This window comes from Hibiscus syriacus, unplaced genomic scaffold (assembly GCF_006381635.1).
Source record: "Hibiscus syriacus cultivar Baekdansim isolate YM2019G1 unplaced genomic scaffold, ASM638163v2 tig00112285_pilon, whole genome shotgun sequence".
Taxonomy (NCBI): domain Eukaryota; kingdom Viridiplantae; phylum Streptophyta; class Magnoliopsida; order Malvales; family Malvaceae; genus Hibiscus; species Hibiscus syriacus.
Window position 1 is genome coordinate 4,096,164 of NW_024063293.1, and position 72,089 is coordinate 4,168,252.

Genomic DNA, 72,089 nt, shown 5'->3' on the forward strand with positions numbered 1-72,089 from the left:
GACTCCGCTGGGGACCTGGTCAATCTTTGAAATTAATTATAAATTGTCTTTATCAATTAGAAATTAAAAATTCATATATTTAATTTATAATTCTTTCCTTTCAAATTTTTTATATATATACTTATTATTTTCATAATATGCTATATATTCTTCTTTATTACTGTTTTTATTTTATTTTTATTTTTAGATATTAAATTTCATTTGTTTGTCAAAAGGTTTGAATATTTCTCCTCACACACAACACATGCATTGCATAACATAAGCTTTATAATCAAGCTTGTCCCTTTTAAGTGGGAGTGAAAGCGACGTCTTCGCGAGAATTTATTCTCCGTGCCAGACCTAGCAAGTAGCTTTCGGGGTTCATATGCTCTATATTTTCGTGAGAATTTATTCCCGTGTCAGGCATAGAGAAATGTGTCCCCTCGAATTGAACTCGATCCGCTTAAGTTTGTAAGGACTAGGATTGAGGGTTTGGCAGCCCAAGGGGGCACCAACAAGGACAATTCGAGTACCTTTACTCCTAGAACTGAAACCCTGCATATAATAAACCCTAGAAATTCTCTTGATCTAAGACAGTACTGAACATCTGTTCATAGATGTACACAAAGGGGAAATAACTCTAGCTTTTAATTTCTTTTCTTTTCTTTTTTTCTGAATAAATGCATGCAAACTAAAAATCATGCAGTTAGGTTAATTTTTCCAAACAAAGCATGGAACTAGAAAGCATGAGGTTAAGATTTATACCATGATAGATAGGAGCTTTTCTTTTCATTAGTTGGTACTAACCAATTTTGTTCATACATTTTGTTTTGCTATAACTTGTTTATATTGATTTCTTTTGTTTGCATTGTATGATCATGGCATAACCAAAAGGTGTTGACTTGAAAGACTGTTCATCAAATTGGAAAGACTTCATAAATAGACAAAAAGTTTTATGATCGAACAAAATATGACGCAACCAAGGAATGGCATCCCGAGGGAACTCCGAGGATAGAAAAGAGCTATGCACCAAATATCGTATGCCCATTGAAGAACAAAAGGAGATACGAGAAATAAGAGAGCAGATGTCCAATATGATGGGTAGAATATCTGTTTTGACCAAAGGAAAAGAGACTCCCGCATAAAAAGAGAGAGAGGTCAATGAACATAACCCTGCAATTTCAGATATGCAAGAGACTTCTGATTGTAACCAATTTGAGAAATTACAGACATTCATCATTCGTATTCACAAATTGTCCAGAGATACCAAAGAAATGTGACAACTATAAAAGCTCCTAATGTTGAGATGAAATCATGCAATCTGAAATCATCAAAATTTAATTTTCCCCCGACGTCTAAAACTCAAGTTCAATCCAAGACAAAAGGTTGTTCTCATTTTGATGTTATCCCTATATCATATAAAGAGTTATATGATAAGCTACTTGAAGCACGATAAGTGGCTCCGTACTACATAAAATTGTTCCAACCTCTGTATCTGATTTGGTATGACATCAACGTTTATTGTGAATATCATGCCGGAGCTCAAGGACATACCATCGAGAATTGTCTTGCCTTCAAACATCGAGTCCAAAGTTTTTTGGATCATGGAACCTTACAATTTATGACAAATGATCGACCTAGTTTGGTAACTGAAGGTCCTGCTAGATTAATACCAAAAGTGGTCAAAGGTAAGAGCATCAGTAGGGGCACCCAGAAAGAAGAAGATTTGTTGAGGTCTCAGGCTCAAATACGTCATTTAAAGAGTGAAAACAATAAATTAAGCACCAAAATGGAAACCATGCATGAAGATTTCCAGAAGGTCAGTCAAGCCTTTCAAAATGCTGGCATAGGAAACACCCAGAAGAGTGGATAACAGGGTCACTAAACTGAAAAAGAACTGTAACATATATAAAGGTCGAGCCAAGAAGTTTTCTCATGATTTACGAGTTACAGAAGAAAGACTCAATATAACTGTCATTGAATCGAGAAAATATCAAGTCGACAATCAAAGGTTGAATAGTGCTATGACCAACATGGAAGTATCACATCAAATCCATCAGTATGAGATCGATTCTAAATTAAAAGCCACTAGAGCTAAGAACAAAACATTGAAGAAATGTTTAGATGATTAGGGAGATCTTGTACGAGAACTTCTTGAACACAAAGAGTCTCTCACAAAAAAAATGAACAACATTGTTTACAATTCGAGAGTTGACACAGAAGATGAAGGAAAAAGACAATGTCACGAAGGAAGTTGCTGCTCAAGCAAGCAATGTGGCTCATAAGCTGGTGAACTTATCTGGCTTCGCGAGAGAATTAAAGCATATGGATAACTCCACACCTGAACATGAGTGGAAGTTAATTTGTCTTTTAAGAGAAATAGAGAAATTAGGAGTGAAAGATATCCCCTATACGTAAAAGTTTTATTTGATGTACAGAAACTTTTGTGTTCAATAAAATCTGTTCTAAGATGATCACTCTTAAGCAACACCTTTTCATACATGCATTTACATTTCACATCTTTGTATTTTCATTTTGTATTCATACTTTTATGTTTACATCTTTGCATTGCACAGTTTACATTCTTATTTATGCATTTTCGCATTGTTTTATTTATTTAAAGTATTGTTATATACATTAATTATGAAAACATGTAAATAATTCATGAAAGATTTCTGTAACAGTAAAACCAAGATCATTCATTCATTTTACTTTACCATCATCATGAAAACAATGGAGCAATCTTATGAAGGACTACAAGATCAGTGGCCAAAATAATTGATAGGGTTACCTCAGGATACAAGGAAAGAAGCATCGAATTTAGTACCTGATGGATCAAATCAAATTATTCAGAGGGTGACATCTGATAAAGAAGAGATAATAATTGATAAAGAGCAACCATACTATCAGATTAAAGAGTCGAGAATGATAACAAACCTTGGGGCATCCCAATTGAGCCCAAAGAATAGCCACATTAATTATTCACAATATGATGAGAGATTCAAGAGGATGGATGAAGCAATTAGAAATATGAAAGGTGTTAATACTTCCTACAAAGAATTAGAAGCAATAGAGCTCAGCCTGGTTCAGATTTGGTTATTCCTCATGAATTCAAAATACCTGATTTTGAGAAATATGATGGCACCAGTTGTCCTCTAATCCACCTAGAATGTTTTGCCAAAAAATGGAAGGATATTTAAGTTATGATGATATGTTAATTCACTCATTCCATGATAGCCTCATTGGCCCAACAATAGTCTGGTACAATCAGTTGACCCAAGAACAGATCAAGAGATGGGTTGTTCTAGTTGATGCATTTTTTGGACAATATCGGTATGTTAAAGGCTTAGCTCCAACACGTATGAATCTTCAAGGAGTAAAGAAGAAAGCCAATGAAAGGTTTCAAGAATATGCCTTAAGATGGAGAGGAGTGGCAGTACAAGTTCAACCTCCCATATTAGAAAAAATGATATCACGTATGTTTCGTGATTCTCTTCCCGCTCCTTTCTTTGAGTTAATGCAGGCAAATCCGACGAAGGAATTCAAGAATCTTGTGACAAATAGAGAATTAATTGAGAATGTAATCAGCGAAGAAAACTCAAAAGTCACATCCAAGAGCCCGACGGATCAAAAAGCGAAAGCTGATAATGTAAATGAGTGTCGCATCCAGAGTCCTCGCAATTGCAAAAGAAAAAGAGCAAGTAGTTGTTCGGATCGACCAAAGAAAGTCATGCGATCAAGAAAAACTTTGGAAGTGTTCCAAACTTCCATTTCAGACTTGTACCCTCATTTGGTTAAAGGTCAATACATCACACCAAGACCAACGAAAGTACCACCAAACCCTTCTGCCCATTGCTGTGATCAAAATAGCTTATGTAATTTTCACTTGGGGTGAAGGGGCATTCAACAGGGAGTTGTTGGCCACTATTAAAAGAAATAGAGATGCTTGTTGACAAATGAGTCTTGACACAAGAAATGATCAAGAAATGTGGGTCAAATAAAGATGAAAATCTGGGCCAAGTACACACCCAACATTCGAGGAATGATAGATGCAAGCTAAATAAACAAGTGGAAGTTGTTATCTACCACTGTAGTACTATATATTTTCAGCATCTTATTTGAACATGTTTTTTGTTCCTTTCTCCGCCTTTTGTGCAATAAATAAACTTGTGTTGCTTTTATAGTTATGAGCAAGGAATTGAATTTTAATCTTAAAATTTTTTAGTATCAAGTAAATTAAATATTCTTTTTCAAGAATTATAGATCTTTGGCAAGTGGTAAAATTATATCTTTCATATCCCGTCCAAAGCCAGAAATACAAAAATAACCAACTTGATCCTTACTAAAACCAAATCTTGACCATACATTTATTTGAGACTCTGAAGTCATGTCTCTACCTGTTTTTAAGACACAAATCAGATGTTTACCTTCTTGGGTAGAATTGATTGGTTTATAACCTTCCACCATACACATGACTTCAAAAGTCACACCTTTGTTCTTCCAAATACAAAATCATCATTTTACCAGTGAAACCAAAAGACCTCAAAAGAACAAACTTTCAAATTATCCGTGAATCTTCCTACAAGAAGAAACGAGATGAGGCATCATGGAAGATAATTTCGAGTGATTGGGGCATACCCAAAGAAGAAGAAAAAAAATTGATTTAGATAAATATATCATGCATTAATTACATTGTTTTCATAAAGAATATCCATCCCCCTGGGGATACCTCTTTTTACAAAGACTTATGTGTATGAGATGACGAACGACATTTTTTCATTTATCCTTTCAAATATATGTATATATATCCATTGTTGTCCTCTTTTGAGCCTATAATATTTTTTTCTAATTCAACCCTAACCAAGGATCAACCTCTACATTAGGGGGCAAGAAGAAGGATATCTGCTCACAGGGATAAAGATTGTCAATTACGAAGGCAAATCTTCATGAAATGGAGAGAGTTTTGAACTACAAGGTAGATCAAATGCAAAGTGCTTGAAGATCAATCCATTCAAGAATAATGAAAGAATTTTCGAAATGCAAGAGGAAAAGGAGGTTCTCAAAGAAATTGAATTCCTATGCTCATTTATAAAAAAAGGAAAAAGGAAAAAAGGAAAAAAAATTGAATCAAGATGAGTGACTCATTGAGCCTCAAGTTACAAGGTTGATCAAGTGCAATAAGTTCAAAAATTCATATTTAACAAGAAGCATAAGAAATGCTGGATATGAATGAATCTTATGGAAAAATCCCCAGTAAAGCATATCAAGTCAAGCAAGGCAAGATTGAAGGCATCAGAATAAATTGATCCTTGGTTCAATTACCCTTAAACACTTGTTTGGGCCTTTTTATCCCTTTCTTTCATAACCATAACCCATGGCCTACGTTACGTACCTGAAAAGTCAATTCTAATCATACATAGATTTCTATGTGAAAGAGACTATCTTCATATTTCATTTCGCCTCTCAGGATTGGTTTTCATTTGCAAAAAATTGTTTTTTTAATCTTTAATGCATGATATGAAAAATGATAAAAGGGGGTTCAAGATGTAAATTTTAAAATAACATCTTGAAACCAAAGGAGGATTCGAGTTGAAAACCTGAAAAGGCAGCTCGAATATCGAATGGTGCAACAACGACATAAGAGATGATCTTAAGTTATTGATGAAGCACCGTACATCCCAAAGATGGTCTTGAGGTTCTGGAGTCACGAAGTATCTTTATGAGATGAGCATAACAAACATTCCTTCAAGATAGTGGAAGCTCAAAGAGACATACATGTTGGATCAACATGATAGACCTTACTTTACCAGAATCAACCTAAGCCTTAAAACAATCAGTAATTTTGACACTTGCCATAGGACTATATTTTTTGATTTAAAAGTATAGTTGATTTATTGGATGTTCGTTAAACTCATGTTTTATGATTTGATTTTATTGTGAACCTGTGATAGGCAACATTTTACAAAATTCTTTCATTCTTTGATAAAGAAAGGAGAAAAAACATTTTCAAACATAACAGTCTCAAATGAGGAAAGTCCTTGAAGCAGATTGTTGCCTCTTCTACCTCTATTGAAGAAAGACTAAGCCAGGGCCAAAATGCTGAAGCACTCTTGAAAGTAAGTGGTCCAAGAAGCCAGAAAGTTTGGAGAATTGAACTTGTGAAGCTCTCCTATGACATCATTAGTAATCCATCAAGAAAGATTATCACTTATCTCATGCTAAAGGCGATAAACATCACCAGACAAATTATTTTCCCCAGCCATCAATCCACGTCCCCTAGCAGAGTGGGATATGTAGGTGTGTATCTTGAAGCAGCAGAAGAGGCAGTCACTGTAGCAGTCATTGCAAGAAAATGCACCAACAAAAATCTTCTAGTTCATCCCGATGATGTTTATTTCTTCTTGTAAGGTTGTTACACTGGATGTTACCAACAACAAGGTCAAATTCACCAAATCTACTTATTAATTGCTTCAACCAATCACCATTCAATTCTTGCGCATCTATTTTCAAAGGTATGCCAAGACAATAGAAGTCAACCCCTGCATCACTGATCCTAGAGAAAAAAGATAGCACATTGACACCACCGAAGAACATGTCTCTAGCAGATCCTCCTCGTGTATGGTTTTAGGGAAACCTAGGAGCATTTCCACCTCATCAGGTTTAAGTGGAACAACTTTATTCCTTCCAACCCATACCAGATTCCATTTTCGGCACTCATCAAGAATATACTTCTGGACACTCGAAGGAAGGTCACCATTTTATTGTCAATGGAAAAGCATCATGTATGGTACGTGAAGGAAGCGGAATAAGAGGAAATATGTTCTCAATTGGTAGATTATGAATATATCCCCTTTTCCGTGCAACATCACAAAAATACTTCGAATCTACAAATTCTGGCTCTACATCGTATAAGTACCGTGACATTTCAATCCAAACACCAACTAGAGCAAGTGCCACATTTTCGCAGTAGAAATAAGGAGGCCCAATAGAATCTTCTAGAAGTGTTCTTTGAGTTATTTGATCTGGTTCGGTAGGAACCCTAAAACCAATCATTAGATTTGGAAGATGAACTGCATGATCGTCTTTATTAAGAAGTTTCTTTTCAAGCTTCCTCTTCTTCTTCCTTTTAAAAAGAATCATAGCCCGAGTTTTGCCTTTTCTTGTAATTGGGGGTCATTGCATAATGACTTCATATCTTCTACCGGAAGAAGTGCGTCAGCAGCCTTAGCCATTTGAGCAGCATATATAAAATCTGTCAACTCTACAATTGATAAATCTGGACCACATCTCTCCATGGTTTTCGAAACCTCAGCATCTGAGTACCCCATTTTCGTCAAGAATAACAGTATATTCTCCTCATTAGAATCAGAATTCATGATTTCCTCTGTATCAGAAAAACTATCAATATCTGTGAAATCATCATGAAAGATCGCTTCATAATCAGATGAGTAGGTATCAGAATCAACATGTTGCATGGGTGCGGACTTTTCAAGAGCTTGTATCACTGTATATGTAGTCTTGTTATTGCATCAAAATAAGATTATTGTTCACATAAATTGGTTTTTCTCCTACAGAAAAATATATTCCAAAAATAGCCTTAACTGAAAACAAGGTTCACTGTGTCGACCTGGAATGAATTACCAAGCGATTTATACTACTTTGTCTGACTAGATCCATCAAGATAAAAAAATGGGCACCTCATTCAGAAGAGGCACACATCTCAGACATTTTCGTCAAAATAATTGATTATTTCTTAAGTTGTGACAACATGAAGAGAATTCCTCAAGTTACTTGACAACTGCTGTTTAATGACATTAAAATGAGAGTATTCAAGATAATCAGATTTGAGGCATGGATAAAGTCGTAAGTACCCACAACAGTACATTGTCAAAATTGGACCTCGTAGGGATCATGATATTGAAATCAAACAAACATTAAAAGTAAGCCTTACAGTTTAGAAGGTTTGGGGCATGTTGAGGGCCCAATTCAGATAGATCCATGTGGGACATCTTGAAAATCCATTTCAACCAGAAATATAATGGTGGGGCATTTTGAAGGCTCATAGTAATATGAATATTTGGGTATTTTTGGAGGCTCATCTCAATAAGAAGTAATGTTGAATGCATTTTTGATATATGTATCAGTAAATGTTGGGGTATTTTAAAGGCCACTTCAGACATATCCATGTGGGGCATTTTAAAGCCACATCAATATGCATATTTGGGGCATTTTGAAAGCTCACATCAACAAGAAGCAAATGCTGGGACATGCTGATAACCCATTTCAATCAAAATCAGGAATGTTGACACATTTTGAACACTTGTATCAGCAAATATTGGAGCATGCTGAAGGCCCATGTCATCTTATGGAAGAATTATTATTTTGAACAAATATTTCCAATAAGACAGAAAGGAATGAAGAATGAAAATGGTGAAATAGTGATAGTAGAACTGATTTTACATAATTGCTTCGTTCATCGGGCAGTTACATTATGGTCCTATTATTGAACAAATATCTACTCAACAAATATGGTTCCAAATACCCAATCTTCTTAACCATGTGTCACATGACAACGTGTTCTTTGTTAAGATACATCATGGTTGCATGGTCCCCATGTAGACCATTCAATCCAGGGTTTAGTTTCTCAAAATCTCGGCTTTGAATTTTGTATTCTGTGTGCCGATGATGATTGGAAATATTTTTTTGAGATTCCTGGCAGTTAGTTTCAATCATGTTGTTGAGGCTACAAAGTCATTTTTCACATCAGTTTTCGCTTACTTGATGACATTGAAGAAAGTGTCTCATCTTACGTACATTACCCTTATTCTCGTTGTTACTGGGGTTATCATTACCAGTCAGACTGAATGATTTTTCATCTATTTTGGTTTATCAAAGAATTCCATGAACCTCCTTCTATACATGGCTCCTATAGCTGATATGTTTCTACTTCCTATAATGCTCATTATGGAAGAAAATGTGATTAATATCACCCTTGCCCAAGACAATAATATCAAGATCAGTTGGTATTTCTTATTCAATTTGGCATTAGCATATCTTGTGAATTTGACCAACTTTTTGGTCATGAAACATACCAACATCTCACTTGTATTCCCAATGAGTTTTATTCTCAAGTGGTCTTATGACATCATACTAAAGCTTTGAACACTGTGCAAAGAGATTCTTTAACCAAAAATTTGTGCAGAAAACATAGGAAAGGATAAATGTTTGCCAAATGTTTTACGAAAATCTATATAGAAACCACAACTAGATGAATGTGTTATCAAGTTTTTACGAACCAGTAATTATGGTGCTGAACCAATGTTGTGATCATATGGTTTCCATTTTTGATTCAAAATATGATGAAGATTTCTTTCCAAAGAAGGGAAGCATAAATTTTAACAACAAGAAACTAGTGGAGCCAACTAAGGTTGAACAACAGGTTGTTGTTAAACATCTCGACATGATATGGTCCAAGTTGCCTTGTTCGAGATCCAATTAGATGTGGAGACATGAAAGGAATTAGGATAAATCCTCCTTATGATGTATTTCTAGAGTCAAATCAGAACAGACGTTGATCTCCTAATTAATCTCTGCTGCATCAGGCATATCTACATCTACATTCTTTAAAGATGATAGATTTCTTCAAAGATAAGCTTTATTGGATTTTTACACAAGTCCAGACGAAGAAAGCCGATGTTATCAAGACAAAAGTGGGGCATCAAGGTTATAATTTTGATTACGAAAAAAGTTATATAAATGAAACATCACTTCTAAGATTTTAATGAAACAAAGAAGACACAAAGATACCAGTTGATCAAATGGTTCTTCAGAAATATAGCATAAGTTGCTACACTGATATCCAAAGGTAACCCTGGCAATAAAAGATCAAGTGAAGAAAGACCAAGTCCACTACTTTAAAGTCAAATAAAGATTGCATCAACATTCATGCATTCATAAGAACATCATTTCATAATAGACAATGCATTACATTGATACATCTATTGAATTCAAACATAAGGTTTTTTTTCCAGATTTTCATATGAAAAAGAAGATTCATGACACAAAAATACCTTACAAGAATAAGGTAGAATTCAAAACCTCAAATACATGAATCACACAAACATCTGAAGAATAGATGGACGCAATTCATAGAAGAAACATTATTTTGAGATTGGGGCATGTTACCCAATCAACAAGTTATTTCAATGAGAAAACGCTTTCCAAAGTTTTTCATTTAATATTTTCTAAAAATTGTTGAAAATTAATAAAACGATTTCCATAGTTTTTTTTACTTAGTAAACTATTTCCAACATCCATAAGACCTGCAGTGCAGAATGTTTTCAAAAAGCCTTCGGGAGTTTTTTGATATTTTCAAAACCTTTGTGTCATCTGTAAGCCCTTCAGTTCATGATGTTTTCAAAACCTTCGGGTCATCCATAAGACCTACAGTGCAGGATGTTTTCAAAAAGCCTTCGGGAGCTTTTTGATACTTTCAAAACCTTCGGGTCATCCATAAGACCTGCAATGCAGGATATTTTCAAAAAGCCTTCGGGAGCTTTTTGATATTTTCAAAACCTTCGGGTCATCTGTAAGCCCTTCAGTGCATGATGTTTTCAAAACCTTCGGGTCATCTATAAGACCTACAGTGCAAGATGATAGGACCTCTAGACAGAATGTTTTCAACATTTCCATCCTACTCAAAAGAAGCCAAATAAAAAAATTATTATTTTTTTTTCGTCTTTGCTCTATTCTTGTTAACACAAAAATGAGCAAAGAGGGGCAACTATAAACACTAATTTTTTCATTTCGTTTTTTTATTATTATTAAATTAATAATAATAATAATAATATATTATTATTATTAAATAAATAAATAATTACAATAATCTCAGAACCCAACAGTGACCCAAACATAAGCCCAACAGAACCGGCCCAATCAGAACCGGCCCAGACCTAGATGACCCAAGCCTAACCCTAATGATACAAGGTTTGTATCATTTCCAGCTCCAGCCGCCTCAGCTCCACCATTGGATCTGGCTTTGATCTAACGGCCAAGATGATCCAGCAAGAAGCCCTAGGGTTATGATACCCTAGGGACTACAGTCGCCGCCTCTGCTGCTAAATACTCCAACCAGCCATTGCCAACGGTCAGCCGCCCCATGTCAACACCTTCTGTTGCCCTGACGAAATCTCCAGAAGGCCAGCTGCCCCTCCACGTCGCTTGCTCTATAGTGAGTCACCACCATAGCTATGGTGACTCACCGAGGCTCAACCCTTGTGACTGGTCCGAGGTCATCGTCGGTAATAGCTATAAAAGCAATTGACTAACTTGCAAAGAAAGAAGGAGGCGAGAAAGAACAGAGATACCACGACAGAACCCAACAAGACACCAAACAGCAAGCAACCATTCGAAAAACAAAGAGAAGAAAGTGAAGAGACTTACCCTCGGAAAGCCCAAACGACATCGGAACAGTCGGTAACAGAAGTTAATCTTCGGTTTATTTTAGATCTAGAGCTATTGAGGGATTTTTAGGGGTAAATAAGGGAGGATTCTGTTTGAGGATCGAATAAGCTTTGATTTGGAGGATTTTGAAAATTTCCGGCCACCACGTACGGTGGCCGACACGGTTGTCAGATTCTCTCTGTCGAGAGAATCTAAAGAGAAGGCAGAGAAATCTGGTTCTCTTATTTAGAGAGAGAGAAGAAATGAGAAAATGAGATAGATGAAAGGATTTAGGGCCAGTTTTTGGGTTTAAATACACCTTCCTGAACGACGTCGTTTTGGGGAGGGGCCTGTGTGTAATTTGAGAAGGGTAAAACCCTTTCCGCAACCATTATATATTTGTTTATTTACAAGTTAATCACTTAAATCAACTTTAAATCCTTTTAATTCGGTTTTTAAATTTTGTTTAATTTATAATTTAGTCCTTTATATGCTTCTATATATATACTAGGTAAAATAACCTATTTAGCCCCTATTATTTTAATAAATTTTATTTATATCCCGAAATTAATTAACATAGGTCAAATTGCACTGTAAATACTTATTTTCATAATATTTTGAATTAGAGCATTTAATTTTTAATTATATTTTAATCATTGTTATTTTAATTCTTTTCATTTTTGACCATTAATTTTAATATTTTTTATAATTAAATTCTATAAAAGCATATTTCTGTTTATTTTATTTAGTATATATATATATATATATATTTCTTTTTAGTTATTTATATATATTTTAGGATAAGATATGACAATGATATGATTTTTTTAAATCTAACCTTTTCGAAGATAGTTGTTGAAAACATTTTTGTATTTCGATATAACAAATTAGTTTAAATAAATTTTAAGATTTTACAAACGATTTTATAAATATATTCGATTCAATTAATCGAATATCAACTTATTACTCCAAGTCTTTTAAGATCAATTTCAAACCTTACTAAATGTGTAAAATTGTTTTGAACCAAAATCAAGCCTAAAGTCAATTTTTCATAGTGATGACTGATGCAGCAATCCATGAATCGATGCACCATGAATTAAATTGAACATCGAATGCATTTCATGCATCGATGCACATACCATGCACCGATGCACTGAGGATTTTATGAAAACATCGAATGCATTTGATGCATCGATGCACCAACCATGCATCGATGCACTCTGGCTATTTTGAAACATCGAATGCACTTGATGCATCGATGCACTCTTAGTGCACCGATGCACTAAAGGTCCAACGGTCAAAATATTTGAATTTTACACTGATGCACCGATGCACCATGTGTATGCATCGATGCACTGACGCTCCCAATTGTTTTTAATTAATTGTTTTCACACTTAAACGACTATATTGACTCCACTAATCATCCCCAACGTTCAGAAGTGATTCAAGGTGTATTTAAGCAAGCTTAGAAGCCATTGATCAATAACAAGAAACATCAAGCAACTAGAATCAAGAGAGAATCAAAGAGAAAGCATCAAACCTCATGTTTGAGCATTTCAAGTTCATTTTGCTTTCAAGAACACTTATTGTGCTCAATTGTATTCATTCTTGAGTGTTCTTTTCTTTGTTCTAGAATTGTGCAAACAATCTACCTTGTGAGGATTTCCTTGTAAGTTTGCAAATTTGTATTGTTCTCTTTGGGAGAGAGTGTTCTCAAGAATTTGGGGTATAATTCTTGAGGGATTGTAAGGTTACTCTTTTTCCTCAAAAGAAAGACAAATTAGTGAATTTGTGGAAAATCCTTAGTGTGGATAGCTAAGGTAGTGGACGTAGAATTTGGTTGAGAAAGTCGAACCACTCTAAATCGCTGTGCAATTTCTTTCAATTTTCTGCAAAAGTTTCCACCAAAATTTTTATTGCCAATTCACCCCCTCTTGGCTGATTCCGTCAATCGATTAACTCAACAATAGTATTATATTGACATACATGTAATGATCATATTGACTTAGTGGTAGCATGACTGTCAATAAATTGATTGATAAATTTTTATTATATGTATATAGGGTATAGAACTAAATTAATATAATGTTGTTACTATATGCACGTGATATGCATATTGTAAATAAACAATACTCATCATTTTGATAAAATCTTCAAGAAAGATTCCGTATCAATAATTTTTTTATTTAGAATTTAGTGTTTAAATTTTATTTTAGTACATGTTATATTTATATATATTTAATTTTGTTTTATTTAAATTATTTTCTTATGAAAAATTATTATTTTTAATATTTATTTATTTATTTATTAATATTAAAGAAAAGACAGTCTTAAAGCAACTAGATGTTCTTTTCTGATATTTTAAATAAATAAATGTCATATTTACAAAAACCCTAAATATATTTATGAATACATATATATATTTAATATTTTTTTCTTAGAAATATCAGATTAAATTTGAAATAACACGATTGTAAATTAAATTCATATTTGAATACTTAAATTCTATTATTAGAGACAATTTATAATCAACGGGTACTAATTTTGGGCGTTATGGGGGTGTTAATCCTTCCCCAAACGTAACCGACCACGAATCCCTTTTTATTTCTAAAAAATGAATTTTTGGTTAAACGCATACCCAGTTTATCTTTTAACTGATGTTTTCTTAAAAACTCTTTTAAAAGATGATTTTTAGGTATTCGACCTACCTGACCCAAAAGATCAATATCGACTCCCAAAACATTTTAAAATCAAAATCATTTTTATCCACATTATTTTCCCGCCAAGTAAAATTTCGTGCCTGGACGAAAACCGGTTACGACAATAATCACTTTGTTGACTTCCGTTAGTTTGATAACGTGACACGTTAATAAAAGACTTAATTTTTACTTTATTGCCTGACAGATAAAATACTAATTATCAACCATATTATAAATTCAGAGTAATTTAGGGAGTATACTTTTCTTCTTCCCCTATATTCCCCACTTGCGCCGCCGCACACCCTTTCCCCCTTGCTCCCTTCTCTTTTGCTTCCATGGCCATGGACGATGACAAAGCGAGTAACATATCCGCCGCAAGTCCCTATCCATCCCAAGCTTGTAATTTCAGAATCCTCATGTTCCTTAGACACTCAGAAGTCTTCCTCATTCTTTCATCTTTGGCAGCCATTAACTTGTCTTGATAATCTTCTTGAACCTTTGCTAAAGGAACAGTAGCAACGATTGATATAATGGTTGTAATCAATGTGGCAATGGAAGCAATTCCAACATTTTTATATAGAATCGCTAAAGTTAGAATTATTTGCAGTGGAAGCATCCAAATGTCATGGAGATACCAAGAATAGTCTCTCACTCTTTGAACATCAACCGCCATGTAATTAATAATTTCTCCACTGGTATGACTTTGTTTAGCTAAGCTTGAGAGCTTCAGTCTCTTGCGGTATACCATTGCCGTTAGAGCTGATCTCACATGCATACCCAAAATGCCTATCCCGAGATGCCACTGTCGGGTTGTCAATGTCTCTACGAGCTTCAGCGCAAAAAAGATTCCAACTAGAACATAACATTCATGAGGGAAAGTCTCCTATTCTCCCAAATAATCAACAAAGTAACTAATCATGTATGGACCTTCATAGGAAACAAGAGTGTTCAACAGATCAAATACACCATTACAAGTTGTTTCATTCTAGAACAACTTTCAAAGTGCCTGAGCCGAAGAAGGTTGCTCTAACTGGTTTTTAGCCTTCAATTTTTCTCAATTAAAATTCAAAACCTTATAATTGTTCTTGGCTCGATCTTTTAGTGCAAGAAGGAGAATGACTTAAGTTCGAGCGGAAGAGGAATGTCTCGAGGCGGCTATGTTACTCGCTTTGTCATTGTCCATAGCCACATAAGAAAAAGAGAATGGAGCAAGTGGGGGAAGCTAGGGACAAATCTTAATTAAAATAAAAATAAAGTGATTATATATTATGTTTTTTGAATCTAGTCATAAGTTCATAAAAATCAAACGAAAATGACCAAATCTGTAGTTTACCTAATAATTAAGAAGTCTAATTGATGAAACTGAAAGATTAGTGGTCAAAATGAAATCCACAGATAATTAAGTGGTCATAGTTGTAGTTTATCCTTATAGTTTTCTTCCCAAAACGATCGTTTCATAGAAAGCTCGAACGGTTTAGACGTAAATTTCTCCTCTCTCATATCCGAAGACCTATCGTATCTGCTCTGAGAAAATTAATTTTGTTCTTCTTGTTCTTTTCATTTGAAATTTGCTACAGTAAGCTATGCAGTCCGTACCATCACAAGCAATACGCCCTCTGTCTCTCAACGCCTCACTTTCGTCTTATCGTCTCCCTATTTTTCACAAATTCAGAATCAATCCCGCAATCTACAGGAAATCACGAAAAAGTCCTTCGTTTTTTACGCTACGATGTTGTGGTTCTTCTGGTGGCCCTGTGATTGCAAAGCCTTCTTGGGAGCTTCGTCGGAACCGTGATGCTCAAGAACCGGACGAGAAGGTTGTCGCTCTTCGTCTGCTATTTTCCAAACCTGGAATTGGTATCGATGCTTACATCATTCCTTCTAAGGATGCTCATCAGGTTTAATTCCTTTTTTCTTTGTTTATATATGCTTTTTAATGCTTAAAGAGAAATGATGGGCCTTGTTTATGATGTTTTTCGATGTTTGGGACACTGCTTAAAATTTGGTGTAATGGAACGAGCCAAGCTTTAGCTCGATGGAGTTTAATTTCTAAAGTTCCAAAAACGATCAAGCTCGCTTAATTAGGTTCACTTGCCGGAAGAAAAAGAGCTGGATTCTAATGTTGGACTTCAAACTCATTAAATATAGAAAAGCTTGGTTATGATTTTGAGCTACTCGATTTGAGTATTAGGATATTCGTGTCGTTTCGTTTAATAGGTCAAGTTGCTTGAGCTTGAGCTAACTTGACCGAGCTGAATTTGTTTTTTTTTTCAAGTTGATTTTGGGTAACTTGCTATTACAGATATTTCTTCATGGATTGGATTAAATGCTAATTTGAATTGTTATTTCAGAATTTAGATGATAATTTATACCTTAAATAAATGAAATTGACATTGTTTGGTCTCTTAGTCTTAGATGTCTATGCACTGTCGCATATTTCATCATCAGATTCAAAATAGACCTCACTTTAATGTACTTCTGTATGTGTTTCTCTGTTGATCTCAAATTCGACTGCATTTTGGTGGAGTCAATGATTTTTGAGTTTTTAAGCATATTTTTAGTGCTCCTAGGTACCATTTGATAAACTAAAGAAAGTTTTGGTTTTAAGATTAATTGTTTAGCATGCTACTGAATAATTAAATGTTTAGTAGGTTTTTCAATTGTTTTTTTGAAAGGGAATTATTTTTAGTCGATAGAAGTTAAAAAGAAAGAACAAAATAACTTCTAAACATGATTTAATCAAATGCAATGGTTAAATCATCAAAAATTATAAATTTTGATGGTTTATCGAACACACTAAATTTCATATATTGACAAATGATTATGCATTTTTACTACTTAGCATTTCTGAAAGCATCATCATTAAGGATTATTAGGCTTATTTGAAATTCTAGACTATTATCAAACATCTATTGCAATTAGTTTAATTCCTTGTCGGCATGGTTTCCAGAGTGAGTTCATTGCTGAATGTTGCATGAGGAGAGCCTATATATCAGGCTTTACTGGAAGTGCGGGGACCGCCGTTGTCACAAAGGATAAAGCAGCTCTATGGACTGATGGTCGTTATTTTCTCCAGGTTTTCTTTTTGTGTGACAAGCTTCATAAATTCATTTTAATGGAGTTCTATCTAGTATAATGCACTATGGGTAAATGTGAGTTGGTTAATGTTTTTCCTTTATTCTGACTATTTAGGCGGAGAAGCAGTTGAGCTCGAGTTGGATTCTCATGCGCGCTGGTAGTCTTGGAGTCCCTACAACTAGTGAATGGCTTAATGATGTTTTGGCTCCTGGTGGCAGAGTTGGCATTGATCCTGTGGGTAATCTTTCAATCTCCTAAACAGTTGCTTTTGCTGCTTTGACATTTCATTATTCTAGAAGTATGCATGGCCATCCTCCAAGGATCCCCCAAATAAATGGAAGTAATCCCATGTTTGATAAAGATGGCTTCATCTAGCTTAACATTTGCAATGAATATACTCATTATTCTTGGTTGTTTTGATGATGTTTGATAATTTGAAGGGACCAGTTTCTTTTTTCTCATGATGCTGCCAAAGAATTGAAGGAAGCTATATCTAAGAAGAAACTTGAGTTGGTTTACTTGTACGGTTTAAATCTCGTGGATGAAATATGGAAAGAATCAAGGCCAAAACCTCCAAACAATCCAATTAGAGTCCATGATATGAAGTATGCTGGTTTAGATGTGTGTCCAAGCTATCTTCCCTGAGGGTTGAACTAGCTGGCACTGGTGCATCTGCAATCGTTATATCTATGCTTGATGAAGTTGCCTGGTTGCTGAACTTGGTATTCTTTATATGCATTTTGGTTGCTATTTTTTAGAACAAAGGTGATAGATTGCTTTGTCAATATTTGTTAGTATGTTGGTTAGTTTAGAAGAAAAATCTGATCGCTCAACTTTCTAGGAGATACATATAGATGGATAGATAAATTAATCATCAATTTATATTGTCAAAACTCTTCAATTTTCTTGAGGTACTCGTATCTGACAAGTCTAATGCATATCTAGACATGGATATGTGATAAAACTTTCCATGTCATTTTAGAAAACACCTATATCAAATACTATTTTCCTAAATCCTCCATACAAATAACACCCTACATCTTGTTCTGCAGAGAGGAAGTGATGTCCCACATTCGCCTGTTATGTATACCTAATTGTGGAGGTTGAAGGGGCAAAGTTATGTAGATGATTCTAAAGTCACTCCAGAAGTGATGGATCATTTGAAGAGTGCAGGTGTAGAATTAAGACCATATGACTCGATTCTTTCTGAAATAAAGAGGTATGTTTTAGGTTCCTCTTATTGTTATTATTATTTTGATCTAACATAAAATGCAAAAGCAGCCTGCAAAGACGTTTATCTTTGTCCAGGAGTGCCAAAAAATTCAATTAGATATAGTCTTAGTTGATTTCACCAGATGTGCCAAGGCATATTTATTTTGGAAATAATTTTAGCTTCTTTTTTCAGACTTGCAGCTGAAGGTGCTCATTGTGGTTAGATACATCATCCGTCAATGCTGCTATTGTGGAGACATACAAGTCTTCTTTGGATAAATACCGTACAAATCATCAGGATCGAAGCAAAATAAACAATAAGAGATATGATGAATCCAATGGTCTCTCTGCAGGTCCTTCTGGAGTTTATATGAGGTCCCCAATCACCTGGCCAAGGCCTTGAAAAATCCTGTTGAATTAGAAGGAATGCAAAATTGTCACTTGAGGTATAATTGAGCTCTCCATGAAATGGTAATTGTCGAGAATATCTAAATTAAATATTAGATAGATCAGTTTTAATTAGATAGAATCAGTTTTTTATTCTATTAGTTATTAATAGGATCATTTTTAATTAGATAGAATCAGTTTTTTATTCTATTAGTTAGATAGGATCATTTTTAATTAGAATCATTTTTATTCTGTTGCTAATTTTATGCATCTTTTTATGTAAAGTTGTTACATTGTAAACTCTATTTAAGTCAGACATATTCAGCAAAAATAAACATGATTTATTCGGAACAAGTTTTTCCGTCTTTATGGTATCAGAGCCAAAATGGCCAAACCCTACGATGATACCTGGTATCGACTCTATGAGTTCTACTCGCTCACTTCAATCACCCTAAACACTGAATCCTTCCAAAACATATCCATCACTTCTCACAAGTTGAATGGAAATAATTTCTTACAGTGGTCACAATCTGTGAAATTGTTTATTCGTGGCCGTGGAAAATTCGGCTATCTCTCAGGTACCACTACGAAACCTGCGAAGATGAAGAATCTGAAAGATGGGAGGCAAAAACTCGATGATTATATCTTGGCTCATAAATTCCATGGATCCGAGTGTAGAGAGAACTTATCTCTTCCTATACTGCTCATGACATTTGGAATGCTGTGAACGAGACCTATTCTGATCTCGGGAACGCAGGACAATGGTTTGAACTAAAAACTCGGTTATGGAGGCTAAAACAAGGAGAAAAAACTGTCACTCAATACTACACTGAACTCAAGACCTTGTGGCAAAGGTTGACATGTTCAGCGACTACGAATGGAGTTGTGCTAAGGACAGGCTCTATTCCAGAAGATGGTGGAAAAAGAACTCGTCTTCGAATTCCTTGTCGGCCTTAACAAGAATTGGATGAAGTCAGAGGGCATTCTTGGTCGTGAACCACTACCAAGCACAAGAGAAGCTTCTCTGAAGTCAGACGAGAGGAGAGCCGGCGGACAGTCATGCTTGGAGGCCACTCACCAAATCCCACCGAGTCTTCTGCCTTGTTCTCGGTCAGCCACCACGTCGCAACGATCGTCGGAATGACAGATCGGCCAATCTGCGAGCACTGCAACAAGCCGGACACACTAAAGCCAAGTGTTGGAAGCTACACGGAAGCCAGCCGAGAATTTTTCAGCAATCGAATTCTCGTAATGCAAAGGGATTCTATGCCTCATCTGAAGAGCTTCTGAAGAGCCGAAACCTGCCTCAGAACTGTCTGCCTTCAGCAAAGAACAGCTAGAGCAATTGTATCAACTAATGAGTTCTCATTCCATATCCACACTCCTAACCCATCATCTTATATTGCCTCTTCATCATTAGCCCAGAAAGGTACATATCCTAAAGCTTTCATAGCCGGTTCTAAATCAAACCCTTGGATCATAGATTCAGGGCAACAGATCACATGACCGGTAATTCCTCCATATTCTCATCTTATTTTCCTTTATCTGGTAATCTGAAGGTAAAAATTGTTGATGGCTCCCTAACCTCTATAGCTGAAAAAGGCTCTATCATTATTTCTCATCTCACATTACTAAATGTCCTACATGTCCCAAAGCTCTCTTGCAATCTCTCTGTTAATCGTATTCATGATTGCAAATGCATTGCTACAATAACATTTGCTGGATTGAATTTCAGGACCTTGTTCGGGGAAGATGATTGGCAATGCTAAGGAGGTTGATGGACCTATCACTTGGTCACGGACAATCCTTCAGATAAACAAGTTCAGAAACCGAGATGCTTTACTACCTTGTCTTGTGAGAATGAAATAATGTTGTGGCATTATAGGTTAGGCCATCCTAGTTTAATTACTTGAAATATTTGTTTCCAAATCTTTTCAAAAAAGGACGGTTTTTCTTTTCAGGTGAAGCTTGTGAATTGGCAAAACATCATAGATCTGTTTATCATCTTTAAAGTATATGCCATCAAAACCTTTTTCTCTTGTATAGTGATATTTGGGGCCCTTCACGAGTAAAAACAATCAGGATCTAGATGGTTCATCACATTCATTGATGATCACACTAGAGTCACGTGGATTTATTTACTAAAAGAAAATCCGAGCAGCAAGTGTGTTCAAAAATTTTCACTCATGATCAATACTCAGTTTCAAGCAAATATTCAAGTTCTTAGAACGATAATGGTCGAGAATATTTTAATGCAATCTTAGGTGATTTTTTGAAACAAAAAGGAATTATTCATCACAGTTCTTGCATTGATACTCCCCAACAAAATGGAGTTGTTGAAAGAAAAATAGGCATTTATTAGAGGTGACTAAGGTTTTACTGTTTGCTATGAATGTTCCTAATCGTTTTTGGAATGAAGCACTCTTAACAGCGTCTTATTTGATAAATCGAATGCCTACAAGAGTTCTTAATTATATTACTCATTTGCAAGCTCTAAAGAATATGTTTCTGAAAATAGATCTTTCATGATTTAACACCTAAAATTTTTGGGCATTGTTTTTGTTCATATACACGGCCAAAATAGAGGAAAACTCGATCCCCGAGCACATAAATGCATATTTCTAGGTTTTTCACCAACACAAAAAGGTATAAATGCTTTGATCTAAATCTGGGAAGTATTATGTGAGTATGGATGTCACGTTTTTTGAAAAAACTTTTTTTGACAAAAAACTCTCCGGGGGAGAATGACTCGAAATGAGTTTTTGGGAACAAACTCCTTGCCAAAATCGGTTGTAAATAGCTCAGTGGAACCAATTCATATTTCCGTAACTAATCCTAGGATGACTCTGAAATGATTTTTTGGGAACAAACATCCTTGCCAAAATCGGTTGTAAATAGCTCAGTGGAACCAATTCATATTTCCGTAACTAATCCTAGGATTTCACAACCTATAAATTCACACCTCGTGAGACTCAGTAGAAACCAACTTGGAACCATACTGAACTTCGTGTTTATTCTAGACGGATGACTCGACCAAGTATGTTCCACCGCCCCAAGGTATGCCAACCATCGGACTCGACTATGGTCCAAGGTACGACTTCTCTTTCTCCTATTTCTTCTCCAAATTTAGAGCCTTCTACAGAATTCTTTGAACCCATAGCCTTGCGCAAGGTGTTAGATCATGTACCACAAAACATCCAATATCCAATTTCTTATCTTATAATAAACTCTCTCCAGATTTCAAAGTTTTTTCCACCAGGATTATGGATGATGTACTACCTAAGTCGATACATGAAGCTCTAGAAGTTCCGAGATGGAGAGAGGCAGTTTTTGAGGAGTTAAAGGCCCTGAGAAGAATGACACGGGATCTAACTCCTTTACCTGAGGGAAAACGATATGTAGGCAGCAAGTGGGTGTTCACCATCAAATACCATGCAGATGGCTCGGTCGAGAAATACAAGGCAAGACTCGTAGCACGAGGCTTCACTCAGACATACGGCCTTGACTACGAGGAGACCTTCGCACCTGTGGCCAAACTAAACACCGTACGTGTCCTACTCTCACTAGCCGCCAATCTGGATTGGACTCTCAGACAGTTTGATGTGAAGAATGCGTTCCTAAACGGTGAGCTAGAGGAAGAGGTGTTTATGGAAGTTCCTCCAGGCTTTGATGAATTGAAGAAGGATGGCAGGGTCTGCAAGCTAAAGAAATCCATTTATGGATTGAAACAATCTCCGAGAGCCTGGTTCGAGAGATTCACGAGAGCTGTGAAACAACATGGTTATACTCAGGCCCAGTCTGATCATACTATGTTCTACAAACACAATAATGGTAAAATTGCTATTTTAATTGTGTATGTAGATGACATTGTTATGACAGGAGATGACACAGTAGAGTTGGAGTCGTTGAAGAACTTCTTATCCAACCAGTTTGATGTCAAGGATATAGGACAACTCAAATATTTTCTTGGAATGAAGGTGGCTAGATCCTCAAAAGGTATAATTATCTCGCAAAGGAAATATGTCATCGATATCTTGAAAGAGACCGGATTACTCGGATGTAAACCAGTGGCGACTCCTATTGATCCGAATCAAAAACTCGAAAAAGAAGATGGTGTTGAGCCTGGGGACAAGAATCGATATCAGAAGCTGGTGGGGAAACTGATTTATTTGGCTCATACGAGACCAGATATTGCATTTGCTGTGAGCTTGGTTAGTCAGTTTATGCATCGTCCCTCAGAAAAACACTCCAAGGCTATTTACCGGATTCTTCATTACTTGAAAGGGAGTCCTGGTAAAGGAATCATGTTTTCGAAGAATGGAAGTCGAAGAGTGGAGATCTTCACTGATGCTGATTAGGGCGGAAGTTCTACAGACAGAAGATCTACTACCAGTTATTGCTCCTTTGTCTGGGGCAACTTAGTTACTTGGAGGAGCAAGAAGCAACCAGTTGTCTCTAGAAGCAGTGCGGAGGCCGAGTTCAGAGCCATGGCGCAAGGAGTATTGTAGATGCTTAATTTTTCTGGGCCTATGTCATGGGCAATTGAAAGTAGTTTTTGGGAGTTGAAAACAAAAATGATTAGAAGGCAGTTAACAAAGAGGAGCACGACTGGGGAATTTTGAAAAAAAAAACTGAAAACGATCAGTTTAAAGGGGGTAACCGCTGGAAACTAAAGAGGGGGGGGGGGTTATCACCATCACAGGGGAAAAAACGAGAGGAGAAATCAGTAGCCATTTCCCAACCATTAACACACATCAAAAAAGAGAGAGAGAGATTCCAATCGAAAAATACCCATTCAAGCATATTATTTAGCCAACAACGAGATAATGTAACCCTTACTTACTGGAGTTGAAGAGGAGAACCACCACGTCGCTTGTATCCCCATTCCAGTCATCGAGGAGATCACGCGTAAGAAAAGTCCCAAGGACTCACCGTTGTATGCATAAACCAAAGAAGCAAAATAAAGTAAGTTTTGGTATTTTCCATCGGTACTTCGATTTCCAATTTTCTTTATGTGTTCTTATTTTCAAGCAAATGAGAGATATGAGAAAAGAAAAAGTTTAGTTCGTTACCTTTTTTTTTGTTTGTTTGTTAATTCTGTCTTTACCAAGTATAAGGAAACCGAGAGTTCTGGTTGGCCTTGGTTCTGTGTGGTTTCATTGGTCGTTTAAGAAGGATATCGGTGAGGTTTAAAAAGGTTTTGGTTAGGTTTAGTTTTGGCCCTGGTGGTCGTTCTGTTGGAGTTGCGTTTGGAGCAGCGCCGTTTGTGAAGGAGAGTGTTAGAGAGAGGAGTTTTGGTTCCTCATCGGAGCCAACTGCAAGTGGTGGCCACATCAGCTTTGTGTTGTCTAGGGTTAGGGATGAATAAGGTTGAGAGAAAGAGATAGAGAAGATGAGGGGTTCGGCCGTGGAGTGTTTGGGGTAGTCAGTCGTGTATGGTGGTTCAAGGAGAGGAGCGACGCTATTGTTGGCTAGAGGTTTGGTCTGGGTTTCGTCGGACCACGGTGGCCGAGGCTTTAGGTGAGCAGGGGAAAGGGTCCCATGATGTTTCTGTCGAGAGAGTGAAGAAGAAAAAGGGGAGAGCGGCTGGAGGAGAGGATGAGAATGACTTAGGGTTAGAAATGTTACCCTAAAATCCCATATATCAGAACGCCCAAACGGCGTCGTTTAGCCAGGTCCAAAACGGCGGCGTTTCATCAGGCTGGAATCTTCTGGGGTCTAGGATAGTGGGTTAATTCCGTGATAGGTCATTCCATTTTCGGCCTGCTTCTTTATGGTCCTTAAATTGAATTTTATTAGGTTTTTGATTTCGTATCTTAATTTTAAACGTTTTATATCTTAGCCCAGAATCATGTTAGGGCCGTTTTTGCACTATTTTTACATTGGTTGTGTAATTCACGGAACTTTCATTTTGGTCCTTGAACGAATCTTTTGCGCCTTCTTAATTTGGTCTTCATATTTATGAGCGCTTTTCATTTTAGTCCTGAAGTGTTTTTATGTTTTATTTTTGAAATGTAATTTATAATTTTGGTTGTTTGACAATTTAGTCACTTAGCATGTTTTTTTAATTTAATGGTTAATTCCTACTTTGCATGCTTAGTTTAATTTTATTTTATTAAGTTCCTTCATGGTAATTTTGAATGTGAAGTCGAGTTATTAATAGTATGTTTTATTGTATATATTGTTTTATTCTAATGTATGTTAATGTCGTAAATACATATGATTTTTTTTTTATAGATTTAGAAGTTTGTTTGAGTGCATGTCATATTTTAATTAGTTTTTGCATGACATTATTTTGCATAATATGCATAATATCCTCATGTGCATAACTGGACATTATTACATAATTTAACTAAGGGTAATATCCTTTTAATTTAAAATTGTTGAAGTGGGCAGTCATAACTGATTTGAGGTCTGCTTTTAATGATTTTAAAATAAAAGTGTATCCCGAAAGTGAAACAAAAATTGATTCGTCACCTAAAATTTGGGAACGAGAGAAAAGAAATGTTCGTTATTTAAATATATCGAAAAGGTTGTTATATCTTTAAGATCTGGTCTCGATATTTGTAAATAATCGAACATTCTTTATCTTTCTAAAACGACTTGGTAATTTTAATTTAATTTATTTGAATGCTTTTGAATGTTTTTTTTAAATTTGTATCTTTGTTCTATGGGATCAAAAATCAAATTAAGTTCGAATTTGTAAAGTTCAATGCAAAGACGTTAATTAATCGACTAGGTACCGATTTAGGGCGTTGTGGGGGTGCTAATCCTTCCCCACACGTAATCGACTCCCGAACTCATTTTTTGGTAACGCATACCTCAATTTGTTGTTTTAATTAAAATTAATTTTTATTTAAAATGACAAAGCATTTTTGGGTGCCCAATCACACCCTAATCAAAGATTGGTGGCGACTCTTTGAATCGTATTTTTTGATCGTAAGGGAAATTTAAAATTTTTCGAAACGAAAGGTTTTTTAAATCGCATTTGTTTTTAAATTAAAAATCAATTGAAAGATATAAATTAAAAATTAATGTGGTTTTTTAAAATCTCAACTTTTTTCACCTTGTGAGGAAAAAATCGTTTCGACAGCTTGGCAACTCCGCTGGGGAAACCTTTTTTTTAGAGAGTCAAGTCGATAGTCGATTAATTAATTGTCTTTGCAATTGAAAATTACAAATTCGTTTTAATTTGATTTTTGATCCATTGTTTGGTTTTTAATAATTTTTGTTTGTTTGTATTTTGATTTCTTTAATTTAATTCGATTGACAATTAAATAGTTTTACTGATATGTTTGCTAATGGTTTCAGATTATTTGTGAATTGAAAATTGATTTTTAAGTGCTTTTATTATGTGGTTTTTTCGCTTTTCCTCACACACTGCACAGTTGCATTTTCATGACATGAGCTAAAGCCCCGCTCCGTCCTATTTAAGTAGGAGTGAGAGACTATGCCCTCGTGTGGTTTTCACCTCTGCATGGGATAGTGGATCGCTCTTGGAGCTCACGCCTTATGGTCCTCGTGATGGTAATCACCTCCGCATGGACATAAGGAGGTGTGTTCCCTCGAAATTGAACTCGATCCCAGGATTGAGGGTTCGGCAGCCCAATGGGGCACCGGCAAGGACAATTCGAGAACCTATTACTTTAGAACCTAACCCGGCATATAGTGAACATAGAGCCTGAACTTAGGTTGAATCAAACCCGAACCTTAAGAATCCCGTGAGGAGGGTACACAAGGAAAAGCTTTTTTGAGTCATTTATTTTCGTTTTTTCGAATAAATGCATGCGAACTAGATATCATGCGGTTAAGTTTATTTTTGAATAAGCATGCGAATTAGATATCATGCGGTTAGGATTTCTTTTTGTGGATAACAAAGCATGGGGGTAGATATCATGTTGGGTAGGATCTGATAAAGCATGATTGGGTAGCCAACATGTGGGTAGGATTTTTGAACAAATTATTATCCTGAATTAATTGCTTCACGTTTACTAACCGATCTTTTGTTGTTTTTGCCTTGTTTCTTTTCTGTTTTGCATTGCATTGTCCATTACATGGTGTTGATTTGGGGTCGATGTCCATATAGAAGGCCAGTAATATGGAACGAACGGTTCAGAAAGAGGTTGAGGACAATGCAGATTTTTGAGGTGGTCGGAACAGTCCCAATTGACCAATGGAGACAGCGTGATGCCTAGATATGTATCGGAGTTATTTGGTTATACTCACATCAACGTGCGTCAGAATGATCTAAGTGAGTTAAAGGAGATATGGGGAAGATGGGAAGCAGCCGATAAGGAGATGTTTTATCAATTGTACGACGATATTCCTTATCTTCTGGATGTTCCTATTGACAGAAATCTGTTTAGAGCATTGGCGCAGTTCTGGAATCCGACTTATAGTTGTTTCACATTTGGTAGAGTAGACCTGACACCAACAATAGAGGAGTATCAAGCATTGGTCCGTTGTCCGAGGTCCCAGATAGATAGAATATATACTAAGCTACCAGTCACTCCTTCATTTAAAAAGAAATTACTATTGATGACCGGAATGAGTGAAGATTGGGTAATCAGAAACATTAAGAAGAAGAGAGACAGTGAGTGCATCTCTTGGGCTGCTCTGAAAGAAGTAATTGCTCATCATCCTGATAAGAGAAAGAAGCTTGACTTGTTTGCTTTAGGGATTTATGGGCTTGTTATTTTTCCAAAAGTGTTAGGATATGTAGACGTATCAGTTGTTGACCTGTTTGAAAGATTAGACAAGCGCGTGGATCCTGTTCCAGCTATTCTAGCTGAGATGCTCTGGTCTTTGAGTTCTTGTAGGCGCGAGGGAGAATGACGCTTTATAGGATGTGCGCCTTTACTGCTAGTGTGGATTCTGAGTCATTTCAAACATGTTGAAAGAGCACCAGGACGAGTATTTCTAGACGGTTTCTCACTTTTGAAGGATTTTCTTTCTAAAGAGTGGCCTGGGGGTTTTACCGAAGAAAAATGGATGGTCATCTTCAAGGATATCAGGGATGGAGATATTTTTGTGGCGAGCTTCGTGGAATACCTCTTCAGATATACTTTACCGATGTGGAGAGCGAGATTGGGTTCCTTTGCCAGGTATATGGGGTTCTGTTGGGTATGTTCCGCTACTAGTTTCCAGACAGTATGGATCGAGGCAGTTCATTCCAGCCACGTGGGACTTGATAGGGTCGGATTTTGCATTCAAAGGAGATCAGTATAAGGGTAAAGTTAAAGGGGTTGCTGAGGCCTGGAAGCAAACTCGTCGTGTGAATCTGTTCACTTATGATCTCGAGTTATCTCAAGAGTACGAGCAGTGGAGAAGCGGTCGAGTAAATGACAATATCCCGATGGTGAATCCTGAAAATATTCAGCCGGTGGAGGAACAGTTGAGAGTGGTGCCATCTCCATTAGAGTTAGCCAAGCGCGATTTCGAAGCAGAACGGAGACAATGGAGAATGACTTTGCAGAAGCTAGAAGATGAAGTGTATCAAAAAGGATTGGAGATTGACATTCAGAAGAGTAGAGCAGATCGAATTGAAAAAGTAGAGAAACAACTTCGGCTAGACTTTTGACGATCTTCGGTCAACTTATCAGCGAATGGTAAAAGCTCAAGTAGGTTCTAGCTCGAGTAAGTCTGTCGAATTGAGGCAAGAGGTGGCGAGCCTCAAAAGAGTAGCCGGAGAGAGTCAAGAAGAGCTCAAGCAAAGCAGGCACCAAGTTAAGATTTTATCGAAGGAAAATGATTCTTTAGAGCAGCGGTTACAAGAGAGTCAAGCCCAGAATGAGAAGTTGAAGGGGAAAATTTCAAGTTTAGAGACTGCATTACGACGATACCGAAGCGGGGAAGGTAGCTCGAGCCGTGGGGAGGTTGAAAGTCTGAAAAAACAAGTGAGTGAGCTTGAAGCCATGGTTCAAGATTTTCAGAGGCAAGCAAGTGAGTTATCGATAGTTCCTTATGAGGGGAATATACAGTGACGTTTTCGATGGGAGCGAGCTCAGGCGAGAGTTAAGCAAATAGAGGATTTTATTGCTTGTTACCTAGACCACGCGCGAGGAATAGCTCAATATTTGGTCATTCTATCTGAGGAAGCTGCTGATGTGACTGAAGAACTGGATCCTGAGGCTGAAGAAAACCAGAAGATCATGGAGTTGCTAGCACGTGTACAACAAATAGGAGAAATGGTGCAGATTTATTTGTGATGTTTTCAACTTTGTACTTGAACGTCGTTCTAATATAAGAGTTGTTCTAAGGAGTCGTTCCAGATCAACACCCTACATTTTGCATATGCATTTTTAATGCATTTAATTTTGCATCGCATTTTATTCATTCATAATCATATATTTCATATTCATTAATAAATATCAGCGATAACAAAATGACTCTGTGACAGAGTAATACTGGAAAATCCCAAGTATATCTACATAACCAGGAAGAAAGTTATGGAAGACAAACTTGCCCAAATTGAGAAGGCTCAGTCGGAGTTACAAGATAATATCAAGAAAATGCAAGAAGATATGATGAATGTCCAAAAGGAGATGTTTGCCAAGTTTGCGAGTATGTTGAATGGAAGAAATCCAGAACATGAGAAAAGCCCTATGCCAGAAGGTGTAACTGAAGACCCACTTCATCATCCAGGGTTAACCCCAGAACAATCTCAGAATGTTCAAGTGACCCATGTTCATGTCGGGAAGGTGCACATTAATCCAGTCGGTGCTTCTGTTAACGTACAGCCTGGATCTAGTTCGTATCAGGAAGAACATCAATATCATCAAGTTCCGGACCTTGATGAAGAAGCCAAGAAGGACCAAAACAATCTGTTGGAAGAGAAATGGAAGCAGTTAGAAAGAGAGGTCAGAGCCATGAAGGAAGATACCAGTGTCTATGGATTTGACGCAAAGGAGTTAAGTCTAGTTCCTGATCTGGTCTTACCTCCAAAGTTTAAAGTTCCTGACTTTGAGAAGTTTGATGGTACTAGGTGTCCCTCTACGCATATCACAATGTTTTGTAGGAAGATGACCGGATACATAGGGGATGATCAATTGTTGATACACTGCTTTCAGGAAAGCTTAACTGGCTCGGCAATCCGATGGTATAACCAGCTGAGTAGAGCTAATATTAAATCGTGGAAAGACTTGGCTAAGTCCTTTCTTGAGCAATACAAACATGTGAAGGATGTTAGGCCCAACAGGATGATGTTGCAAGGAATGGAAAAGAAGTCTAACGAGAGTTTTAGACAATATGCTCAAAGATGGAGAGATGTAGCAGTGCAAGTCCACCCGCCATTGGAAGAGGAGGAAACAAATATGCTTTTTGTCAACACCTTAAAGGCTCATTTTTTCTCACATCTTATCGGTAATCCTTATCGAAGTTTTGCTGATGTGGTTATGGCGGGAGAAATGATTGAAATGGCTGTTAAGAGTGGGAAGCTCGAAGGAGGAGAGTCTAGTAAGAGACCACCAACGAGGAAAAAGGCGAAGTTAGTAATGTGAGGCGGTACGATTCTAATAACATCACTGTTTCCCGTCCTCAAGGAGCAGGGTCGTCAACACAAAATGATAATAGACAAGGGGCAAGGGATCAGAGGAGAGAGAGGCCTCAATTTGACCCCATCCCGATGACTTATAAGGAATTATTTCAGATTTTGTATGATCGACATGTGGTTTCACCGTATCACGTGACACCAATGCAACCTCCTTTTCCCAAATGGTATGATGCTAGTGCTCAGTGTGAGTACCATGCAGGGAACCCTGGGCATTCCATTGAGAATTGTACTGCTTTTAAGAAGGTTGTCCAAGCTTTGAGAACGAGGAATGTCATCAACTTTGGTGACAGTGAGCAGCCAAATATAGCTCAGAATCCGTTGCCAAGCCATGCAGGGGCAGGAGTTAATGCGATTACTGAAGAGAAAGGAAAGAGAATTGTAAGGAATGTTGGTGAGGTGGTATCACCCATGAGTTGGGTGTGGTGCCAGATGATCAAGGTAGGATTGTTGAAGCCCAGTTTGATGGGTGAACAGTTTAACAGTGGAGAGGTATGTCTGTATCATAACAGTGAGGGACACAATATTCAGCAATGTCCTGACTTCCTATCTTTGGTACAAGACATGATGGACAGTAAAGAAATTGAGTTCTTTAGAGAGATTGCTGAAGAAGAGGAAGCGGAAGTTTACGCTTCAGAAGGATCGTCTAAAGGGGTATACAATGCCAGTTGTCCCCTAATTATTACTCCCAAAAATCGAGTTGTTGAGAAGGTAGCCCCGAAAGTGGTTATTACACCTCCATCTCCATTCCCATATCGGGATAATAAAGTGCCTTGGAGATATGATTGCCAGATGGGAGATGTAACAAAAGAGAATGAGGAAATAGATGAGGTGGGACGCTTTACTAGAAGTGGTAGGTGTTATTCTCTTAATCCACCTAAAGAGTCTGAGAAGAAGGTTGTAGTTGATAAGGGGAAAAAAGTTGATGTGCAGATAGAAGAGGATAAGCCTGTTATCAATGAACCAGTAACCGAGAGTGAAGCGGTATAATTTTTGAAATTTCTGAAACACAGTGAGTACAGTGTTGTGGAACAGTTACACAAGTTGCCTGCCCGTATTTCTGTTTTATCATTACTTTTGAGTTCAGAGGCCCATAGGAATGCTCTGTTAAAGGTTTTGAACCAGACTTTTGTTCCGAAAGAGTTGCCCATTGAAAAGTTGGATCGGTTAGTTTCTAATGTACAAGCTGATAATTTTTTTTATCTTTTTCTGAGGATGAAATCCCTTCTGGGATGATGGGTAGTCAGAAGGCTTTGCACATTACAGTTAAATGTAAAGGGTATGTGTTGTCCCGGGTCTTGGTTGATAATGGTTCAGCTTTGAATGTGATGCCTTTAGTGACTCTAAAGAAGCTTCCATTAGATAGTACACTTATGAGAACATGTCAAAGTGTGGTTCGAGCTTTCGATGGGACTAAAAGAGAAGTGTTGGGCAAGATTGATGTTCCTCTGAATATTGGTCCAGCAACTTATGAAGTAGAATTTCTCGTAATGGACATTATGCCTACGTACAATTGTTTGTTGGGAAGGCCTTGGATTCATCAGGCCGGTGTAGTTCCGTCCACATTACACCAGAGACTGAAATTTGTGATTGATGGAAGGTTGGTATGTATTCATGCTGAAGAAGACATTATTGCTTTTGTTTCTACTACTGCTCCGTATATTGAAGTTGATGAGCAAGCCGTCGAGTGTTCTTTCAGATCGTTGGAGTTTGTCAATGCTACGTTTGTGGCCGAAGGCAAGAAGATACCAAAGCCTCGATTGTCAAACTGTACCAAGATGGGGCTTAAATTGACTCTTGGAAGAGGAGCAAAAGTTGGAAAGGGTTTAGGCCGACAGTTGCAAGGACCGGTGAATCCCATATGCCCTATTACTAAAAAAGATCGATTTAGTTTGGGATATCAGCCAACTTCGAGGGATAAGATGAGGGGAATTAAGAAGGGCCAAGAAATCAGAAAGGCCAGATTAGCTGGTAAAGACCTTAGCTGGGAACCCATGACCTTCCCGCCGTTGAGTAGCATTTTCATGTCTGGGGGGCATATGTTTCAAGGGAATTCAAGGAACACTGAGACGATGGTTGAGAATGCCTTGGGAGATTTAGGCATTAATGTTATAACTGATGATGAATCCGAGGAAATGAGAGCTATGGGCATTTATCTTGCACCACCGGGCTTCGTGTTGAACAATTGGACCGCGGAAGAACTGCCTGTAGTTTACAAATCTGTTACAGAGTAATGCACTGGAACTTTCTCCCTGTTGTTCATACCCTGGGGCAATAGGTGATTTTATGTAAAGGGTTAAGCTGTTTGTTTTTTCTTGCTTTCAATAAAGGATGCATTCTGTTAGTTCCAAATGGCAAACATTCTCCCATGCATTTCATTCATTCATTCTTTGTTGTATATATGTATGTATTTATTTCTTTTTATTTATTTATATGGGAAAATATCCTCCCATATGTATATATGTATATATATCTTCTCTTTCTTTATTTTTTCAGGAGCTCAGATATCAATAATATGAATGCCAATGACTCTGAACCGGAGATTGATTTCGAGAAGCCTATATGTCAAGGGGAAATCGAAGATTGTGATGATGATGAGGGATGTGAATTACCTTCTGAATTGCTGAAAATGGTGGAGAATGAAGATAAGCAGATTCTACCTCATAAAGAGCCTACTGAGATTTTGAATTTGGGGACAGATGAAGATAAGAGAGAAATAAAGATTGGTACCACTCTGTCAGTTGGAGGTCGATATGATTTGATAGAATTGCTTCAAGAATACAAGAATGTGTTTGTTTGGTCATACGAAGATATGCCGGGTTTAGATACAGAGTTGGTTGTTCATAAACTGCCAATAAAGCCTGAATGTAAACCGGTACAACAAAAACTGAGAAGAATGAGACCTGAGATGCTGCTCAAGATTAAAGAGGAAGTGAAAAAACAATTTGATGCCGGGTTTCTTAAAGTGGCCAAATATCCTGAATGGGTAGCTAATATTGTCCCAGTACCGAAGAAGGATGGGAAAGTTCGAATGTGTGTTGACTACAGGGATCTCAACCGAGCTAGTCCAAAAGATAATTTTCCTTTACAACATATAGACACTCTAGTGGATAATACTGCTGGAAATTCTTTGTTCTCTTTTATGGATGGTTTCTCTGGCTATAATCAAATTAAGATGAACCCTGAAGATATGGAAAAAACGAAATTTGTTACCATGTAGGGAACGTTTTGCTATAAAGTAATGCCGTTTGGACTGAAGAATGCAGGGGCAACATATCAAAGGGCCATGGTGACGTTATTTCACGACATGATGCATAAAGAGATAGAAGTTTATGTCGATGATATGATAGTCAAAGCCAAGACAGAGGAAGAACATATTGTGAATTTGAGAAAACTCTTTAAAAGACTAAAAAGATGCCAGCTAAAACTCAACCCAAATAAATGTACTTTTGGGGTGACATCTGGGAAGCTGTTGGGATTTGTAGTGAGCCGAAAAGGAATTGAAATAGACCCAGATAAAGTAAAGGCTATTCAAAACTTGCCACCCCCACGAACACAAAAAGAAGTCGGAGGATTTTTGGGGAGATTAAATTATATAGCTCGGTTTATTTCACAGCTGACCGAAAAGTGTGATCCCATATTTCGCCTTCTTCGCAAGAATAACTCAGGAGAATGGAGTGAGGACTGTCAAAGAGCTTTTGAAGCAGTGAAGAGATATTTGTCGAGCACTCCAATCTTATCACCACCCATCTCAGGCAAACCCTTAATTCTTTATTTGTCAGTTTATGAAAATTCAATGGGGTGTGTGCTGGGCCAACGTGACCAAACTGAGAAGAAAGAAATGGCTATTTATTATCTCAGCAAGAAGTTCACTGAATGTGAGACAAGATACTCACCCATTGAAAAGTTGTGTTGCGCTTTAGTATGGGCTACCCGAAGGCTTAGACAATATATGTTGTATCATACTACTTGGCTTATATCCAAGCTTGATCCCTTGAAATATTTAATGGGTGTGCCTGCATTATCTGGAAGATTAGCTCGTTGGCAGATCTTATTGTCCGAGTTTGACATCCAGTATGTAAACCAGACGGCAATTAAAGGAAGTGCTATAGCGGAATTCATTGCAAGCATGGCTTCGGAAGAATATGAGTCGTTGAGCTTTGATTTCCCAGATGAATATTTAATGGCTATTTCGGTAGAAGAAGCAGTGTCATCCACTAGCAAATATTGGAAGTTGAACTTCGATGGTGCTTCAAATGCTATGGGACATGGAATAGGGGCAATTTTGGTCTCACCAGAAGGAGAGCATTATCCTTTCACCAGTCGGCTTAATTTTGATTGTACAAACAATATGGCCGAGTATGAAGCCTGTGTTCTGGGTCTTAGAGCTGCTGTTGAACGCAAAGTAAAAATGCTTAAAGTATATGGGGATTCAGCTTTGGTAATATACCAGCTCAGAGGAGAATGGGAGACAAAAGATTCTAAGCTTGTAGAATACCGTAAGTTAGTTATGGAACTTGTTGAAGAATTTGATGAAGTAACTTTCAATTACCTCCCCAGAGAAGAGAATCAAATGGCAGATGCCTTAGCCACACTGGCAGCAGCGTTTAAGATGAACGAGCATTCAAATATGACGCCCATTGAAATGAAAGCTTATGAGTATCCAGCCCATTGTTTTAATATTGAAGAGGAAGAAGATGGAAACCCCTGGTATTATGATATCTTGCAATATATAAGGTATCAGAGTTATCCAGAACAGGCTACTGAGAATGATAAGAGAACCATTAGAAGAATGGCATCAGGGTATGTGCTTGATGGTGAGATCCTATACAAGAAAAGTCTGGATCAGGTCTTGTTAAGATGTGTGGACGCGAAAGAGGCCAAATTGATTCTTGAAGAAGTGCATGAGGGAATATGTGGTACCCATGCTAATGGGCATGCTATGGCTAGGCAGATTATGAGATTTGGGTATTATTGGTCAACTATGGAAACAGACTGTATCAATTATGCCCGAAAATGTCACAAATGTCAGATTTATGGAGATAGAATACATACTCCTCCTCATCCGTTGCATGTAATGACAGCTCCGTGGCCATTCTCAATGTGGGGCATGGATGTTATTGGACAAATTTCGCCCAAAGCTTCAAATGGTCATCGCTTCATTCTGGTAGCCATAGATTATTTCACCAAGTGGGTAGAAGCGGCTTCTTACGCAAATGTTACTCAGTCTACAATATGCAAATTCTTAAAGAAGGAGATCATTTGTAGATATGGTTTGCCCGAGAGGATTATCTCTGATAATGCGTTGAATTTAAATAATAAAATGATGGACTCGGTCTGTAAACAGTTCAAAATAAAGCATCATAATTCCACTACATATCGCCCAAAGATGAATGGGGCAGTAGAGGCGGCCAATAAGAACATCAAAAGGCTCATAGAGAAAATGACTGAGACCTATAAGGATTGGCATGAGAAGTTGCCCTTTGCTCTGTTTGCTTATCGAACTTCAGTACGGACTTCAACTGGGGCAACTCCGTTTTCTCTGGTATATGGGATGGAAGCTGTCTTACCTATTGAGGTGGAAATTCCCTCACTTCGGATTTTGTCAGAAGTAAAGCTCGATGAGGCAGAATGGGTCCAAGCTAGGTATGACCAGTTGAATTTGATTGAAGAAAAGAGATTGAAAGCTATTTGTCATGGTCAGATGTACCAAAAACGTATGATACGGGCACATGGTAAGAAAGTTCGCCTTCGAGAATTCCATGAGGGAGATTTGGTGCTTAAAAGGATTTTGCCTATTCAGAAGGATTTCAGAGGAAAATGGATGCCCAATTGGGAAGGACCTTATGTTGTCAAGAAGGCCTTTTCTGGGGGAGCTCTAGTCCTAACTGAAATGGACGGATCAGAATTACCATATCCAGTGAATTCCGATGCTGTTAAGAGATATTTTGCTTGAAGAAGAAATAAAAGAGAAAAGAAGAAAAAATGAGAAAAAAGAAAAAATGATGAAAAAAAAACGAAAAAAAGAGAAAAAATGGAAAAAGGAAGAAAAAGAGAAAAATGAAAAAAAAGAAATAAAAGGAGGGTTCAAGATGAAAACCCGAAAAGGGCGTCTTGGAACCAAAGGAGGTCTCAAGTTGAAAACCCGCAAAGGGCGACTTGAGTTGAATTTGAAATTCAGAATTTGTGCATAGTGGAATGTTCTGAATTAATTTTGGAAGTGGAAAGAGCTCCTGATATGGATAGTAACAATGACAGTTGGTGATCAGGGATGAGACTAAATATTAATGAGTCTCGGTTGAAATAACCAGGAGAGATATTGAATGCACATGAGATTCAATACTGGTTTAGGGCATCCAATGATAGAGATTTGGGAGTTTAGAAGTAGTTTCATACTCTTAAGTATCATAATTTTGGAGATCTTTTTTACAGAAGCTACATTTGAGACATTCTAACGGCGTGCCAGTTCAAAAGCATTTGCATTATTGATATTTGAAGACGCCTACTCTTTTGTTCTTTTACTGTTTCCAGTTAAAAGTTTTCCATTTAGTTGCCTAAAATTCTCTGTATTTATATAAATAAAGAGATGTCTTTTCTTGATAATTTCCCTTTTGCAAACATCTTATTTTGAAAGGTTAAAACATATGGCTTAACTTGAAGTATATGAGATCATTTTGCATTATTGTGCAAAAGGTTTTGGAAAATGCAGGTATTCTGAAGTTGACAATGGTTTAAACATGTAAGCTTGTGTGGCCATGGGAAACTAAAATCCTCAAATTCAAAGAAAATCTCAGCCATTAAAAGATGACCCAAGGAGGTTATCATTAATCAAGAAGTTGGTCATGGGTACTGACGGGTTTCAAGAAAGAAATAAGTCAAGGTACTGTTAAGCCGAGAGATATGGAATTGAGATTGTTAACTGGGGTGAACTGGTCAAACGTTCTATGCCCAAGATGAAGCCGAGTTCCATCGAGATCAAAAGGAGATAGAGTTCCTTCAAAGAAGAAAACGCATTGAATTGCATAATTGCATACATTTTAGGCATGAGTAGGATCATGGCATTCATAATCGCATGATGGCTTAAATATTTGCAGGTTTCCCAGGGATAGTTGAAGATTAAAGATATGAAAGCATCGAGATGAAGATAATTGGTCTTGAGATTTTGACAAGAATGATGTTTATACGAAAATTGAGTCAAAGCAGATTCAAATATCCAATGGCTCCAGACAAGTTTTCACGATGGAGATGGATTTTCAAAAATTTTCTCAACTTCTAAATTTTTTAGTATAATATTTTTCAAATATACATTCATGATGAATAATGTTTGATTTTCAGGTTTGACCTTTGAAGCAAATCATCTATAAGCCTTCACGAAAGAGTAGTGAAGCAAATTAGTTCATTGAAGATTGAGTCCTATACTCTCTGAATGAATAGGGAGCGGACAAGTTCGTTAAAGATTGAGTCCTATACTCTCTGAATGAATAGGGAGCGGACAAGTTCGTTGAAGATTGAGTCCTATACTCTCTGAAGGAATAGGGAGCGGACAAGTTCGTTGAAGATTGAGTCCTATACTCTCTGAATGAATAGGGAGCGGACAAGTTCGTTGAAGATTGAGTCCTATACTCTCTGAAGGAATAGAGAGCGGACCCGTTTTGTTGAAGATTGTTCGAGTTCTATACTCCCTGAACGGATAGGGAGCGAACACGTTTGTTAAAGATTGAGTCCTATACTCTCTGAAAGAATAGGGAGCGGACCTGTTTATTGAAGATTTTTCGAGTTCTATACTCTCTGAAGGAATAGAGAGCGGACCCGTTTTATTGAAGATTGTTCAAGTCTTATACTCTCTGAATGAATAGAGAGCAGACACATTTTATGAAGATTGTTCGAGTCTTATACTTCTTGAAGGAATAGGGAGCAGGCTCGTCATTTGAAGATTTTTCAAGTTTTATTTATTCTGACGTAACATTCTCAGGACCAGACAAATTCGATCATCTTTTGATCTTTGCTCTATTCTCGTTACACGACAATGAGCAAAGAGAGGCAGCTGTAGATGCTTAATTTGTCTGGGCCTATGTCATGGGCAATTGAAAGTAGTTTTTGGGAGTTGAAAACAAAAATGATTAGAAGACAGTTAACAAAGAGGAGCACGACTGGGGAATTTTGAAAAAAAAAACTGAAAACGATCAGTTTAAAGGGGGTAACCGCTGGAAACTAAAGAGGGGGGGGTTATCACCATCACAGGGGGAAAAACGAGAGGAGAAATCAGTAGCCATTTCCCAACCATTAACACACATCAAAAAAGAGAGAGAGATTCCAATCGAAAAATACCCATTCAAGCATATTTATTTAGCCAACAACGAGATAATGTAACCCTTACTTACTGGAGTTGAAGAGGAGAACCACCACGTCGCTTGTATCCCCATTCCAGTCATCGAGGAGATCACGCGTAAGAAAAGTCCCAAGGACTCACCGTTGTATGCATAAACCAAAGAAGCAAAATAAAGTAAGTTTTGGTATTTTCTATCGGTACTTCGATTTCCAATTTTCTTTATGTGTTCTTATTTTCAAGCAAATGAAAGATATGAGAAAAGAAAAAGTTTAGTTCGTTACCTTTTTTTTTGTTAATTCTGTCTTTACCAAGTATAAGGAAACCGAGAGTTCTGGTTGGCCTTGGTTCTGTGTGGTTTTATTGGTCGTTTAAGAAGGATATCGGTGAGGTTTAAAAAGGTTTTGGTTAGGTTTAGTTTTGGCCCTGGTGGTCGTTCTGTTGGAGTTGCGTTTGGAGCAGCGCCGTTTGTGAAGGAGAGTGTTAGAGAGAGGAGTTTTGGTTCCTCATCGGAGCCAACTGCAAGTGGTGGCCACAGCAGCTTTGTGTTGTCTAGGGTTAGGGATGAATAAGGTTGAGAGAAAGAGATAGAGAAGATGAGGGGTTCGGCCGTGGAGTGTTTGGGGTAGTCAGTCGTGTATGGTGGTTCAAGGAGAGGAGCGACGCTATTGTTAGCTAGAGGTTTGGTCTGGGTTTCGTCGAACCACGGTGGCCGAGGCTTTAGGTGAGCAGGGGAAAGGGTCCCATGATGTTTCTGTCGAGAGAGTGAAGAAGAAAAAGGGGAGAGCGGATGGAGGAGAGGATGAGAATGACTTAGGGTTAGAAATGTTACCCTAAAATCCCATATATCAGAACACCCAAACGGCGTCGTTTAGCCAGGTCCAAAACGGCGGCGTTTCATCAGGCTGAAATCTTCTAGGGTCTAGGATAGTGGGTTAATTCCGTGATAGGTCATTTCATTTTCGGCCTGCTTCTTTATGGTCCTTAAATTGAATTTTATTGGGTTTTTGATTTCGTATCTTAATTTTAAACGTTTTATATCTTAGCCCAGAATCATGTTAGGGCCGTTTTTGCACTATTTTTACATTGGTTGTGTAATTCACGGAACTTTCATTTTGGTCCTTGAACGAATCTTTTGCGCCTTCTTAATTTGGTCTTCATATTTATGAGCGCTTTTCATTTTAGTCCTGAAGTGTTTTTATGTTTTATTTTTGAAATTTAATTTGTAATTTTGGTTGTTTGACAATTTAGTCACTTAGCATGTTTTTTTAATTTAATGGTTAATTCCTACTTTGCATGCTTAGTTTAATTTTATTTTATTATGGTCCTTCATGGTAATTTTGAATGTGAAGTCGAGTTATTAATAGTATGTTTTATTGTATATATTGTTTTATTCTAATGTATGTTAATGTCGTAAATACATATGATTTTTTTTTATAGATTTAGAAGTTTGTTTGAGTGCATGTCATATTTTAATTAGTTTTTGCATGACATTATTTTGCATAATATGCATGATATCCTCATGTGCATAACTGGACATTATTACATAATTTAACTAAGGGTAATATCCTTTTAATTTAAAATTGTTGAAGTGGGCAGTCATAACTGATTTGAGGTCTGCTTTTAATGATTTTAAAATAAAAGTGTATCCCGAAATTGAAACAAAAAAATTGATTCGTCACCTAAAATTTGGGAACGAGAGAAAAAGAAATGTTCGTTTATTTAAATATATCGAGAAAAGGTTGTTATATCTTTAAGATCTGGTCTCGATATTTGTAAATAATCGAACATTCTTTATCTTTCTAAAACGACTTGGTAATTTTAATTTAATTTATTTGAATGCTTTTGAATGTTTTTTTAAATTTGTATCTTTGTTCTATGGGATCAAAAATCAAATTAAGTTCGAATTTGTAAAGTTCAATGCAAAGACGTTAATTAATCGACTAGGTACCGATTTAGGGCGTTGTGGGGGTGCTAATCCTTCCCCACACGTAATCGACTCCCGAACTCATTTTTTGGTAACACATACCTCAATTTGTTGTTTTAATTAAAATTAATTTTTATTTAAAATGACAAAGCATTTTTGGGTGCCCAATCACACCCTAATTAAAGATTGGTGGCGACTCTTTGAATCGTATTTGTTGATCGTAAGGGAAATTTAAAATTTTTCGAAACGAAAGGTTTTTTAAATCGCATTTGTTTTTAAATTAAAAATCAATTGAAAGATATAAATTAAAAATTAACGTGGTTTTTTAAAATCTCACCTTTTTTCACCTTGTGAGGAAAAAATCGTTTCGACAAGTATGTGAGTTGTTATGGTTTAGGAGGATCTTGGAGGATCTTGGAGGAGCTGAAGGTTGAAGGAGATAAACCGATGAAGTTGTATTGCGACAACAAATCGACAATCAGTATTGCTCAGAATCCTGTACAGCATGACAGGACCAAACATGTCGAAATAGATCGACATTTCATCAAGGAGAGGCTGGAAAATGGCGATATCTGCATACCGTTTGTTTTATCATCAGAGCAGCTCGTCGATGTTCTCACTAAGGGACTGTTTACTACGATGTTCGAAGGATTTCTGTCCAAGCTGGGAATGATCGATATCTATTCTCCAGCTTGAGGGGGGGTGTCGAGAATATCTAAATTAAATATTAGATAGGATCAGTTTTAATTAGATAGAATCAGTTTTTATTCTATTAGTTATTAGATAGGATCATTTTTAATTAGATAGAATCAGTTTTTTATTCTATTAGTTATTAGATAGGATCATTTTTAATTAGATAGAATCATTTTTATTTTGTTGTTAATTTTATGCATCTTTTTATGTTAAGTTGTTACATTGTAAACTCTATTTAAGTCAGCCATATTCAGCAGAAATAAACACGATTTATTCGGAACAAGTTTTTCCGTCTTTAGTAATACCAGTGATGATTTAAGTCTGTGAAACATTGGTATTTCAAGGTTATTCCTTTTAGGAAACATCAATGTTTTCCAAATCTTAGTCATCTTCCGTTTCCTTTTGTGAGCAAAGAGGACATCTACTGTAGTCTTCTGACATGCATGCCATTGCCTGTCTCTATGAAAGCTTTCTACTTCACCGTAGCTAAAAGCTTTTGTCTACAAGAAAAAGATATATGTTGATAAAGATCATTTAAGAATTATGTTTATCGTGATATACATGCAGGGATGCAGCAGCTCTGGCACAGTTTTGGTGCTGGCTGGAAGAGGAAATTCATAAGAATGTGAAACTTACAGAGGTGGATGTTGCGGACAAACTTCTTGAATTCCGTTCAAAGGAAGACAGTTTCCTAGACACAAGCTTTGATACAATAAGTGGTATATTAATCTTGATTACCTCTTTTCCAGCTCTAGATGTTCAACTCTAAGGCCATTTTCAATTTCTTGAATATTGGAAAAAGAAATTTGCCACACTTCGTTTTTATTTCAGAGAGGACTTTGTAAACTAATAAACTTTGCAACCAAAAATCGAATCAGGTTATTAATTTACAGTTTATTGTTAACATTTAGAATGATACTGCAGGCTCGGGTGCAAATGGTGCTATTATACACTACAGACCTGAACCAGAAATTTGTAGTGTTGTGGATCCAAATAAGTTGTTCCTATTGGATAGTGGAGCTCAATATGTAGATGGAACAACTGACATTACAAGGACAGTACATTTTGGTGAACCAACTGCCTGGGAAAAAGAATGCTTCACCCGAGTTCTAAAGGTGTGGCTTTTATATTTAATCTATGATGTTGGTAGCATAGGAGCTGCATGTATGAGTTACGTGGAGAGATTAAGTGACCCATGTGCCTAATTTTTCTATGGAGTTATTTGAAATACTAGAGAATATTGCTAAATTCTATGTTGCTTCAACTCTTCATTTTTCATAAAGTATCGGTGTTCGACACTAGTGTTCAATGAATGTCTTAAGTACGGGGATATAATTTTCCAAAGACCCACTAAAATACTTATAAAAATTTAATGTACTTGGTTTGATTCTCACACTAGAGTTAAGTAACATAGGATAAATTTTCTTGTAGTTTGTGAGACCGTAGCAGCTTATATTCTCCGATCTGACACTCTTCTACTTCTGAAGATTACCTAGCTATGGTGTGTTTCGTAAAATATAAAACCAGTTAGCTATGAATGGGGCATCATATTTGATCCTTTTTCAGCCTTAAGATTACCTTGCATGATATGATTTTCATCACTGTTCCATTTCTAAAGATTACCTAGCTACTGTTAGATTATTTTGGTTTTTCCCTGATACACCCTCAAATTGCAGGGTCACATTGCGCTTGACCAGGCATTATTCCCCGAAAACACTCCAGGTTTTGTGTTGGATGCATTTGCGCGCTCTGCCCTCTGGAAGATCGGACTTGATTACCGCCATGGTATTTCTCTCATCTTTCTGTTAGACTTCTTACACTATTAAAATTTAAAACCATGGCCGATTAATTGATTATGTCCTTGATTATCTTGCTCTTTTTATACAGGCACAAGGCATGGCGTTGGAGCTGCATTGAATGTCCATGAAGGTCCACAAAGTATTAGCTATAGATATGGAAATACCACTCCCCTACTTAAAGGCATGATTGTTAGCAACGAACCTGGTTATTACGAAGATCATGCCTTCGGCATTCGGATCGAGGTACAAAGTAATCCAGCCATATTTCTTTGTTGTTAAACTTTACATTCAGTTCCAGCCTCCAAGTGTTCTAGTTGATTAATTTCCATGCGAATAGAGTTTTTATTACTAACTTGGGATCTTATCATCTTGCAGAATCTCCTTTGTGTGCAAGAGATTAATACACCAAATCGTTATGGAGGAATTGAATATCTCGGATTCGAAAAACTAACTTTTTTCCCCATTCAGGTATGCTGCTGATTTCCTTTGACCATTATTCATTCTGTCTCAGTCTCCCCTTGTACATTGGACCTGTGTTGCTCCAAGCTTCTCTTGAAGTATCCGTGGGCCATGTAATGCATATCTAAACATATCGATTGATTCAAATAATTGTGGAATATGGTTTGACTCGGATTTTGCTTTTGAAGACTAAAAATTTCGATTTTCCCCCGAAACCAAATCAGTGCGATCTTTATCACCCGACATAGTGACATTAGGGGTGAGTAATGTATTCGATCGAATCAAGTCAAAAAAATTTGAGTTAGTTTGGTTGATGAGTCCTATTTTATAACTTAAACTTTATTTGAAAATTTTCAAATCGAGTTTCTGAAATTCGAGTCGAGTTGTTCAAGTTTCTATATAAATTCAATTGTAAATATTTATAATATTATGCTACTAATTGTTCCAGTTTAAATGGCTTTCTATAACTCTATATGATATACCTATATGTTTTTTCATATGCGATATACATATATCATGCAGAATTGAGGGATTTGACTTGAACTTGAAAACCAATCTACTAATTACTAAATTTTTTTTAGCTGTTCGAGTTTTATTTTATAGCTCAAACTTCGTTTGAAATTTTTTCGAATCAAGTTTATGAAATTAAGAGTCGAATCGAGATTTTTAGTATCTAATCTAGTCGAGTTGAGTTCTACCACTTCACTGACACAACAAACTTGAGCTCAAATTCTAGCACTTGAAGAAATCTCCGTTGTTTCCTCTGAATGTACCAAAACACTCAGAAGTTGAGTTAGAGACTTTATTTTAACAACTTTTGCTTCTGCAATTGCAGACTAAGTTGGTCTACTTGTCATTGGTCTCCAACGACGAGATCGAATGGCTCAACAATTACCATTCGCAAGTCTGGGAAAAGGTTGGCAATTCAGTTTCACATATGCATTTTGATTCCACTCATTTCATTCAACTATTTGCATTACAAGTTCAGTTTCGGCTTGACTTCCTCGGCCAGCTGTTAGGCTATTCTGTTTCGAGTTCTGAGAGACGATAACTGGCTTACTGTTCTTTTCAGGTTTCGCCATTGTTGGAAGGTTCGGCTCGGCAATGGCTCTGGAACAACACTCGAGCAATTCACAAACAGTGATTGCAACCCCCAAGTTCCCATTTGTTTCCAGAAAGTTTACTTCCAAGATGAATTCTGTTGGTTTTTGTTTACCTATATACTAAGATATGTTATTGATTGGTGAGTATTTCATATTGTACAGAGCATCAAATTCCAGGATAAATATGAACATATGTTAGAACAGAGAATTGCATTCCAACACACTCGTTTCTAAACATGGGTATTAGCCATTGAGCATGCATGTTAAACCAAGATGGATCAACACGTCACACTCTTGAAAAATTTAAATTCTCATATAATCCATATATTTTTTATATTTTTCTTTGATGATTTAATTTTACATCTCTTAAATTTTGATAATTTTGTATCTCATAAATTTCTAATATAATTTGTTAAAAGTTCACACCTCTAATAAATCTCCGCCCATTTCTATGTTAAAGTGTTTATTATCAGTAAAAGATAATTTTATTTTCTTTAGAACTTTTGAGTTTGAGTTATTAAGGGGTGTATTGTTGATAAATTTAAGAAAATTCTAAAAATATATTATATTATAATCATCTAAAATTATTAAAAAAAAAGAAATTATTATAAAATTTTATTTTTATATATATAGATAGATGGATATAGACATATATATATATTGAGCATGTATATATAGAGATATTTTTAAATTAAACAATATTATAATTTGGGGGATTGATTATGGGCGATTGGATCACATCTATTGATAAATCTTGTCCATCGAATGTGGTTAATTAAACTGACTAGTACAGCCCTTAGCTTAATTGTCGAGAAGAATCATTAAAGGTGTAAATTGGACTTTTTGTAATTAAAATATCAAGGATTTTGTTTAAAGGAAAAGTAGATTATGTAATGTTAAATTATGAACCTTTAGATATCCACTATAGAACTGAGAATAGATCCTAACCATTGGATCAAATCAGAGTGGATTTACCTAGGGAACTGAAGAACCGCCATTTACTCTTTACCCACCACTCCTCATTCCAGAGAAAGTAGTTAATATTTCATCATTATTTCTTCAATTTCAACATAATCTCATGCAAATTTGGATAGAGAAGCGAAGAAAACTCAAGGTACGAGTAAGGTTTTGGAGATCACAAGTTTTAGATAGAGAAAGATGAATGCAATTGTTAAAATCGTCCCACCCACATGTTTAAATTGATCATTATAGAATTCAAAATGTGTACGTTATGCGTGAAGTTGATTTTGGGTGTATTATGAATTGTGAATAGAAAATGTACAGATATATGATCATATACTGGGTTAACTTGTGGAAACTTGACGTTCTTTGGGACGTTATTTACTGTATCCCGTCTATCATGTTTAATAATTCCACTGTAATTTACTAAGGGTATTAAACAAAAAGTTTATATAATAAATAAGTACCTGAAGTATATCATTTTTCTTTCATCTAAGAACCTAAAATATTTTTTGGTATTTTGACAAAAAGATAATTTTAAGTACTTATTTTGATCAAAAACTACTTAAGTGCTTAAATGAAAAAGATGATATACTTTAGGTACTTATTTATGATATAAGCCTAAACAAAATTATTAACGAGAACGAATATGTTTGTACTAGATGCTTAATGAATTGATACTGTATGGATATTAATGCTCACCTGTGTTGGATTTATTTTCTAAATGCATTAGTAAAATTATGATTTATAAGCAAATGTATTTTTTCTAATTTCTTATATATATTTGCTATGTTATTCAAATTATGTTCAAAGTTATATAAAAGAGGTTATATCGAAATCATTTGAGCATGGCTTATGTAGGTAGTAGATTCGAATTAAGAGAATTCATATCTGAGTGATATCAGCTTCAGACTTGATTCAGGTGGAGTTCCATAGTTCTTCTTTGTTTGTACATATAATTTTTTATTTTGCATCGTAGTTGGCATGTACATAAACCCCTAGTAACTAGAATGGGAGTAATTAGAATTGTGTACTTATTAGAAATGTTGATTATGGTATTATGGTTATAATTTCGCTTTTAAAAGTTGATAAGAATAATGAAATGCTAAAATATAAGGTTAAGATGAAATGCTAAAATATAAGGTTAAGGGATTAAATCGATAAGAATGGCTGTAGATGCCTTCGGGTATTGAATATTGCAAATTTTACTTGGGATCACCAACGGTCCGGGTAAGGGTGTTATATTTGTTGGTACCATAGTATAAGCTTATTTGATTTTAGGTTTAGATTAGAAAGAAGGTTAAGGGTTAGATGTACATGCCATATGGGTAATAGGTATATGATGCGGCTCTGATGCAAATCTGTTCTGATTATAGATTGAAAAGATGTCAACCATCTTTCACAAAGCAAAAGATGAAGAGGTTGAGAGTCCTGCACTAGCTGGTACAAAGGATGTGGATACCAAAGAGCCATTACTTCAAGCCCCTGTTGGTGTTGCTGAGCCAGGACAGGAGGCACTTATTCAGTCTATGATAGGGATGATCAGGAGGTTTATACCACAGATAGTGCCAGCTCCATCTCTTCTCGAGGTAATCCGTAGGAATGGTGCAGAGGATTTCAAAGGGAGGAACGATGATGATGATCCCTTTACACATGAGAATTGGTTGGATGATATACAAAAGGTTCTAGAGGAGTTAAACTGCACCCCAGAAGAAAAATTAGAATGTGCAGTATCTGTACTCAAAGATGAAGCTTATGAGTGGTAGGATGTTGTGACATATGGAGTGCAGCCTTCAGAACTGACCTGGGATTTCTTTCTAGCAGAATTTCGAAAGGAGTACCTTGGTGAAAGATTTCTGGAGGAAAGGACAGAATTTCTGTATCTGGAGCAGAATGATTTGACTGTAAGAGAGTATGAATATCATTTCGTACGACTCAGTCGTCACGTGAAGGAATTGGTGCCTACTGAAGTCGATATGTGTATCAAATTTGAACATGGCCTTAGATTCGAGATTAGACGTTACTTAGCAGCCGCGAGGATTCAGGAATTCTCTACTCTTGTTGATAGGGCTATTGCAGTGGAAGATGTTATTATTGAGGAGCAGAGGAGTAAAGATAAAACCCAGATGAAAAGAGGTCGAGAACAAGCTAGTTTTGCACCATTTCCATCTGCTAAAAAGCTAGGGATTCTCAGGGTCCAATATATCCTACACCAACTCATACTCAGAGACATGAACAAAGGCAGAATTCGGGTTCGACATCTAGATTTGGGCGACAGTCAGCATTGGTGGCCAATGCAAGAGGATCGTTGAGGAGACCATTTCTTTCTGTTTGTGAGCATCGTGGTAAGAGACACTTTGGAGAGTGTTGGAGTCTCACAGGAGCATGTTACAGATGTGGCTCCAATGATCATTTCATTAGAGATTGTCCCGAGATGATGACTACTGCAGAGACACAGAGATCTACCCCCACAGCTCAAAAAGGCAGGAGATTCGGTAGAAAAGGTGATGCAGGAAACAGCCAGAAAGCTGTGACAGAGAATCTGGCAAGACCCGACTCCCGATCACCAGCAGGTGCTAATATGGCGCGGCCAGGTCTTATGGTTGGTACATTCTCACTATTCAATTTTGTTGCGCATGGATCAATAGTTTCTGGATCTACTCATTCCTTCATCAGCACTTCTCTTATAAAAAAGGAAGACTTGTCAGGAGAGCTTACAAAGCACAATGCCCCATTGAACGATCTATTCGGCAATAGTTTGAAGGTGAACAAAATCTGGAGAGGTTGTCCCTTGAAAGTGCAAGGTCTTGAGTTCCCAGCACATCTCATGGAACACCCTTTCCTCGATGACTTCGATCTAATACTCGGGATGGATTGGTTGTCAATGAATCATGCAGTAATAGATTTTGGTTTAGGAAGAATTACTATCCGAGGTCCCGATAACGAAGAAGTGACGATTGGAGGAGAGAGATCCGGTTCTCCCTCGAATGTTTACTTCGACTAACTAATAGGTAAGAGATCTATGATAAAGGGGTGTTACACTATCATGTTGTAAATCTCCCATAAACTTGGTGAAGAAACTGTGTAGGTGGAAAAACTACGTATCCATGGTTATAAAATGAAAGACATTAGTGTTTAAATGTTGAATCAGTTTATCTGTTGCTATTCTTACGAGTCGATGTTGATTCATGTTTTGGTGTTGGCTTTATGATTCTGAAGATTTTTAAATTAGTAGTATCTTTAAATAATATTTCTGAATATTTTATCTAAAAAATAACGATATTAATGATTGAAATAAACCAATAAAAAATCCTTACATTACCCTAAACATGTGAAATTACAAAAATATCACATTTGTGATGGCATCTACTTTTCCAGGAATATCAACGACTCGATGTTTTCATCAGAGGTGGCCATAATGAAATCGACCTTCTCTTCCGGATAATATTAAACAATAATATCAAATTCGAACCTTAAATCTTATAAGATTATCCCCCCCCCTAAAATTTGGGATCGAAAGTCGAGGTCCGGACAGTTAAATTTAAGATAATTCTTTTTTATTGATTTAGATAATTATTATAAGAGAAAATAATCTCAGTAATCGAAAATTTTTTATAATTTACGATTTTGACCAACTTTTTTTCGATTTGCCAAAATGACCAACAAAATCGCAATGCGATCTCTAAATCGCAACGCGATCTCCAATATCGCAAATCAGTTTCTAGATTCGCAACGCGATTTTGACTATCGCGTTGCGATTTTCTAGCGAATATGTAAATCGCAACGCGATTCTGACTGTCGCAACGCTGAATTTCAAATTCGCAACAGGTTTTAATTTCGCAACACAAATGTTTTGGGTATATAACTATGCAGCAGCAACAACTCATAACCTAAATCCCTAAATCGCAACTCATTCCATCTCCATCTATCACTCTCTCCGGCGACATCCGTTCCTATATCCAACGACATCCTTCCCCATCCGGCAACAGGTTTTAGTTTCGCAGCTCGTTTGTTTAGTAAATTAATTTACAATAATGAAATCATCTAATGTTGATCATGTTTGGATAGATTTGTGTTTTGGAGGGTCATGGGAGAATGATCATGGTGTTTTACAATATATGCCTTTACCCATGAATCTTCAACTAAAACTGTCATTAAAAAAGTTAACTTATGAAACTCTAATGTTACGTGTTGCAAATAAATTGAATTTAGAGCCCTTAAGTGGATTTAGGCTATCTTATCAGAGAAAATGTAAAGTTTATTTGTTAACCGACAATGAAGATGTTGAACAATTCATTGCTTACATTAGTGTTTCGCAAGATGATGCTACATTGTATGTTGTTGAACCTAGAAGTAGTAAAGTTGGGTCAGTAGCGGGTAGTAATCAACTAAGTTTTTCAACCCCAGTTTATGGTGCTCAAAATTTAATGGTTCCACCACAATTTCATCACCAAGCAAATTTTGTTTCACCGCATTTCCAATACCAAACACAATCTCAAAACCCACAACCTTTCCCTAGTCCAAATCTCAATCAACATTCAGCACTAAATTCCGGTTTTCGTGTTGACCAGTTAGACGATGATGAGCCAACAGAAAAAATTGTGAGTACTAGTCAGTATTCGAAATTTGATCTTGGTCAATACCCGGACTTTGTTCTTGGTCAATAATCGGATTTTGATGATGTTTCAGAAGAAGAAACAAACCCTGCGTGTAATGATTTTGATATTGGTCAATACCTGAATTTTGATGATGAAACAGCCGCTGCCGAGGAAGATGTTGTTGATGATAATGAGGAGGAAGTTACGATTGTGAATGAACATGTTGAACATCCATTATGTAATTCATATAACCCTGAAGAAGAAAAAGAAGAAGAAGAAATCCCCAAAGAAAAGTCCCCGAAGAAAATACCACGGGAGTATAACTGGAATATGCCAGAATTACTTCAGATACCAGAAGAAGAGTTGGTAAAGATAGCAGTTGATTGTTACACAAAAATTATTCGTATCAAGAAAGATGATTGTTTTGATACAAAGGAAGACTTGAAGATAGCTTTGTATACGAAATGTGTGGAAGATGGCTATCAACTAAAAGTTAACAAATCAAGCAAAGATCGTTTCGAAACAATGTGTATGATTGACAAAAACTGTACGTGGCGTATGATTGCAAAGAGGATAAAAGATTGTGAAATGTTTCAAGTTAAGACTTTTATTGATAAACATACATGTTCAAGAACCCAAGTTTTTCCTCACCATAGACAGACAAACAAAAAGGTGTTGGGTGGTTTTCTGGATGAGTTAATGTTTTTGAATGACAGGGTATATCAGGGACATGAAATTATGACTGACATGAATGCTCGGTTCAAGATTAGTATCTCATATTCTCAAGCTTGGAGAGCCAAATGTTATGCCTTGGAATTGTTGAGGGGGTCGCCAGAAGCATCGTTTGCCCAACTGCCGGCTTATTGTCACAATTTAAAGCTGAAAAATACTGGGTCGGTAACTCATATCAAAACAGATAGAGATAGACGCTTTGATTTGCTGTTTATCGCCATTGGTGCTGCGGTTAGTAAATCAATATAATTTTGTTGACTCATTTTTGTTAGTTACATGCATTTCACATTTAAATGATTATATTTCTTGTGTATATTATTTTGTAGATTCGTTCATTTATTACTTGCATGCGCCCAGTTATTATAGTTGACGGAGCACATTTGAAAGGTCGATACCTTGGAGTAAACTTATTAGCAGTAGTCATTGATGCTAACAATGGGATATTGCCAATAGCTTATGGGGTTGGCAAATCTGAAACCTCTGATTCATGGACATGGTTTATGGGGCATCTTAGGGATTGCATAGGTCCTATTAGCAATCTGACAATCATATCCGATAGGGCAAACTCAATTGACAACGCTGTTAGAAGGTGTTTCCCAGATGCTTTTCATGGACTTTGTGGTGTTCATTTGTATAGAAATCTAAAATCAAGGTCTGTTGTATAAAAAATCACAAATGGACATACTGGAAGGCTGTAAAAGCTTATCGGGAAGTGGATTTTAATAAGCATATAAATTGTTTAAGACGTGTTTTGCCTCAATGTGCTCAAACACTAGAAGATGTCGGGTTTGAAAGATGGTCAAAAGTACATCAACTTGGAGCAAGATATGGTTTCATGACGTCTAATAGTGCAGAATCAATCAACGCTCTAAGTCGTTATTCCCGAAAATTACCCATTACTATGTTAATGGAGTTTTTTCGAGCCTCTATTCAACAGTGGTACTACAAGAAAAGAAACCATACATGTATTATTTCTTTAAATTCGTAACTTATCATATATTTTACTAAGTATTATTTATTTAAATTTACAGGAACATTGGAACATCGTGTTACACCATGGACTGAAAAAAAGATAACGAAACGTGTTGTGAAGTCGTCATGGAGAGTTGAACCATGTTCAAACACTTTGTTTGAAGTACTGGATAATAACTTAAATGGGCTTGTCGATCTAAATGCAAAGACGTGTAGTTGTATGAAATGACAAACATCTGGTTATCCATGTGGCCATGTTATAAAAGTTGCTCGTCACCTAAACCAAGATGATTCAAGCGCATACGCTATGGATTGCTACACTACAAAAGTATATCGACAAACTTATGCCGAGATTATCTACCATATTCCACATCCTTCTGAGTGAGAGATACCAGATGACTTACAAACAGTTTTGCCACCAGCCATGGACAGAAGGCTACCTGGCCGACCAAAAAGTCACAATCGTATACCGTCTAAGGGTGAAGAGAAGAAGAGATCGACATGTAGTTGGTGTAAGAAAAGTGGTCATACAAGGTTGACATATGGATCACCAGTGCCATCACAATCATCTTTTCCTCTACCAAAATATGGATCCTCATCAAACTCCAAAGCTCATATGGTGTCAAGAAAAAGGCAATCAAAATCGCAATCAAAATCAAAATATCAATCACAACCGGCTTCACCTTTTGGGACTATTAACTTAGGTGATTTTTAAATGCAAACGTTGTATTATGTGTATTTTATGTGTAAACTTTTAACATTTTCAGTTAGGCATGTATTAGTAACTTGAGTTTGAACATTGCTATGATATGTTCAGTTGTTATCACTTATTACACATTCATTTGAATATCGCAACGCGAATTTGACTATTATGTGTATTTTATGTGTAAACTTTTAACATTTTCAGTTAGGCATGTATTAGTAACTTGAGTTTGAACATTGCTATGATCTGTTCAGTTGTTATCACTTATTCCACATTCATTTGACTATCCCAACGTGAATTTGACTATCGCAACGCGAATTTGACTATCGCAACGCAAATTTGACTATCACAACTCGAATTTGACTATCGCAACGCGAATTTGATTATCACAACGGGAATTTGACTATCGCAACGAGAAAATCGCAAAGCGTATTAGACTATCGCAACGCGAATTGACTTTCGCGTTGCGATTTTGGCTTTCGCATTGCGATTTTGAGTTTAGCGTTGCGAAAGTGTACCTTCAACAGGTCTTTTGCCTTCAATATGATGCAGATTGAAATCAACAAATCAACTTTTACATTTCAATCAATTAAATAAGCACAAATAAGAATTATTTACACATCAATTAAACAAATCAACTTTTACAAATCAATTAAACAAGCACAAATAAGAATTATTTACACATCAATTAAACAAATCAGACTTTTAAGAATCAATTAAACTATAAAAAAAAGTGTACCCCAGACAGTTGTTTATGCACCCATACATCAATTTCACGTAGCTCACTTCAGGATTAACCTGCAGAAACCAAACATTTTCTCAAACAACACTTTTTACACATCTAAAACCAACAAACAACAAATTATTATTGAATTCTAGGTACTTAACAACACTTGAATTTGACTTACAAATTGTTTATGTACACTTTCATAACGCGGATGCAGGTAGGCAGCGTCTCGCATATATCGCTCTAGCCATAAAATACCGAAACCACAAGCCTACTGCACCTCTATCTCTATCGGTGGGAGGTAGAAACTGTGTACTTCCTGTCGTCAAACGCTCCAAGCACCTGCATACGAGAGGACCATAATCCCCTCTGGCTTCCTGCGTTTGTTGTGGCGCAGTCTCGTCTCTGATAACTGTAACATTGAACTTCTTTGGCTTCTTGTTTCCAGAATAAGTCCAATAATTAATCGCATCCAAGAATTTAGCCAAATGAGAGCTCCATCCCTTAATAATATCTCTCAAATCAGACAATGATATGTAATTTATCATGCTGTCGTAATGGTACTGGCCGGTAACTCATACGAAAGCCAACAGTCATCCATCATGTTCGGCACGTGAGGGGATTTCTCAATAATTTGATATATTACGCTATATGAATCGGGCTCTTGAATGGTGGGAGGGACCTCTTCAACGATGACAGATGCCTCTTGAACGGTGGGAGGGGACTCTTGAGGGATGATAGGGGCCTCTTGAACGATAGGAGAGGCCTCTTGAACGATGACAGGTGAGTCGGGCTTCTTCTTACGGAGTCTTTGCACTATTGGGGTGAACAGAGATGTAATGGTACGTGCACGCCATCTGATGCGTGAACCCCGTCGTGCAAGAAAAACCCGACGTAAAGCATCCACCTTATCGGGCCGCTAAAAATAAATTAATACATAAATCAGTAAATAAACAGACATGATACTAAACAGTGAAAACAAAGACAAATATGTTTCAAACTTGCACGGTATTCACCCAAGTCATTATTCTATCATAGTTCACAAAATGCATCAGATAACATTCCGGAAGTAAGCACTTATATAAATATATATAAACAATTAAAAGGACAGCATATAGGTTTAGTGCATGTTCAAGGACAACATAAAGAGTAGTAGTTTATTCTTGAAACTTAAATTTGCAACACAGTGAAATTAGTATTTTTCTTTGTCTTTTGGTTGAAGTAATGCAATCCATTCAAGTTTCAATTTGCAGAAGAATAATAGTTTCTGAAACTTAAAATCGTAATACGAAACTTAAAATTGCAACGCGGAAATGACTATCGCAACGCGAATTTGACTATCGCAACGGGATAATCGCAATGCGAAATAAAAATCACAACGCGAAACTAAATTCGCGTTGCGATTTTCATTTTCGCATTGTGTTAAGTTAATCGATTGACGAATATGGCCAAGAGGGGGTGAATTGGCAATTAAAAATTTGGTGGAAGCTTTTGCAGAAAATTGAAAGAAATTGCACAGCGATTTAGAGTGGTTCGACTTTATCAACCAAAGTCTACGTCCACTACCTTAGCTATCCACACTAAGGATTTTCCAACAAATTTACTAATTTTTTCTTTCTTTTGAGGCCAAAGAGATAACCTTACAACTCCCTCAAGAATATACCCCAATTCTTGAGAACACTATTTTCTCAAAGAGAAATACAAATTTGCAAACTTACAAGAAAAACCTCACAAGGTAAGATGTTTGCACAATTCTAGAACAAGAAAAGAACACTCAAAGATAATTACAAATGAGCACAAATGGTGTTCTTGAAAGAAAAATGAATATTGAAAGGAAAATTGGCTTGATTTGCACAAACTTGGTGTTTGATGCTTTCTCTCTTGTTTCTCTATAATTTCTTGTTGATCAAGGGCTTCAGAACTTGTTTAAATACACCTTGAATCACTTTTTAACGTTGGGGATGATTAGTGAAGATCATATAGCCGTTTTAGTGTGAAAACAATTAATAAAATAGCTTGAAGCGTGGGGGGAATCGGTACCCCCTATGGGGAATCGGTTCCCTAAGTGTAAAATTCAAATATTTCGACCGTTATACAAGGGGGAATCGGTACCCCCTGGGGGGGAATCGGTTCCCTCCGAGCATACTGGAATTCTCGGAGCCAAATCATTTAGGGGGGAATCGGTACCCCCTGGGGGGGAATCGGTTCCCTCTGAGCAATCTGAAATTTTTGGTCGGTACCCCCTGGGGGGGAATCGGTTCCCTCCGAGCATACTGGAATTCTCGGAGCCAAACCATTCAGGGGGGAATCGGTACCCCCTGGGGGGGAATCGGTTCCCTCTGAGCAATCTGAAATTTTTGGCTTTGAAATGGTTCGAAATACTTTGTAAAATTATTTTGAAATTGTTTTAAGTTTAAAACTTAATTTTACACTTTGAGTAAGGACTAAAAATTATCTTTGAAAGATTTGGAGTAATGTTTTGATATTCGAATAATTCTATCGAATATACTTAGAAAATCATTTGGAAAATCTTAAAATTCATTTAAATTAATTTGTTATATCGAAATATCAAAATGTTTTCAACAATCTCCCCCTTTTTGATATAACAAAACATTTTAGTAATTTTAAGATTTTGAAATCAATCAAGTTTTGAAATTTACTCCCCCTTACTTTAACACTTCTCCCATTTATCATTTAAAAACACCTTTAACACTTCTCCCCCTTTTTGTTAAATCAAAAAGACGTTTTAAAGAATTTAAACAAGGTTTTGAAATCATTTAGCCAATTGATTATATATAATATAAGCTGCTAAGATCACAAGCAAGAGAAACGTTAGCCATTAGTTTCATAATCAATATTCATAATTAATGTGAAATGGCAAAATTGGTCATATATCTAATCATGAAGTAAATGATGCAATAATGAATAAATTTAATCACATCAAATAGATAATTTCTAACCATTCATGAATCCAAACAAATTCAAAGTCAATCAATCCACAAATACAAACATTCCAAAATATTCAAAATGTTAAAACAACAAGTTTGGAGTTCAAAGCAAAACATTGAATCACATATCCGGGTTAGGAGGAGGAAAACGATCTCGCATAGCGGCCATTTCGTTAGTGAGGTCATTAATACGTGCGTTGGTTACTTCATTATTTGCACGCATTTCCCGAAGAATTTCTAATTGTTGAGCTCCCATTGTGGATAAATGAGACTCTATAGAAGTAAAGCGCGAATCCATAGTAGCGTATCGAAAATCGAATGTCTCCATAAAGGATTGGAAATATGGAGGCATTGGATGCGTTTGTTGTGCTTGCTCTTCGGGCTGCTTAGGTTCATCTTCGGCTTCATCGATGTCTCGCATTAATTGCTCAAGCTCGAGATCTTCGTCAGCTTCGGGTGGAGCTTGTGAAGAACTAGCTCCCGGAGTATTTGTAGAAGATTGAACCCATTCACCGGTTTCCTTATCCTTAATTCATCCCGCTCTCGTTAAGGAAAGAAGGTTAATTTGTTTCTTAAGGGGAAAAACGACATCTAGACCGACTCTAAGCCCAGCTTTCAAAAATAGATTACTCAAAATGCAACCGTAAACAAGAGATGAACAGAGTTTTTTTTTAGGAACAAGATTTACGGTTTCAACAATTTCAGTAAAAATAATCTGAGGTAGGTTGATTTTAATATTGTTTTCGAAACAATGTAACCACCAAATATCTAAGGCTCTAAGAGTAGAATAACGACCTCCGGATGGTCGAAACCACCAAGAAATCATTAGATGAAGAAAACTTTCATGAAGGTCTAGGACACTTGCGCTATCCCTTCTTTTATAACGAGATCCTAAAACCTGTTTTTCATTTGAAATCCCATCATTATCTAATCCGAATGTATTGGCTATGTAAGCCGAGTCAATATATAAGAATTGTCCTAGAAGGTAGGAACGAATTCCTATGGTTTCGGTTTCAGTTTGGTTTTTAACACAAACGACATTAGAATAGAAGATACGAACAAGTTGATGGTAAACGATGGGTTCAAGGTCAAAGAGTTTATTAAATTTCCACTCTTGTAAAAGAGGAAGATATTTAAAATTGATAGCTAACATAGCTTGACGAGAAGGAATACGTTCTTCCCGGATTTTGTAAGAGTCGAAATATTGATAATACCAAAAACGATGATTTCTAGGACAAGGATGATTGAAACACGAATTTTGAATAGTCAAATTAGGATCAATAGGATTAGGATTAGAAATTGGAATAGGTGGAGGATTTGGAGGTGGATTTGGTTGACGGTGTGAACGACTAGATGAAGACCTAGCACGTTTAGGATTGGACATGGTTTAGGAAATCGGAATAGAATTGATAACCTGCAATTTAGAAAACACATGTATGCAATTCAATCAATCCCAAAACTCAATTGAGTTCTCAATATTTCAAGGTTCTCTAAATCAATCCTAATGGGAAAAGTTTTTGAAAAACTTTTGAAAAATATGGTTTTGAGAAACAACATAATTTAATCAAAACATAATAATTTAAAAATTAACATTTTTTTTACTTTCGGAAATTTAAAAAAATTTGGAAAATTCTTGTGTTTTTGATGAAATTGGTTGTAATATCTAGTTTCTATTCACTAAACAACCAATGCCGATCTAAAGTTCATCCTAGAACTAATTAAAACAAGTCCTATGTTCAAAATCAATAAAATAGGGAGTTTAGAAAATTTTACCTTGAAGGATGAGATTGAGTGGATTTTGATGTTGTTTGCACGATTTTAATGATGATTGCAAGTTTAGGAGATGATATTTGAAGTGAATTCCGATTAAAATCGATGATTTGAGGCAAGAATGGAGATAGGGAGAGAGTTGAGAGGGAACGGCGGAAGAGAGAAAAGAGTTTTGAACAAACATAAGGGTTCTGCCCATTATAACCAGAACCCCAGGGGGGGTATCGATTCCCCTGTGGGGGGAATCGGTTCCCCTTCAAAGGGGGAATCGATTCCCTCATGGGGGGATCGATTCCCTCTGCACCAAAATGCTAAAATCCGATTTTAAATACTCAAAATGCTAAATTAATTTCCTCTAGTGGTATTGGCAACTCATATATTGAAAATTAATCATGTTCAAATAATTAAATTAATCTTTAAACGATAGTTGAACATAAAATTAATTTTTCATCACGAATCATAAACTCCCCCTAACTAATAGCAATGAATGCAATCAAAAATTGCTATTATAAGCATTTTTCATTTATTATTAAAAGTGCTAAAATTATTTTAAACACTCAGTGAAGATAGATTGGTCAAACCTAATTCTCTCCTAAGTGTCCAAAATCGTTCCTTGTCTAAAGGTTTTGTAAAGATATCCGTTAATTGGTTCAAAGTATCAACAAATTCTAGAACCACATCTTCCTTAGTGACATGGTCTCTAATGAAGTGATGTCTTATTTCAATGTGCTTAGTTCTAGAGTGTTGGATGGGATTTTTAGTGAGACAAATAGCACTAGTATTGTCACACTTGATAGAAATGGTACCTACTTCAATCCATAATCAAAAAGTTGTTGTTTCATCCATAAAACTTGTGCACAACAACTACCAGCTGAAATGTATTCGGCTTCAGTGGTAGATAATGCAACACAATTTTGTTTCTTTGAAAACCAAGAAATTAGCATATTTCCAAGGAATTGGCAAGAACAGGAGGTGCTTTTCCTATCTAATTTGCATCCTCCATAATCCGAATCAGAAAAAGCATGCAAGCTAAAGCTAGAGTCTCTAGGATACCAAAGTCTTAAACTAGGAGTGTCCTTAACGTATCTAAAGATTCTCTTAACAGCTAGTAAATGTGATTCCTTAGGGCATGATTGAAATCTAGCACATAAGCAAACACTAAACATAATGTCCGGTCTACTTGCAGTTAGATAAAGTAGAGATCCAATCATTGACCTATATAATTTAACATCTACACATTTACCTTCTTCATCTAAGTCAAGCTTTGTTGAAGAGCTCATTGGAGTGTCATGAGGTTTCCCATTTTCCAGTCCAAACTTCTTTAGCATATCTTTGACGTACTTAGCTTGATTGATGAAGATGCCATCTTTTCTTTGCTTGATTTGGAGTCCCAAGAAAAAAGAGAGCTCCCCCATCATGCTCATATCAAACTCACTTTGCATTAGCTTAGAAAATTCTTGGCAAAAAACATCATTAGTAGAACCAAATATTATATCATCAACATAAATTTGAACTACTAATAAATCTTTACCTTTATGCTTCAAAAACAATGTAGTGTCAACCTTCCCTTTTGAAAAACCTTTTTCAATTAAAAAATTTGACAATCTTTCATACCAAGCTCTAGGAGCTTGCTTTAAACCATAAAGAGCTTTTGTCAATTTTAAAACATGATCCGAAAAATTTGAATTTTCAAAACCTTGAGGTTGTTCCACATACACTTCTTCTTTTATAAAACCATTTAAAAATGCACTTTTAACATCCATTTGATATAATTTAAATTCATTGAAACATGCAAATGCTAATAACATTCTAATTGCTTCCATCCTAGCTACGGGAGCGTATGTTTCATCATAGTCTATGCCCTCTTCTTGAGTATACCCTTGAGCAACAAGTCTAGCCTTGTTTCTCACTATATTACCACTCTCATCAAGCTTATTCCTAAATACACATCTAGTACCTACACTAGATTTATTACTAGGCCTTTCAACTAATGTCCATACTTTTCTTCTCTCAAATTGATTTAACTCTTCTTGCATAACCATAATCCAATGTTCATCATTTAATGCTTCTTTAATATTCTTAGGTTCTATGCATGAGATAAATGCAACATAATTACAAATATTTCTAAGAGAAGATCGAGTTGTTACCCCTTTTGATGGATCACCTATAATTTCACTATCCTTGACATAGTTGTACTCTCTTGGATAAGATACTTCCCTTTCTTCAATGGTTGGATTCTCAAGAGGATCATGAGTTTCCTCATTTTTCGTTTCTTCCTTTGATGATGGTTCTCCAACGTCATGTCTAGCGTCATTTGTATTTATAATACCTACACCATCATTCACACAAGAATCCTTCCTCGGAAGGGGATTATCATCGAAAACAACATGTATAGACTCTTCTACAACTAAAGTTCTTTTATTAAATACACGATAGGCTTTAGAATTTAAGGAATAACCCAGAAAATTCCTTCATCACTTTTAGCATCAAATTTGCCAAGGTTTTCTTTATCGTTGTTTAAAACAAAATATTTACATCCAAAAGGATGAAAATAACTAATATTAGGCTTTTTATTTTTGAAAATTTCATATGGAGTTTTCTTTAAAATTGGCCTAATCATTACTCGATTTACAACATAACAAGCGGTATTTGTGGCTTCCGCCCAAAAATATTTTGGCAAATTATTTTCATAAAGCATGGTTCTAGCCATTTCTTCTAAAGTTTGATTTTTCCTCTCAACAACTCCATTTTGTTGAGGGGTTCTAGGTGCTGAAAATTATGGCTAATACCGTTAGAGTTACAAAATTCAGTAAATCCAAGATTTTCAAATTCAGTTCCATGATCACTCCTAACACTAGTTATAGAGTAACCTTTTTCATTTTGGATTACTTTTGAAAATGTGATGAATTGTTCTAATGCTTCATCTTTAGTATTTAAAAATAGAACCCAAGTATATCTAGAATAGTCATCTACCAAGACAAATGCATATTGTTTTCCACCCAAGCTAGTAGTTCTAGTTGGCCCAAAAAGATCTAAATGGATCAATTGTAAAACTCTACTAGTTGATACATCATTAATGGATTTAAAAGAAACTCCCTTTTGTTTTCCTTTAGCAGAAGCATCACAGATTTTATCATTATCAAGTTTAAGCTTAGGCAACCCTCTTACTAGGTCTCCTTGAATTAACCGTTGCAAAACACTCATACTAGCATATCCTAGTCTCCTATGCCATAACCAACTATCATGTTCATCCTTAGCAACTAGGCATAAATTAGTCATATCAAAATAATCTAAATGCACCATGTATATGTTTCCTATTCTATGACCAACAAGCATAATCCGATTAGATGCAATGTCAATGACTTTACAACCATTAATTTCAAATAAGACATTGAATCCTTTATCGCATAATTGACTAATACTCAATAGATTATGCTTTAATCCATTCACATATAAAACATTTTTAATTTGTATGGAAGAGGTATTACCTATTGTACCAATACCTTCAATGTGACCTTTTGAATTGTCTCCAAAAGTCACTTCTCCTCCATTTTTGGCGTTAAGCTCAATGAACCGGCTTTTGTCTCCGGTCATGTGTCTTGAGCATCCACTATCAAGGTACCATGAATTTGAATTTGCTTCCCGTGCCTTGTAGCAATGCTCCTTTCCCAACAAACATAGATTAATTTTTGATTTTTGGTACCCAAATTCTTTTGGGTCCATATTCATTAGTTTCCAAAATCCTAGTCCCCTTAGGTATCCATTTGTGTAGGATATTTTTATCTTTAGTAGTAATGAGTTCTTTAGGAACCCACATACTTCTAACGATTTTTCCATTAGAGGTTCTTTGGGGACCTCTATGATTGTAGTTTCTAAAACTTTTTCTAACAAAGTTGGATTTTGAATTTCCACCTTTTTCAAAATGTTTTGTACCAACTTTATCAAAAGAAGTTTTAAGATCATCAATTTTCTTTTGATGATCATCATTGATCTTTGAAAGTAAATTTTGCAAATCTAAATTTTTCTTTTCAAACTCTTCTAGTTTGATTTGCAAATCTTTGATTTTACTTTCAAGATCGTTGTTGGTTTTGGATATGAGTTTGTTTTCATTTTTCAATTTTGAAACATCATTTTTATATTTTAAAAATAATTTCTCATAATCCAAAGCCAACCCATTATATTCCTCTAATAACTCATCATAGGATAAATCATCAAAATCGGATAAGTTAGAGGTTACCTTAGAATCTTCCCCAAATGCCATCAAGCACAAGTTAGCTAGTTCTTGTTCTTCTTCATCGGAACTTTCTTCATCGCTCCATGTAGCCACATGAGCCTTGTACTTATTCTTTGATTGACCCTTTTTCTTCAATTGTGGGCAATCATATTTGACATGCCCTGGCTTTTTGCATTCGTAGCAAATGATTGGGTCCTTCTCATTCGGTTCATTTTTGAGGCCTTCATTTCGTTTGAATTTTCTTCCTCGATAAGGTCTCATCATTTTTCTGAACCGTTTGGCAAACAATGCCATTTCCTCGTCATCGTCATCGTTATTCGAATCACTCTCATCTTTTGTGGATTTGATAGCAACTCCAATGTTTTTCTTCTTCTCCTTCTCCTTTGGTGTCTCGTCAATCTTGTCGAGGTCCACCTCATCTTCGAGCATCATTTCATGAGTGAGGAGTGACCCAATTAGCTCTTCAAGAGTTAATGACGTTAAGTCCTTAGACTCGATGATTGCCGTCTTCTTTGATTGCCACGATTTTGGGAGGGAGTAGACTAACTTCCTCACAAGCTTTTCATTTGAAATGATCTCTCCATATGATTTGAGACCATTGACAATCGTTGAAAATCTATCCGTCATAGCTTTGATATCTTCATTTGGTTTCATCCTGAAATTTTTATAGCTATGCGTTAGAATACTAATTTTAGATTTCTTTACCTCATCGGTACCTTCATGAGTGACTTGAAGTTTGTCCCATATTTCTTTGGCGATTGTACACGATGAAACTCTTCCGTATTCATCTGGTCTAAGAGCACAAAAAATGATATGAATGGCTTTAGAGTTGAGCTGGAACATTCTTGTCTCTCCTTCACTCCACAACCTTGGATGAGTGAGAGGTTTGATGTATCCTTCTTCTACAGCATTCCATGCTCCCATGTCACTTGCTTGAATGAAGTACATCATTCTATTCTTCCAATAGGCATAGTTAGCTCCATTGAAGAAAGGAGGCTTGTTGACGGGCATCGAGTCGAGACCGGAGTCGAAGTTTAAAGCGGAGGCCATTGATGACTTTGATTATCGATATAACTCTTCCCGAATCGACTCAAGAGGCGATTAAACCTTCAAATGAGTTAGGCTCTGATACCAATTGTTGAGTTAATCGATTGACGAATATGGCCAAGAGGGGGTGAATTGACAATTAAAAATTTGGTGGAAGCTTTTGCAGAAAATTGAAAGAAATTGCACAGCGATTTAGAGTGGTTCGACTTTATCAACCAAAGTCTACGTCCACTACCTTAGCTATCCACACTAAGGATTTTCCAACAAATTCACTAATTTGTTCTTCCTTTTGAGGCCAAAGAGATAACCTTACAACTCCCTCAAGAATATACCTCAATTCTTGAGAACACTCTTTTCTCAAAGAGAAATACAAATTTGCAAACTTACAAGAAAAACCTCACAAGGTAAGATGTTTGCACAATTCTAGAACAAGAAAAGAACACTCAAAGATAATTACAAATGAGCATAAATGGTGTTCTTGAAAGCAAAATGAATATTGAAAAGAAAAATTGGCTTGATTTGCACAAACTTGGTGTTTGATGCTTTCTCTCTTATTTCTCTATAATTTCTTGTTGATCAAGGGCTTCAGAACTTGTTTAAATACACCTTGAATCACTTCTGAACGTTGGGGATGATTAGTGAAGATCATATAGCCGTTTTAGTGTGAAAACAATTAATAAAACAGCTTGGAGCGTGGGGGGAATCGGTACCCCCTATGGGGAATCGGTTCCCTAAGTGTAAAATTCAAATATTTCGACCGTTATACAAGGGGGGAATCGGTACCCGCTGGGGGGGAATCGGTTCCCTCCGAGCATACTGGAATTCTTGGAGCCAAACCATTCAGGGGGGAATCGGTACCCCCTGGGGGGGAATCGGTTCCCTCTGAGCAATCTGAAATTTTTGGTCGGTACCCCCTTGGGGGGGGAATCGGTTCCCTCCGAGCATACTGGAATTCTCGGAGCCAAACCATTCAGGGGGGAATCGGTACCCCCTGGGGGGAATCGGTTCCCTCTGAGCAATCTGAAATTTTTGGCTTTGAAATGGTTCGAAATACTTTGTAAAATTATTTTGAAATTGTTTTAAGTTTAAAACTTAATTTTACACTTTGAGTAAAGACTGAAAATGATCTTTGAAAGATTTGGAGTAATGTTTTGATATTCGAATAATTCTATCGAATATACTTAGAAAATCATTTGGAAAATCTTAAAATTCATTTAACTTAATTTGTTATATCGAAATATCAAAATGTTTTCAATACATTGCGATTTTCACGTTGCGATTTTTATTTCGCATTGCGATTATCCCGTTGCGATAGTCATTTTCGCATTGCGATTTTTAAGTTTCGTGTTGAGTCTATTCTTCTTCTATAAATTGAAACTTGAATGGATTGCATTACTTCAACCAAAAGACAAAACAAAGACAAATACTAACTTCACATGGTTATTTTAGAAATGTTTAGCAGTATTGGCAGCAACCGAATGAATTTACTAATCAATCTAAGTGAAATGGTTAATCTAAGTGAAATTACGAGTAAATCAAGTTAAATATATATGAAAAATCTTAAACTTACCTCGTTGCGTAGAGTATGAACCTCATTCTGCAACGATGCTACCATCTCACGTAGAGCCGCTACCTCACCACGTAAAGTAGATACCTTGTCACGCCATGCACCATTGTCATCGCGTAAAGTACCGACCTCCTCACGCAAGGCATTGACCTCATCACGTAACTCCCCTAACTCATCCTGTGGAGATGGAGAACAGGGAGATAAATGTCGTGGCATCTTTGCCAGTCGCCTATCATGAGGTGATGGTGGAGAAGAGGCTCGATGATGTGACAGAATAGGTGATGGCTCTCGTTGTAGAGGTATATAGTGTGGTCGATCAGGTGATGGCTCTGGGTGAGGTGATGGCTCTCGAAGTGGAGGCTGCTCATCATCTGTGCCATCAAAAAAACGCTTACTAGCTTGCCACCAATCAGTGGCAAGCTCAGCCTCCGTGGGTGTCAGCCTCTGTAATAGAGTGTTGGCCTCATATTAACATAAAAGCTCAAACAAAGTTAAACGTGTACTAGTAATAACATGTTTATATATGGTAGTATTTGTGTTAACTTACAACATTTATTGTCATATATCGTAGTAACTCTTCCCAAATCAACAGCCGCCGTTTCCTCTTCCAGGAAATAGCTCTAGGAATATCATTTGAAGTTTTTAATGCATATGTCTGCATGTCGGGAAAAGCCTCAAATATCCAAATCTACAAAAACAATATAATACACAAACATTAGTAATTGTTAAATAATTAATTATAATTTTGGAAACATTATATAGAAATTCTTACCTTGAAGGCCCAAATAAAGCCTGACAAAGTGTATTTGGAACCATTGCCACACAAAATTTTGCGGTCATCAAAGGCAGACGACAACTTATTCCAGGTAGCTTTCCATAGATACGAACCCCACAGAAACATGTTTCATGCATTTAGGTCCTCTACCAATAATATTAGGTCCTTAGAAATAGGTTGTCTGGCCTCTCTGCCTAAAAAGCCGGCATGCAAAAGTACTAAAAGGCATACTCAGACAACATCGACGTCATCCATCCGAGTAAAACCATTTTTCTTATTCAATAATCTCGTCAATTCGTCGACGTGTAAATTCGGCTTCTCCATTGACAGCTCAGGAAAAACCCGGGATAACCATGATGGGCGGGTAATATGACTAGTTTATCGACCTACATCATCGTGTCCGAAGCGTAGACCAATGATTAAGCAAAACTCCTCCCGCCCAAAACATGTATACGCCGGTGAAAAATGAAACCATATCTCTTCATTACCACGTTTTATACTCTCGGGGAGATCGCTAGTCATGGTCTGAAGCCACAAATGGGTCAACATAGCATCTTCACCCGGATGTTGTACTTTTTGCCATGGCCCGAAGCAAGTATCCTCAAACAATTTTCTTTGTACAGGTGAAAGCTTCGACGCAATTGTAGTGACTATGCTTATTTTATTCCTTAAGGTCAATTGAGCCGAAAAAAAGTTCTACAAAAACAATAAACATACCAAGTTAGATTAAAAACTACACTGTGAAGATATACCAAAAACAATAATAAACATAAAGAGTAGTAATAGTTTATTCTTCAAACTTAAATTTGCAACAATGTGAATTTCGTATTTGTCTTTGTTTTTTGGTTGAAGTAATGCAATTCATTCAAGTTTCAATTTGCAGAAGAATAATAGTTTCTGAAACTTAAAATCGTAACACGAAAATGACTATCGCGACGTGAATTTGACTATCGCAACGAGATAATCGCAACGCGAAATGAAAATTGCAACACGAAAATGACTATCGTAACGCGAATTTGACTATCGTTGTGATTTTCATTTCGCGTTACGATCCTCGGTTTCAAATAGTCATTGTCTAAAATTGAAACTTGAATGAATTGCATTACTTCAACCAAAAGACAAAACAAAGACAAATACTAACTTTACAGGGTTAAAGACTAAACAATTTAGCAGTATTGGCAGCAATCGAATGAATTTAATAAGCAATCTAAGTGAAATGGTTAATCTATTATTGAAATTACCAGTAAACTTATCATCAATTTCAATATGAAAAACCTAATAATAATGCAAAAATTTCAAAATAAAAATAATTTAAAAAACTAACCCTCGGTGGTTGATTTGGTTGATTTTCCATTTCTGATTGTGAATGATTGTGAGGGTGGCTCTGAGTGATGGAGATAGACGGATTTCGCCGGAGATGGGGACGGATTTCGCCGGAGATGGAGACAGATGTCGTCGTAGAGAGTGAGAATGGAGATGGGACTGAGTTGTGATTTAGGGTTTTTAGGTTAAGAGTTGCAATTACGGGATGTATTAATATTCGTGTTTGGAATTTGAAAATAAAATACGCATTGCAATACTAATGGCGCTTTGAAAATCGCATTGCGATTTTGTATTATCGCAATGCGATAGTCAGAATCGCATTGCGATAGTCAGAATCGCATTGCGATAGTCAGAATCGCGTTGCTATTTACATATTCTCATTGCGATTTTGACTATCGCATTGCGAATCTGGAAACTGATTTGTGATACTGGAGATCGCGTTGCGATTTAGAGATCGCATTGCGATTTTGTTGGTCATTTTGGCAAATCGAAAAAAAGTTGGTCAAAATTGTATATTATAAGGAATTTTCTATCACTGAAGTTATTTTCTCTTATTATAATATCTTATATATAAAAAATAATTATTATTATAATCTTTTAAAAAGATAATTATGGTAAAATATTCTTTCTTATCTTATCAAATAAAAACTAAAAAAATTATTCAAGTAAAATTTAAAAATGAATTTTTATTTTAAAATTTGAGTTCGTAGGGTCATAACATATACTTCTTTTGAATGGTAAAAAAAAGATTACTTGAAATTCAATATCTTTCAATACAATAATTATATGACAAGTGAGTCTTTTTTATTAGATAATTCCGTCATCGAGCTCGAGGTTTTAGTCTTTTCATAATAGTTCCCTTATTTATTGCGACTTGACTAATGAATAAACTTATTTCATTGAAACTCTTATTGTGACGAATCGTTGTTGCAGAATAAACCAAATTTAAAATGGGATAAGATGCTCGATAAGGCATGAATTCTAGTATCATAAGTGTTTCTTCGTAGGAACGTCCGTGAATCTGATCAATTATTCTTTGTGCTTTGTGAGCAGACATACATATATGTTGACCTAAAGCGTATACTTCGTTTGAAGTTGTATATGGGTTCCTCTTGTGTTTCTTTATCTTTATTATAAGGTTTACCTCTCACCAATGAATTTATTAATTAATCTCTATTTTATTTATTAAATTTATTATAATAATATTAATGACGAAATTTATTATCTTTTTTTGCATGTCCGTGAAAATTTATGGTAGGTATGAATTCTCCCAATTTATGTCCTACCATACGATCCGTTATATAAATAGGCAAATGCTCTTTTCCATTATGGACAATGATAATATAACCGATCATTGTGGTATAATGGTAGATGCTCTGGACTAAGTTATTATTATTTTTTCTGCTTTTGTATTAAGCATTTCCATTTTTTTAACATATGATTTGTTACAAAAGGATTTTTTTAATATTTTTTATTTTTAAAATACGTGTGAAGGAATCAACGGTCTCGCATAAAAATTAAAATACTAAATATAATTGATAGTGTATTAAAGAAATTATAATAAATGTTTTCATTATTACGCAACCAAAATACAACAATGTATACACTTCTTGGAGTATGTTTAGCCTAGAAATCACACAAGATAGAATGGAACACGGTTTGTACAGAAAGTACAGCATGTTCACTTTTGGTTCTGTTAATAGTAGGGTGCAAAAGAGAATCGAATTAGAGAACTTTCATTCCCTCTCGGATGAAGGTCGTAAAGGCAAAAACGACGACTTCCGGTAACTACTTTGCATTCCTTTTAACTTGAGTGGACTCCATACCAACGATTTCCGTTGCAAAGCAACGACGGTCGGATGCCTCGGCTTCCATGAACCTGCCTGCGCGCCTGGAGGGCTCCCCATGAATTTGCTACTACTTCTCATGGCTGCAGGTGATGATGGTTTCCTAAACTCTGGCAATGGAGAGAAAAATCTCGAATATCTTGCCTTCCTGGCATCCCGTGCTAACGACGGTCTGTCCGTTGTACCATTGTTGAAACCGGAAGTAGACCTCCGGAGTGGTGTGGTCATGTGCGAATCAGGCCGGATGGCAACGATGGATACTCGCCTTTTAGGCTGAAGGACTTGAGCATTGGCTGTTTGAGGTTTGACAGCAATGGAAGAACGTCTCGGTTTTAGAAGGTTTTCTCTGTTTGTTTTTGGTGCCATCACGGTTTCAGAGTTGTTTTCTTTGTCATTAGAGGATGCTACCATCGATATTCTAGATATCTTTCTGTTGGTGGTGGCCAAAGGTGTTGCTGGGGGTATGAAGTTGGTGATTCTTCGCAGTGGTAACCTCACTTTTGATGGACCAAGTGGCGGCTTTTTATCCGTTTTGGTCTTCTCCGCTGCTTGTTTAAGAGGGGGTCTAGTAGAAGCAGAAGCAGCAAAAGCTCTGGTTTCCTGCTTTAATCGAGTTTTCCGTTCCTCAGCTAGCTGATTTTCTAGGTCACGAACCTGACATCAAATACCAAGCAATGAAAATGATACAAAACACCAGGAAGAACAAAGCATCCGAAACTAGATTGCTAATAAACGTTTTACAATCTGAAAAAGGCCGTTCTACATCTCGGAGATAACCGAGTCGGTTTGTTTAATGATTACCTTTTCTTGGAGACTTTTGCATATATGTTCTCTCGCAGAAAGTCTCAGCTGCAAGGATTGCACATTATCCTGCAACTTCTTTGTTTCCTTATCATCATGTTTCAACTTTTCTGCCTGTTAATTAATCAATATCCAGAAGTCAAACAAATTGAATTCACCTCAAATGTTAAGAGAGGGAAATATTACAAATTTCATCAATTTGTCATACCAGTTGCTTATACTTGTACAGCTCAGTAAGATCCACCTGTTTGAGGGCAGGACCACTTTCAATCCCCCTAACTCTGCTAGCAAAATTCAATGAACAGAGTGTCTCCCCGAGGTCCGCATTAGATGGGCTGATCTGTACAAACATCACAGTCTTACAATCTCCTCCTGCATTTCATGATTTTCCATTAGGCTACCAAACATGAATACAGATCCTTCATGGACAATCCTTCCAGATTAACTAGCTTCAGATAAAGAGGATCAACTTCCATTGATACTATGACGAGACAAAAGCTTACCTAGAGAGCTTTGTAACATGTGTGTGAGCTTTGAGTTCCTGGTTTTCCACAGAAAAGGAGAAAGAATAAAAGTGTTAATGTGTTTTCAGTCGGTTGTTCGTATGTATTATTCTTGTATGAGAACAGGGTGGTAAGAGAGGGAGAAACCTGTAAGGAATATAGGACGTTTTGGATGCAAGGGCGGAAATTACATCACCAAGCGCTGAGAGAGATTTATTTATGAACTGTGATTCCTTTAGTCTTTCACCTTCAACTTCAATCTTTCCAAAGCGTTCACTGCCAGCCAAATCTACCAGCCATAGGTGACTCCTAGTCTTTTGACCATTTATCAAATTTGTTCCCCTTACATTGACACGCAACAAGCTGCAAAGAGAGAAATTCTGGTCATTATAGTTAAAATGCAACAAAATTTTGTCAGCCAGAGTTATTGAATAACAAATGCTTTCTCATTTATTAGATCGCAACAAGTCTAGCCTTTTAAACATAATTCAGAAACAAAGCAAATAGAAAGCAAGATATTACCAGTGAGAACGACTGCTCATTTCATTGGCGTTGGTAGCTCCAACTGATCTGACCCGGTTTCCAGACTTTAGTAGCTCCCAAACTTCCTCTGTACTGTAAACACTAGCTTCGACGAGTCCTGGAACTTCTTGTATCCCATCTGCTGTTTGCTTGATATCCAACCTATATCAACAAAATGTTGAACTTCAAAATTGGAATTAACTCTTCAGATATGGGGTTTCTAAAATCTTCTTTATGGAAGACATTAAGCAGAGACTGGTTGGAAATTCTGAACTTTATTTTACCTTCTCAACATATTGTCCCTAAGAATAGTTATTAAAGTTTATGCCAATGGATTTTTTTCTTTATGGAGATAAAAGTTAATAGATTGCACAAAAGTATCTGTTTTGCAACCAGACTTTAATAATTGGCCAACCGAATATAAATTAGTTTTATGAAAAAAACCTTTTAGTATGCTGGTTGGAATTTTCTCCTAGCAGGTCCCTTATCTTTTCGTTGTAGACCTCCATCATGCTGACAAATAGTTCATATTTCATTACACCACCTCTCTCTCCAGGAACTCGAAACAACTCCTCCAATGTCCTGTAATTAACTCCTCTATTTTCTGGTGTTCCCTCCATAGTAAATGTCTTCCCGGTTCCAGTTTGTCCATACGCAAATATGCAAACATTAAAACCATCCAATACAGAAGTGACAATTGGTTTGGTTTGTGCAAATACAACGTCTGCATAATTAAAAAAACACAGAATTAAAAACTTATACAATAAAACCTAGTGAAGATATCTCAGGTCATGTAAGCTCAATCAAGAGATCTTAGGGGTACCTTGACCATCCTCAGGCCCAAATACATGATCAAACTTGAACTGTTTCTTGGAATAATCGGAAGAAATTATCTGTAGCTCAGCATCCTGAGACGAGTCAAATTCAACTACAGAAGAGGACCCATTCGAGATTTCAACTTGGTTTAGAGGTCTGCATCTGCAGAAGACCCTGATGTTTCCTTTAAGCTCAATCACTTCATTGTAAAGGCGCTTCCTTTCCGATGACTCATCGAGGTATTTCTTCTTCAGAAGTTCATACTCATTATCTATACCAAACAAAAAATAGAAAATGAATTCAAATAATAAAAAAAACAGAGACCCAATACTTTCGTTTCTTCAATCCACTACTTACTGAGCAGCTGAAGAGTTCCTACAATGTCATGAGCAGGAAAAGACTTCACTTGATTGGACAGAATTTCATGCTCTGTCTTTAAATTCTGTGATATTAAGTTAATCAAAGTCAACCCCTTGAACCATTAATGAGAACATAAACAAGGAAAATATATATATCAAGCTTATGAAAAGCAATAGCTTACTCTATTTTACCTGAAGACTGTTACTCAAATTAATAACTTTCTGTAATATCG

At 36.4% G+C, this 72,089-nt stretch overlaps 1 protein-coding gene and 1 pseudogene across 1 annotated transcript in view; one reads left to right on the forward strand and one right to left on the reverse strand.

The window, feature by feature from the left end:
- The first annotated feature begins 15,656 nt into the window (after positions 1-15,656).
- LOC120177155 lies at positions 15,657-44,787 on the forward strand (annotated as a pseudogene).
- Positions 44,788-68,603: 23,816 nt separating this feature from the next.
- The window catches only part of LOC120177165 (kinesin-like protein KIN-14S), a 4,412-nt gene continuing 926 nt past the window's right edge, over positions 68,604-72,089 (reverse strand). The window contains exons 3-12 of the mRNA XM_039183390.1: positions 72,049-72,089; positions 71,855-71,939; positions 71,505-71,768; positions 71,126-71,405; positions 70,682-70,843; positions 70,307-70,522; positions 70,160-70,197; positions 69,865-70,028; positions 69,657-69,770; positions 68,604-69,509 (exon numbers count right to left, since the gene is read on the reverse strand). The exon at positions 72,049-72,089 is cut by the window's right edge and continues 90 nt beyond it. Coding sequence (XP_039039321.1) covers positions 68,745-69,509; positions 69,657-69,770; positions 69,865-70,028; positions 70,160-70,197; positions 70,307-70,522; positions 70,682-70,843; positions 71,126-71,405; positions 71,505-71,768; positions 71,855-71,939; positions 72,049-72,089 — 2,129 coding nt within the window. The 3' untranslated portion in view covers positions 68,604-68,744. The remainder of the gene's footprint in view (positions 69,510-69,656; positions 69,771-69,864; positions 70,029-70,159; positions 70,198-70,306; positions 70,523-70,681; positions 70,844-71,125; positions 71,406-71,504; positions 71,769-71,854; positions 71,940-72,048) is intronic.